The sequence below is a fragment of the Solanum lycopersicum genome, chromosome 8 (genome assembly GCF_036512215.1).
Source record: "Solanum lycopersicum chromosome 8, SLM_r2.1".
NCBI classification, from domain to species: Eukaryota; Viridiplantae; Streptophyta; class Magnoliopsida; order Solanales; family Solanaceae; genus Solanum; species Solanum lycopersicum.
In genome coordinates this window covers 53,020,441-53,092,529 of record NC_090807.1, presented here as the reverse complement: position 1 = coordinate 53,092,529, position 72,089 = coordinate 53,020,441, and the positions used below count along the sequence as shown (strand labels likewise).

The 72,089-nt window shown below is 33.9% G+C and overlaps 7 protein-coding genes across 7 annotated transcripts; 2 read left to right on the top strand and 5 right to left on the bottom strand.

Moving 5' to 3' along the window:
- Positions 1-6,022: 6,022 nt before the first annotated feature.
- Positions 6,023-6,592, bottom strand: LOC138338031 (uncharacterized). The gene is made up of 2 exons (XM_069288492.1): positions 6,395-6,592; positions 6,023-6,343 (listed from the first exon to the last, which is right to left on the bottom strand). The coding sequence occupies exons 1-2, from the start codon at positions 6,590-6,592 to the stop codon at positions 6,023-6,025; spliced, it is 519 nt and encodes a 172-aa protein (XP_069144593.1).
- An 11,405-nt stretch (positions 6,593-17,997) lies between these two features.
- Positions 17,998-18,423, bottom strand: LOC109120899 (uncharacterized mitochondrial protein AtMg00860-like). Its single transcript, XM_019215152.1, has one exon. The coding sequence runs from the start codon at positions 18,421-18,423 to the stop codon at positions 17,998-18,000; it is 426 nt and encodes a 141-aa protein (XP_019070697.1).
- A 5,685-nt stretch (positions 18,424-24,108) lies between these two features.
- Positions 24,109-25,159, top strand: LOC138338030 (secreted RxLR effector protein 161-like). Its single transcript, XM_069288491.1, has 2 exons — positions 24,109-24,734; positions 25,102-25,159. Exons 1-2 carry the CDS (start codon positions 24,109-24,111, stop codon positions 25,157-25,159), a joined length of 684 nt encoding a protein of 227 aa, XP_069144592.1.
- A 3,026-nt stretch (positions 25,160-28,185) lies between these two features.
- LOC109120898 (uncharacterized mitochondrial protein AtMg00860-like) lies at positions 28,186-30,039 on the bottom strand. The gene is made up of 2 exons (XM_019215151.1): positions 29,970-30,039; positions 28,186-28,718 (listed from the first exon to the last, which is right to left on the bottom strand). The coding sequence occupies exons 1-2, from the start codon at positions 30,037-30,039 to the stop codon at positions 28,186-28,188; spliced, it is 603 nt and encodes a 200-aa protein (XP_019070696.1).
- A 947-nt stretch (positions 30,040-30,986) lies between these two features.
- Positions 30,987-31,612, bottom strand: LOC138338029 (uncharacterized). Its single transcript, XM_069288490.1, has 2 exons — positions 31,445-31,612; positions 30,987-31,394 (listed from the first exon to the last, which is right to left on the bottom strand). The coding sequence occupies exons 1-2, from the start codon at positions 31,610-31,612 to the stop codon at positions 30,987-30,989; spliced, it is 576 nt and encodes a 191-aa protein (XP_069144591.1).
- Positions 31,613-46,982: 15,370 nt separating this feature from the next.
- On the top strand, positions 46,983-55,192 carry LOC101250718 (probable protein phosphatase 2C 6). Its single transcript, XM_004245023.4, has 4 exons — positions 46,983-48,664; positions 48,776-49,093; positions 49,189-49,294; positions 54,465-55,192. Exons 1-4 carry the CDS (start codon positions 47,843-47,845, stop codon positions 54,797-54,799), a joined length of 1,581 nt encoding a protein of 526 aa, XP_004245071.1. The 5' UTR covers positions 46,983-47,842; the 3' UTR covers positions 54,800-55,192.
- A 1,535-nt stretch (positions 55,193-56,727) lies between these two features.
- LOC101250430 (aminopeptidase M1) lies at positions 56,728-66,606 on the bottom strand. Its single transcript, XM_004245022.5, has 19 exons — positions 66,075-66,606; positions 65,848-65,993; positions 65,098-65,200; positions 64,373-64,559; positions 64,203-64,296; positions 63,843-63,996; positions 63,634-63,738; positions 63,423-63,539; positions 63,176-63,289; positions 60,390-60,572; positions 59,962-60,244; positions 59,760-59,881; positions 59,584-59,681; positions 58,653-58,830; positions 58,460-58,574; positions 58,292-58,359; positions 58,106-58,180; positions 57,380-57,457; positions 56,728-57,102 (listed from the first exon to the last, which is right to left on the bottom strand). The coding sequence occupies exons 1-19, from the start codon at positions 66,294-66,296 to the stop codon at positions 56,917-56,919; spliced, it is 2,628 nt and encodes an 875-aa protein (XP_004245070.1). The 5' UTR covers positions 66,297-66,606; the 3' UTR covers positions 56,728-56,916.
- Between the last annotated feature and the right edge of the window lie 5,483 nt (positions 66,607-72,089).

Below are 72,089 nucleotides of genomic sequence, written 5' to 3'. Positions count from 1 at the left end.
CTTTCTTAAAAACTTAATTTAAGAACTAAGTGTTGGCTTTAAAAAGCTTTTCACAATTTATAACCCAAATCATAGGGGTCATGTGGAATTATGGATATGAACGACTCAACTCAAGGATCTTAATAGCAATAAGGAAACTCAGTACTTATAACTCAAGAAACTCATAACTCAACAATGTTTCTCCTATCAAAATACTCAATTCATAGGGTTCATGCTAAAATATAGACATGAACGAATCAACTCAAGAATTTAAGTGCATAACATATAACAATTCAATAATTAATAATAGAATTTCAAAAAGAAACAAAAACTCAAGAACTCAAATCTACTTATCTCAAGAATACTCAAATCGAGAGATAGAATCCTAGATTACTCTTTTACTAGTTTGAACATAGATGTAGGGTGTGAAGACGAACTAGTCCAACACTTTGATATTCTTAAGAACAAGGTTCTTGAAGAATCTTGAAGAACTTGGTTAGAAGTCTTGAAACCTAGCTTGAAGAAGAAAAATCAAGAAAATCTTTCTTGAGATTTCTTGAATTAGTTTCTTGAAAATCTATGACCAAGAATTATGATTTTCATTAGTGATTCATAATTGTATGAAGGAATTTGAGTTGGAAAGAATTAAATTCTTAGAGGACTTAACTTTAGAAGAATCTTGAGTGAAGTCTTCTACTTTGATTTTTCCTTAGGTTTTTCCCTAAGGTTAGAGAGAGAAGAGAATGATGAATTAAAAGATGAAAATCTGATTGTTTTGAACCTCTAATGAGTCGAGAAAATCGTTTAGGATTTTTTTATAGGTACAAATACAAAATGATCCTTTTTAATGTTTTCCCATCGGCTAATTCGTCACTGTACTGTACCACGTTAATAATATGTTCATAATTTTTTACTCAAAATTTGGATTGACACGAAATTGGTAGCGTTTGGAAAGAGGATTCAAATAATTTTGATTTGATATATTATGAGCCATGTAAATCTTTATATTCTAAGAGATATGGTCCTCCAAAGTTGACCTATGTAGAATCTTACATCAAAACTGTTGACACCCAATTTTGACCTAACATTTTCAAAATTCGTAACTTTTAAATTTTATTTATTTAATAACTCAAAATGAATTTTTCATTATTTTAAAATGAATTTTTCATAATTTATCCAAATATGAAAAAAATTTATGGGTTCTATTCATATAACTTTGGGCCACAATATTAAGCCCATTTCGTGTTTTCCTATTTATATTATTAATTAGGTCAAAATGGTGGTGAATAATATTGAGGGGGTAATTTTTCAGAATTTTTAGTATCATAGACATTTTTTAGTGTTTATATTTTTCGGTCAGCACCCTCGCCATATTAGGACTAAGCCAAAACCCCCATCATATTTCTTTTTATTTTTCAGCAAACAATAGCCTACAATACTATGTTTCTGGCGAAAAGCCAACAACAACAATGCCCACTTCCTCCATTTTCTCCGAACCAAATTGCCTACATTTCCCTCTTCCTCACTGTTTCTATTAAATTCACATCAATGGTGAAGAATTTATCCAATACAGAACATGGAAGCCATAGATAATCAATGCAAAAGTAGAATGAGAGAACTTGTGATTTTGTGTAAAATGAAAAGCATGCTTGTTGTTGATTATCAGTAAGGTATATGTACAAAAGAGAAAATGTGACAGATGTACATAACCAATTGGTTGAGAAAGGAATCTTTGCTAACTGACTAACAACTATGAGTTAACTAATTAACTAAGAAAGCTAACTAACTGAAACTATATTCTATACAAGTTTGATTAAATACATATTAACCTGTATGATCTTCAATACCCCTCCTCAAGTTGGTGGTGATGTTTTCATAGCCAACTTGCCTAGAATGGATGAATTTTTAACACCAGTAAGTGATTATATGAGAATATCATCTAGTTTATCAGTTGTAGGAACATGGTGTAAGGATATGAGCCCCTCCTGAAGCTTATTCCTCGAAAAGTGACTATTGACCTCAATGTGCTTAGTCCTTTCATGGAACATTGGATTGTGAGCTATGTGTATTGCTGACTGACTGTCACAATAAACAACAATAGGAGATGAAATAGGTATAGTCAACTTAGTTAGAAGTCTGTAAAGCAAAGTCAATTCTCCTACCACCTTTCTTAGGGATCGATACTCAGCCTCAACTAATGATAAATATATGGTTTCTTGTTTCTTGGTTTCCAACTGATGGGGCTGTTGCCAAGTAAGACCAAATAACCACTCACTGATAATCTTGAATCTGGACAAAAAGCCCAATCCGAGTCACAGTAAGCATGGATAGTGCAATCAGGGTCATTAGATAGATGTAGGCCCAAAGTAGGATCTTGTTTCAAGTATCTAAGAAGATCAAATGCTGCCTGCAGGTGAGGACTTCTGGAATCTTGCATAAATTGGCTCAGTTGTTGGACACTGAAGGCTATGTCTAACCTGGTATTTGTATGAAAATTGAGTTTTCCAATTAGCTTTATATAGTATGTTGGATCAGATATATTAATCTCTTCATTGACTCTCAGTTTGGCAGTGGTGTCTAGCGGGGAGGATAAAGGAGTATAGTTAAAACAATCATATTCCTTTAATAAATCCAGAACAAATTTTCTTTGTGAGATGAGTACCCCTCCATTTGTATCAAGTATATCCAATCCTAAGAAATAATGTAGCCTGCCAAGATCTTTGATCTTAAATGTGTTGTCCAAATATGACTTGAGTTGATCAATCTCAGTGTCATCTGTTCCTTTTAATATAATATCATCTACATACACAACAACAAACACTATTAGAGGCTCTGACTTCTTATGAAACAGTGAATAGTCACAGTGTGAGTGTGCGTATTCTCTAGCACAAAGCCTCAGTTAACTTCTCATACCACTGTCTGCTGGCCTGCTTGAGGCCATAGAGAGACTTAGCAAGCTTGCAAACCAGACCTGTATCATGTACTTCAAGTCCCTGTGGACCTTCATGTACACTTCTTCATGGAGATCACCATGAAGGAACGCATTGTTAACATCAAGTTGAGACATGGTCCACCCTCTTTTGACAGCAGATGCTATTAATGTTCTAACAATAGCCATTTTTACCACAGGTGAATATGTCTCTGTATGATACACTCCAGTTTGTTGTGTGTATCCTTTTACAAGTAATCTAGCTTTGAATCTTTCAATGCTACCATCTGCCTTGTGCTTGACTTTATACACCCAGCGACATCCAATGGGTTGTTTGACTGCTGATAACTTAACAAGATCCCAAGTATGGTTAGCATATAGAGCCTCAAACTCTGATGTCATGGCCCTTTTCCAAGAAGGACTGAGAGATGCATCCTTATATGATGATGGCTCATTGTCATGACAAATATTCTCAACAAGTATTTGAATGTTAAATGCAAGGACATCAGTAGATATGTGATGATGTTTAGTAAATAGGGCAGTCAGTGAAAGGTTAGATTTAGGGTTAGGGTTCTTGATTGTGGGAACGGATACAACATAGTCTTTTAGGTGTTGTGGGATTTTGTTCTCTTTGTGATCTTCTCTGTATTGGCAAAGAAATAATAGGTTGAGAAGTTTGTGAATCAATAGGATGTAGTGGTACAGGATTAACAGAAGTTGGAGATGGTGGCTAAGATGTTAGAAGATGTGATGAGTTAGTGTCTGTAGTAATTTCACATCTGTAATAATTTATACAAGTGTCATAGGACCTGGAATCAACATGATCTACAAACTCAGAGTTGGGACTAGGAAAGACAGATTCAACAAACTTTAGAATAGAAGGAAAAATGTATTTTTCAGCATTTTTCAGTGGACATATGAAAAGGAAAAATATTCGTATAAAATACTACATCTCTAGAAACATGTATTTTTCTTGTGACAAGACTCATTACCTTGTACCCTTTCGTTCCAAAAGGATATCCCACAAAAATATGAGGGGTCGTTCTAGGCTCAAGTTTATCTCTCAATACTTTGGGGACAGTTGGATAACAAAGACATCCAAATGATCTAAGTTGAGAATATTTTGGTTTACTGTCATACAATAATTCATATGGACATTTATTTTTTAGTAATGATGAAGGAAGTCAGTTTATGATATGAGTGGCTATTAAAATATATTCACCCCAATATTTTGGAGGTAGTTTAGATTGAAATAAAAGAGCTTTAGTTAACTCTAATAGGTATTTATGTTTTCTTTCCACCACATCATTTTATTGTGGTGTATATGGACAACTTTTCCAATGAATTATACCTTTGGTCATGAAAAATGAATTTGCCTCATAATTGGTGAACTCTAGGCCATTATCAGACCTTATGCACTTGATTGTGGTGTTGAATTGATTTTTCACCATATTTGTAAAGGCTTTCAAGACATGTAAAGCATTACTTTTGGTACTCAATAAGTGAGACCAGGTGGATCTAGTATAATCATATACTAGAGTAAGGAAATACTTTTAGTTGTCATAAGTGGGGATATGATATGGTCCCCATAGATCGACATGAAGAATTTCAAATTTGGACTTGGTTTGGCTGGTGCTATGACTAAAAGGTTGTCTTTCTTGTCTTGCCATTGGGCATATGGTGCACAAAAATGGTTGTTTAGGGGAAAAGGTTGCTGGTATGGTGGAAATATTCCTCATTTTAAGAAAAGGCACATGACCAAGTCTATTATGTCACAACAAATCTACATTATTTCTTGTAGTCACATAAGCATTCTTTCAAACTAGACATTTTTATTATTTCTATTGGAAGTAGAAGTACAAGCAAGAGAACCAGTAGTGCTCAACATGCTATATTTGTTCACATGATGAAAATCAAAATCAGAGGATATGCAGGTCTAACTACCACTGGAATTAGAAAATAAACTATTACTACAGGAAAAACAACAACATATAGAGTTCCCATTGACCTTTTTGTCATTCTTCAAACAACTTGAGCACAAAAAATAAAGATCGTCTCTATTGTTACCAAGCACCTGAGGCCTTTTTATTGAAGGGGCCTGCAATAAACACCATGCATCAGTGAACAAAACTGTGCATTTCATGGAACTGGTCAAGGAATGAATTGAGAAAAGATTATATTTAAAAGAAGGTACATATAACACTTCATGTAAAATGATACTAGATGTTATTGGTACATCACCAAATTCTGTCACCTTGACTTTGTATCCATTAGAAAGTGAAATTAATATAGGATAGGACATGGTCCTAATGTTGGTTGGGGAATCTCTGTTAAATGTTATATGGTTGGATGCTCCTGAGTCTATGATCCACATATCAATATTTGATTGAAAATATTTACATAAATGATTGTCAAAAAATCAGTAGATGAGGAGCACACTACAATACCTGCAAAGTTCATGGAACCAGTGTTGACAATTAAGCTACCTGGATTTTCTCCTGTGTTTTCATTTTGGAATTGCTGCAGTAAATCCATGAGTTGACTACATTGTTCCCTTGTGATAGCATTTTGGAGATTGTTATTTTGTACCTGTTCCTCCCTATGTGTTGACCCCGTGTCACTAGGTGCACCACCATGTTTACTATTTCCATGTACATTGGCCACCACCCTTTTTCCCTTCAAATTTTGATTATTCTGCCGGTAACATTTTCCACTATTGTAGCCACCATTTTGCCAGTAGCCTTGATTGTTGTTTTGTTAAGGGTACCCATGCAATTTATAGCACTTTTCCCTGATGTGTCCTGCTTTCTTACAGAAATCACAGATTATGGCATTTCTACCACTATTACTACCTTGATAATAGTTGTTTCCTGAACTGTTATTCTGGTAATTTGTTTTGAAGGTTCTTCCTATTTGAACTTTGTCATTGAACACACCTGCATTTATGGAAGTTGAATCCATGGGCATTCGACCTGTAGGCTTGAACTCACTCTGTTTCTCTTCTTGGATCAATAATGAAAAGGCTTGTGCCATGGAAGGGAGTGGGTTCATCATGATAATATTTCTTCTCACCACAGTATACACCTCATTTAGTCCCATAAGAAATTCAATCAATCATATGTCCTGTTTTGCCTTCTGCACACTGTCCTTTGCACCACAACCACAGACACAACGGTACTGAGTTTTGAGATTCAGGGTGTTAAATTCCTCCCATAACTTTTTCATCCTTTTGTAATAGACAATAATGTCTAATACTCCTTGTGTAAGATCATTGATTTCCTTCTGAATCAGATATGATTTTGCCCCATTTATTTGATCATATCTATCTTCCAATTCCTTCCAAAGTTCTACTGAGTTACTGATATATTTTACACAGTCTGAAATCTCCTTACTTGATGAATTTAAAATCCATGATGAGACCATATCATCACATCTCTGCCATTGACAAATCTAAGATGAATTTGCATTCGATTTCACACAACTTACATCGATGAAACCTAATTTGTTCTTTACCGATAGGGCTCGTATAACTCCCCTCCTCCAAGATCGATAACCTGCTCCATCAAATTGAGTAGTAACAAGCATCACTCCTGGGTTATCCGATGGATGCACATACAGGGCATTATTTATATCACGATTGGTAGTATTACTAACTCCTTCAGATGAACTTTCACCAACAACCATGAATTTGATTTGATCAAATTAACAATCGAAAAAGGGAGAACTCTAAATTGAGATGACTCCTCACAACAAATGAAGAAGATAAGATCACAAAGAAATCTCTAATTTCTAAAACATCTCGATGAACAAAATTGAATTAAAAAATTCAGAAAAAAAGAAACAGACAGTCACTGATTTATAGTGATAAGAACTAAAGGATCGAATTGAGAGACCTAAGATCTGATAAAATATTAAATTCACATCAACGGTGAAGAATTTATCCAATACAAAACACGAAAGACATAGCTAATCAATGTAAAAGTAGAATGAGAGAACCTGTGATTTTGTGTAAATGAAAAACATGCTTGTTATTGATTATCAGTAAGGTATATATACAAAAGAGAAAATGTGACAGTTGTACATAACTAATTGGTTAAGAAAGGAATCTTTGAGTTAACTAATTAACTAAGAAAGCTAACTAACTGAAACTATATTCTATACAAATATGATTAAATGCAAGCCATTCGAATAAAATTCGAATTGTAATTTTATTTATTATTGTATATATTATTGGCAATAGGCAAACTTAGGTCGTTTTTTATTATTATTTTATTTTAATATTCGTATATATTGCATGACTAATACTTATTTATAGTTTTATTTCCTCCTCAATTTTAAAAAATGAATTCAGTCGAGATCCATATTTGTAGATTTCGAAGGGTGCTTAACACCTTCCCTTCAGAATCACTTGAACCCCTTGCCTAGAACTAATATTTTCGTAGATTACTTTAATTGCTTTCCTAGTATTCCTAAAATTAGGTGGCGACTCTTTTAAAATTTGTTTATTCATTAAATTCTTTAAAATTGAGTTAACTAATTATTTTTGAGTCGCCACGACGTTTCTCCCTATTTGGATTGAGTAGGGGTGTAAACAGAATGACGACTCCGCTGGGGATATAGAGGTTCTAACCAATATTAATTAATTTTTATAAAAATTGAGAAAAAATTTCTTTTATTGTGTTATGCCTTGTATTTTTTTTTATATTTAGTTGATTACTTGTATATTGTACTTATTTTTTTATTCATTATTCATTTAATTGTATATATATCGTCATTGCATTTCATAGTATAATTTCGGCCAAGTGGTAAATAGAATGCATTAAGACAAAAGCGGTTATGTGGTTTTCCACAACTGTCCTTCAGAAAATCACCCTCGAATTCTTTTGAAGTGATAAATGAATAGTTGACTTGCGGTCATCCAACATCATTTATTATATTTCACCCCGTAGTTTGTCCGACTAGGGTAAGCAAGTCTTTTCTAAACCACTCTTAGTCAGATAGTGTAGAGCGACGCCAAAACCTTGAATTTAGCGCATTTGCTTGAGATGAGTCAAAATCCAAGGCACATTGTATATGCATTCAGTGTTTCTATGTTGTGTGATATACTTGTTTTACGTGAATATGTTGTATGATGGTCCATTATTTCAAAATTTTTTAAGAGCTTAATAGATAAATATATCAAGTCATTTTCAAGTCACTTTTACCTTTTGAGTTGTTTTTGAAAGCTTGAAGGTTATAACTCATCCGGAGCGGCAAGAGAATTCGCGAGAAATGATTATTTGAATTTCAGAAGACAATAATAATCCATTGAAAAGACAAATTGGAGGAGTCTTTGACTATGAGGTCGCACTATCTATCTTTTGTTATATATTTTGTATATTGGCCATGCTTTGACATATACCTCATATTTTTGCAGGAAAACAATCCCTTTTTTTAATTATTTCTTCAAACTGCGTACTCTCAATTATTCAAAAGAACTATACATTATTATCACCATCCCCGACAACAGTCGGGGATGGTGATAATAATGTATAGTTCTTTTGAATAATTGAGAGTACGCAGTTTGAAGAAATAATAAAAAAAGAATGCAACAAGTGGTTATTGTAGAATACGGAGGCCACGTTCAAAAAGGTACAAAAATTGGCATTTAAAAGGATGCAAATGCATATTGGTGAAACAAAAAGTAAAAAAAAAAAACTTCCTGACTATAAATTTCAATGGCGATAAACCTACAAAGAATTGCTTTGAGTTTTTCTGAATCTTTAAATTATTATATGTCTTATCTGAATGAACTATGCGAACCTGATTCTCATTTCGGTGAGATACGTAGGCAGCCCTTCTTGGGTTCGATATTATTTTTCCCAAAAGCAAAAAAAATAAATAGTTTATGCATATTTTCAAAGTCATATCTGCACGAGTTACGCAAACCTAATTCTCATTTCGGTGAGATAAGTAGGCAGATTTTTTTGGGTCGGCATTATTATTCCCAAAATTAAAAAAAATAAATAGTTTTTGCATATTTTCAAAGTCATATCTGCACGAACTACGTGAACTCGATTCTCATTTCGGTGAGATATGTAGTCAGCTCTTCTTGGGTTCTGTATTCTTTTTCCTAAAAGTAAAAAAAATTGTTTGTACATATTTCTAAAGTCATATCTGCACGAACTGTGATTTGATTTCCATTTCAGTGAGATACGTATGCAGCCCTTCTTGAGTTCGATATTATTTTTTCAAAAGCAAAAAAAATAGTTTGTGCATATTTTCAAAGTCATATATGCACAAACTAGTGTTATCTTCACTAGTTGTGATACTTCTTAGTTAACATTAAGTGGATTCCAATTAAAATTGGCCAATGAGAAAATCTCTTCATCGGTTTTGGAGGTCTTTTCATTTTTTAAGACGGAAATTTAGTTAAGTTTATATTATTTTCTTGGGCCGATGAAGAATTTATCATCGATTTTCAACGTCTTTCATGTTAATAAGACGGGTTTTTATTTTTAAGTTATTATTTGAGTTATTTATTTCTGTTTATATTTATTTAGTACTAACTCTATTATTAAGTGTCTTTACAGGTACACCGAGTTGCTTTCCATCGAAGCTATTCCAAATAAAATTTAAATTGTAATTTTATTTTTATTATTATGTATATTATTGGCGATAGACAAACTTAGGTCATTTTTTATTATTGTTTTATTTTATTATTTGTGTATATTTCATGCCTATTATACTTATTGATAGTTTTATTTCCTCCTCAATTTAAAAAAATGAATTTAGTCGGAACCCACATTTGTGGATTTCGAAGGGTGCTTAATACCTTCCCTTCGGAATCACTTGAACCTCTTATCTAGAACTATAGATTACTTTAATTGGTTTCTTAGTTTTTCTAAAATTAGGTGGCGACTCCTTTAAAATTCGTTTATTCGTTAAATTCTTTATTGAGTTAATTGATTACTTTTGAGTCACTACAACGTTTCGCCCTATTTGAATAGAGTAGGGATGTAAAAAAAATTAATTGATATCCAAAATCATTTCAGACTAAAGAATTTACCTTTACACATATGTGCAATTTAAGAATCACTCGATATGACACTACAAGGAAATGAAGAATTGTTCGAGTCTTAACTTAGAAGTTTTTGGGATGTTACATGGACGATAGACCATGAGCAAGCACTTTTAACAGCAAGAGAAGAGTCCTCCTCCTCACAAGGACCGACTCCTTTAAGTGCGAGATGCAATCAACCGCGAAAAAATCAGTAATAAAGAATTCACTTTTCAATAAGCGAAGAAAAACATGTCAAAACTTGCCACAGTGTCAAGGCAGTTCGACAAAGGCAGAAAGAATGTTTGTCTTGAATACATAAGGATGTTGTATCTTATCCCTCAAGATAAAGATGATATCAACAATGAAGATGTGATTCTTACCAACAAAAAAATCAATCTTCATTATTTGTATTAGATTCAGAGAACCTTTTACCCCAGAATTATTTAATAGTATATTTTTACCCCCTGAACTATTTAATAGTGTATTTTAAAGGTATATATGTGCCCACATGAACATTTTTCTATTTATAATTACGCATTATTTTTTATGTCCACGTAGACACACATATACCTTTAAAATATACTAAAGGTCCTTTCCAAAGTTTATAACAACTATTTCGGTCAAAGTTCAGATATATTTCATATCCTTTTCCCTAAAAGAATAATGAAAAATAGTATGATTGAGTTTATATATATATATATATATATATATATATATATATATATATATATATATATATATATATATATATATATATATATATATATATTAAAGTTTGACATAAACTTTCAGTTAGACAATTCAACTAAGCTTTATTCATTTTAGACACCCCACGTCGCTTCTCGTTGTGTCATTTTGAGACTTTTCGCTGACTAAGCATGGTACATGTGCTACACAAATTTTAAGTGAGTCAGAGGTTCTTTTATAAATATTTTGACTTTTTTAAAAATATTTTCTTCTCCTTCTTCTTCCTTGCTTTCTCCCTTTCATCTTCTTCACCTTCTACCGTCCTCCATCACCATACAACTTTTTTAAAAATTCTACGATACTTTACTAGGTTACACTCTTTGGTTCTTCCATCTTCTTTGAAAATCGAATTTGCATCTTGATTTATATTCAAAAATAAAATCGATTTTAAGGAAACAAAAAAAGAAATCAACTTCTTTTAAATGGAAATTTGATTTACATTCTTACCTTCTCTATTGAAATTGCGAAATTAAATTGATTTCAAGGGATTAAAAAAAATAAAGAACAATTTCCAATGAAAAAAATTTACTTTACATATCCTTCATTGTAAATCTCAATCATAGTAGCACAAGAAATAATTTTCTTTTAAATGTCATACAAAAACTTGTCGATTTGATATGATTTCCTTTATCCTCCAACGTATTTTACTTTGTAAACTAACCTATGTTCTTGCCTTGTTGATAGAGAAGAACAAATGAATAGGAGAAGGAAGCACAAGAAGAAAGAAGAAAAGAGGCGGGGCATGGGGTTTGAGATCTGAAACAAAGAAAAACGAAAGTAAAATTGACGTTTTAAAAAATAAAATAAAATTTCCACGTACTAGATATTAATTTATTTATTTTTCCATGTAAGAGGCGTCTGGATGTACGCTCTTATAATGTGATTTTAAAAATATAAAAAGTGTCAAAATTACCCAATAAGGTGCTTAAAATGAACAAAACCTAATTAAAGTATCAAACTAAAAATTGATATCAACTTTAAAGGACTACTTATGGATTAACTACCAGTAGCCACAACAACAATATACTTCACCAAACTGAGAATTGTTTATATTCAGTTCTGATCAAATTAACTAAAAGGAAGAAAAAAAGAAGACTTAAATATTAAGGGAGAATCCTTGGTAAAAAGCCTTGGAGTTGGAGAGCTTCTTATTTGTCAATTTTCGTCTTAAGTCTTATAATAATCAGAATAAGCTTAACATGGGAGCATATTAATAGGACACTATTTTTATACATAATCAACAAAACTTTAGCATAAGTGTCCACACTAATTGATTTATTAATGACAAAATTAATTCTTTGATCACACAATCGATTTGTATCTACGTAGTATTAATACTTAGTTTTAATTTGATAACAATGTATTTGTTTGGCATAAGTGTAATGCTAGTCATTTCTATATTCAATATATTATGCACACCCTTTTTATAGGTGCATTAGTGGTTATGAATTTTCTCTCCTCTATGAATGAAAGAATCATTTTTTATTAGAAAAAAAAGTCAAATCTCATATCATTTAATAAAAAATAACTCAACCTATATCGATAATAATGCATTAGCTTCTCTATTATCTAATCTAACTTTGTTATTTATTAGTCATAATTATTATCTCAAAAGCTTACTCAAATTGGAGTCACTAATTTCTTTCATGCATGCTAGGCTATGTTTGCTTAGTTATATAGTTTGTTTTTTAGTTTAAAATTCATTCTTTTGATCTATCTTTTTTTTTTTTTAAAAAATGATTTGCAAATATTTTTATTGGCTTGATAGTTTCTCGAGTTCAGTGCTCATAACCTTAATTTCTTTTAAAATAAAATATATGTTCACACATAAATTTAATAATTTTAATTTGATATTTTATAATTAAACGGGACCTAGGTTCATAGGGTGTAACTTTACTAAACATATTTACCTCCATGCCCGTACTAGTTAACTATAATAACAAACTCATGTATACGCAAAGTTATAAAATAATATTATTATAAAATATAATTATGTTCACGGAAAAATACAAAATGGTGGGGCATTGAATCAAGTGAGTGGTGAAACTTTAATATGCTCTTTAGATAAGACATTTCTCCTTTTTATTTAATCTTTTTTTCTATTTGTAGGAATTATGTTTTATTACACTGTGTCTAAAAGAATGATCATGCAGGTGCAAGTTAAAAAGACAGAGAAAAAAAAACAATAAAAACATTAGTTGCATTTTATTTAATTTCTAAATATACAGACTTTAATTTTGTTTTAAGAAAAAATTCAAAAGAGCTGATCTTGAAATCTCTATTCCGTAATAAGAAAGGAAAAATCACAAAATATATTTATTTGAGAGTGTATATTACAACTTCGAAATGTAATATTTTATATATATTTACTATCAATTAAGCATTAATTACTAATCTTAACATATTTGTAATAATTTATAATATATTCAATTTAATTTTATTAAGTGTTACCGTAATTAATAAGTGAGAGAATAACTGGGTCTGTGTTTTTTTATAATAGTTGATATGACATCCTTTAATGATTGGTATTTGTAATTATTTATTTTTTTTAAAATAAATTATTTCTTATTTTTCTTAAAATAAGTACATAAATGAATATTGAATAATATATCAAATCGTCATATTAAATTAATTAAATCTGATAATTATGATTAATATTATTGATTGTGTCCGTTTCTATTCCTAACCTTAATGTTATTTTCTCTTGTATCAATATAAATTTGTGCACAATTGGTTATGCATTTTTCAAAAAGACTTTGAGTGAATATTAATGCTATAGTTTCTTCTAATTTGGTTATAAATTTATTTTTCAATACTTTTGTCACTCTCATATATAATTCTCATGGTAAGAAAATATAAATATATTATATGTGTTTCTGATTTAAAGTTTATATAAAATTATCAAAATTTTAATAGTCACTTTGTTAATATTCGGTAACTATTTATGTTATAATAATTACTTCACCCTCTTTATTTTTGACAAGAAACTATTTTTATCGAGTTCATTTTTCTTTTATTAGTGCTTGACAATCTTCATTTTTCTTTACTATCTTTTTATTTATATGTTGATCAAAAGGGTTTGAGCAATTGAGAGTTTCATCATATATTTGAAAGGTATAATTTAAAATGGAAAGAGATGAATATTTCTATTTAGTGTCATATTATTATTGTTTGCTAATAATTTAATATATTTGTTAGATAGTCCAAACATTTCATAGACGCATTCAATATCATTTTTTTTTACTTTCTACGGATCAACTAAGTAATAATATTTTGATATGTTCTAAAAATATATAATTTGAGTTATAATACTAGCTTTATAATCTTATTACTATTCTTCAATAGGTTATGTTTTAATAATGTAATTAAAACGTACTTATCGTCGAAAATAGATTTTTTAAACGTTAAAGGTACACTTGAAGGTATGTCTATATTAGGAAGGATTTACCAAAAAAATTATTTACAGTTTGTGCTTCCCATAAAAAGAAAAAGAAAGTGAAGTATTTTAAAATAGTTCAATCATAATGAGTTCATTTTTATAAAATGTATAATTTTTATTTAATTTGTTCGTATCTAGGATTGTCATAGGAGCAATAAAATCTTAAGGTGTTTCTACGATTCCATCAACAAATTATTGTGATTAGTTTCTGTCGATGATCTTTTAAATCTTATGTTCACACTTATGATTGTTAATATATTTACTTCCATTTTAGATTAAATTGATTAGAGTTAATTATAAATTCAATTAATGTTTTTATGACTGTGTGAAGCATAGTCAAAATTCACTAGTATTAATAATAAACTAAGTAAGACTGGTCAACGGAACGGGACGTATCGGTATCGTTCCGGTACCATTTCGGTTCGTTCCGGTTCGTCCCGTTTCGGTTGCCTACGGACGGGATGGGATAGTCTGAACCGGTATACGGAACGGGACGGAATCGTAATTTCGTACCGGTGTACCGGTACCGATTCATCCCGGTTCATTCCGATTTCGTTCCGGTTCCGGATCGGTTTATTTAATATATATTAATTTTTTTATATTTTATATTTTATATAATTTATATTTATATTTTTTATAAATTATTTTTATATTTTTTGACACTTATTATTTTATAAATATAACTTATAAAATAAATATTAATGAATATAAGTAATAACTTATAAAGTATAAATTTCAAAAGATTTAAATTTTAAAAACTTTAGTGGACTTTACTTGCAAACTTAACAACAACAACAAAATTAATAAAATATCTTTAAAATAAACTTAAGTAAAAAATTACAGTATAAATTTTTAAAAACTATTAATTTATACTTAAAAAAATTAAAAAAAATTATATTTTCGTAATTCCAAAAAATATCGTTCCGTTTATCCCGTCCCCTTCCATCCCGATCCGTTCCGGTTCCATCCCGGTATATAGTGGAACGGGACGGAATCGATGAATCATCCCGGTAATTCCGATCCGGTTCATCCCGCTACCGGTCAACATACCGGTCAACGGGTTTCGGTCCGGTCCGGTGAACCGGTTCCGGTCCGTTGACCAATCTTAAAACTAAGTATAGAATCTGACATCTTTTTATGACCAGCATTTAAATTTATCTTTATTCTCCTTTTCTTTTGACATCGTTTCTGATTTTAATTACAGTTTTAATTGATTTTTGCTATTAACTAATTAAAGTCCTATTCATAAAATTCAATTAAATATGAAATTGCAGTAAACCCTCAATTGAATGTGATGATAGCTGAAAAGTATCGATTTTTTATCTAACACCACTCCCAGGCAGTCTACAACTCTTTGCAAACTTGAGCCTTACACTCACACGAATTTAACTAAGTATAAAAATTCTTTACTTAGTATTATTTAAGGTAATAATAATTGTAACAACATAGCCAACGTATGAAAACTCTTACCAACCTTTTATTCATAATATATCAATAAAGGATCAGGCTTCATAAATTCGTCAAGACCAGATTCGTTCTTCTTTGCTATAGAAGAATTTCTGCCCTTTATAACTTTTCTGCATATGGCAGTTACAAACGACAGTTACAAACGACACCTGTCTGACACTTGTCATCACAGGATTTAAACTAATGTTTCCAATAGCTATATTTCTAACAGATAAAATATAATTCAAATTAATCGTTATCCAAACGAATTAACAATATTCTAACACTTAGAATATTTCAGCCTACATTCCAACACTTAGAATATTTCAGTCTGCTTCCAACACTTAGAATAATTCAGTTGTCCTCCAACACTTAGTTTTATTTCAGTAATCCATGTGAATGTCTTTGTCTTGCCATCATCAAGTCTTCAAAACTTTGCTTTTTCAAGCCAAAACACTGCCTTTCCGATGACTCTTGCACACACGTAAGCCTTGCATGTTCAAGCTACTTTGCCAACACCAGAGCACCTTGAACCTTTGTTGCACTGTTTTACCCCATGAATGCCAAGAGCAATGCTCAAGTCCTTGTCATGCCTGCACATAGTTAGATCAACTAGTTTACGGGTCTAACAGACCACCCGCACCACTTGAACTCGATGTTCTCATCGAGTCTGTTTTATGGTAGTCATCAATTTAAGCATCAAACTGTCATAAGTCCTTTGATTTCTCCCAAACTGCATCAGCTGCACTCTTGCCTTTCCAATGAATCAACAATTTTATCTTTGTATTCTTCTTACTTGTGCCCAAAATCCAATGATCCAGGATCTTCTCAATTTCAGCATCAAACTGTGTAGGTACTGATGGAGGAGCCCTCTTTGATTTGTTCCTGTACGGTAGATGATCTACAAAGTAAGGTTTCAAGAAACTCACATGAAAAGTGGGATGAATCTTTAATCTTTTTGGTAGGTTCAACCTATATGCAACTTTGCCCACTCGTTTCACTACTTCAAATGGACCATCATACTTAGGAATCAAACCTCGATGCCTAGTATCACTTGCAATCTGTTTCCAGATTTGTGGAGTAAGTTTCATCAACACTTTGTCACCCACATTAAATCAATTGAGCGACGATGTTGATCAGCCTACTTCTTCATGCGCCACTGAGCCTTGCGCAAGCTATCTTGTGCTTCAAACAACATTTCAAGTATGTCCCTTGCAACCCTGTGCGCTGCTGGACACTTTTCTTGATTTTTAGACTTAGCAACATCCAATGGCGTCGTAGCCTGTTTGCCTAAAATGATTTCAAAAGGGCTAATTTCTGTTACAAACGACTTGTGCAGATTATAACAAAACTGCGTAGTGTCTAACAACGCAACCCAATTCTGTTGACTTGCTGTTACATAATGCATCAAGTATTCCTCTAATAAGTGATTGATCCTTTCCGTCTATCCATCTGTTTGTGGATGATTTGCAGTAGAAAATTTCAACTCAATTTCCATCATATTAAAAAATATTGTCCAAAACCTGCTTGTGAACCTTGTATCCCCATCACTCACAATGTCGGCCAGAACACCAAAGTATTTAACCACATATTTATAGAATAAATCAACAGCAATCTCATATGAACACAATTCAGGTGTAGCAATGATAACAGAATATTTTAAGAACCTGTCTACTACCACCATTATCGATGCTTTGTCGTCTACCTTAGGAAATTCAGAAATGAAATCCATACTTACTAATAATCAAGGCATTTCAAGAATAGACAAAGGTTGCGGTAAACCAGCTTCCTTTTTACGTTCACTCTTGTCTACTTGACAGACATGACAAGTCTTCACGCATGCTTCTATGTTATCATCCATCTTTGGCCAGAAATAAACACGAGACAGTAGAGCCAACATTCTTTCAACACCCGGATGTCCAACCCAAGCGGAATTATGTGCTTCCTTCATCATGTCTTTGTGCAGTCCACCCTAATTTGGTACGACTATCCTTTCCCCTTTAAAATAGAGCAGATCATCCTCGATCTAATACCGTTTTAGTGTCCCATCTTGCACTTGACCCATCCACTTAACATATAATGAGTCATTTGCAGCACACAACCTGATTTTATCAAAGAAATCAGTCTCAAGTTTTGAAATTTAATATACTGCAGCAAATACCTCTTTCCAACTCAATGCATCAGCAACCTGGTTGTGTTTCCCTCAGCTTATGTTCCCACACAAAATCATATTCTGCCAAAAACTCTTGCCATCTTTCTTGTTTTGGACTCAATTTATTTTGTGTTTGAAAAATATACTGGCTACATTATCAGTTCTAACAACAAATCAAGTCCCTAAGAGATACTCTCCAAACCTATAGACAGTGTACAACAACAACCATTTTCTTCTCATGTGTCGAATATCTTTGCTCAGCATCATTCAGTTTTCGACTTTCGAAGTGTCACATGATGACCTTCCTGTACTAACACGCCTCCAATAGCCTTATCAGACACATTAGTATGTACTTCAAATGGCAATTCAAAATCAGGCAACTTTAATATGGGTTCAGATGTAATAGCTTCCTTTAAATTTTTAAAAGCTTCTTTATATCGTACAATCCATATCCATTTAGCATCTTTCTTCAACAAGTCAGTCAGAGTCGCTGCCCTTTTTGAATAACCCACAATGAACTTTCTGTAATAGTTAGCCAACCCAAGAAACAATCGCAAATCCTTAACATTTCTTAGTGCTTGCCAGTCAACAAATGCCTGCACTTTCTTAGGATCAATTTGAACTTGGTTTTTACTAACAATATGCCCCAGAAGTTTTATTTCTTGTTGAGCGAATTCACACTTTTCCATTTTAACATAAAGTGTATATTTCCTCAACTGCGACAACATCATACTTAAGTTATTGACATGTTCATCCAATGTTCAACTATAGATAACAATATCATCACGATAGATGACTACAAAATCATCAAGATAGTCAAACAACACATTGTTCATTAAGTTTCAAAAGGTAGACGGGGCATTGGTTAGCCCAAATGGCATTACAAGAAATTCATAAGAACTATATGTAGTTACACATGTTGTCTTGGGTTCATCACCTTCTTCTATTCTAACCTGCAGTAGCCTGCCCTAAGATCAAGTTTCGTGAACCAGCATGCTTTTCTCAACATGTCCATCAAATCTTGCACCAACGGAATCGAATACTTATTCTTCACAGTTGCATTGTTCAGCGCCCTGTAATCCACACACATTCTCATCGTTCCATCCTGTTTCTTTTGGAACAAAACAGGAGCACCATATATAGCCTTATATGGTTGAATCAGACCAGTATCCAACAATTCATTTTATTGTTTCCGCAATTCAACCATGTAATTTGCAGTTTTGATGATTTGACAAACTCAGGGACCTTGTAAAGGTACCAGGTTTCTTACTTGAGTTTTGAAGATGAAACAAACTCAGGGACCTTGTAAAGGTACCAGGCTCCCAATGTGACGAGCCGGTTGGCTGCTAGCTGGAGAAGGTACAGAAAGTAGGTGCACTCTTCCCAACGACATCAGAAAGTCAGACTTCTCCAACCAATGGCAAAAAGTTTAAGGAAAGTGACTTGTACATATAAAATTCACTTTCCTAAACATCATTGGTAGTTTTTGCAACTTGACAAAGAATTTTTCAAGAACACTTGCGAAGACTATCAGCAAACAAACGGTAGAATTATTCAAACAACAGTAGAAATCTTTGGAGCATCTAGTGTAGTTGTTTAAGAATATATTCTCTTGGTCTTACATTGTAAACTATTGCTGAAACTATGAAGGAATCAGTGGGTAGTATTGAAATTCTAAGTTGTCTAGGTGGGATAGCTTAGTGGGTAGATTTATTTCTTCTTAGGCTTGTTAAGCAATAGAGATTATTGCTTGAACGTGAGATTAAAAACTTTTTCTCACATTTGTTGTAATCGTGTTTCACTTTTGCTTGTGAAGATTAGTGAAAACGATTGAAAATCCTGTGAGACAGGTCATGATTTTACTCCTTTAAGCAAGGAGGTTTCCACGTAAAATCATTTTGTTGTTTAAACTGCATTTAACTTTCTGTTTATACTTATTAGTGTGTCAAGGGACCTGGTCCATTGACTGATAAGTGAAGGCACATATTCTATCAAATGGTATCAAAGCAGGTACTCTCTATTTGGTTAACCCCAAGGAAGTGATATCTGTTCTAGAATGGCTGCTCCACTTAATCTAGAAGAAGGTCAGTCCTCAACAAGACCTCCTCGTTTCAATGGACATTTCTACAGTTGGTGGAAAGTTAGAATACATGATTTCCTCATGGCTGAAGATAGTGAGCTATGGGATATCGTAATAGATGGACCATTTATTCCAATGATAGAATAAAAGGATGGAGAGAAAACCAGGCATGTTCCAAAGCCTAGATAAAAATATGTTGAAGCTGATAGAAAGAAGATAGAAAAGGGATACAAGGCAAAAACTCTTCTTGTCTGTGGGATAGGACCTGATGAGTTCAATCGTGTCTCAGCTTGTGAGTCTGGCAAAGAAATTTGGGATTGTTTAAAAAAAGCTCATGAAGGAACTGAAAAAGTCAAGGAATCAAAGATTGATATGCTCACCTCTTTGTATGAAAACTTCAAGATGAAGGAAGGAGAAACAATTCATGAGATGTTCACAAAATTGTCCTCTATTACCAATATCGCTACGATGTCTTGGGGAACCTATAGCTATAAGTATGAGCAAGCAAGTCAGAAAAGTTCTTCGAATTTTTCCAAAGTCTTGGGAAAGCAAGGTTGATGCCATTTCTGAAGCCAAAGATTTAAAGATGCTGACAATGGATGCTCTCATTGGAAATCTGAAGACTCATGAGATGAATCGAAATCATGATTTGTCAAAGAAGGAAGTTAAAAAGGATAAGTCCTTGATGCTGAAATACAAATCTGATGAAGACTCCAGTGATGATGATATGACTTATCTCATCAATAGATTTCAAAAATTTGTGAGAAAGAACAAAGGTTTTAGAAGAGGAACGAATGGTCCTGGAAATGCTACTCAAAATGATACCTGCTACAAGTGTGGAAAAGCTGGACACTTTATTAAAGAGTGTCCTCTACTCAAAACTAAAAACAGGGAATATCAAAAACCAAGAATTGACAAAGAGAAGAGAAGGGACCTGGTACTCGATAAAAATGATCGCAAAGCTGCTGCTGACTATGTGGTCAAAAAGGCTCTTGCTGCATGGAGAGACTCTTCAAGTGACTCAGAAGACCCTGATGAACCAAATGATGCGTCTATGGTGGCGGTTCATGAAGAGGAAACCATATTCAATGAAATGCTCATACAGAAAATGAAGAAAAGGATGACAAGGTAACTCTTCTCGATATGAAACATGATCTGAATAATTATTCTCTTAAATAAATGAGAACATTAGCAAATGTTATGATTTATTCAATAATTGAGTTAACCTCTGAAAGAGACATTATGAATGTTGAACTTGACAGTTTGACTGAAAACAAGGTTAAACTGGAGGAGAAAATGTCAAAAATGGTGTCTCTAGAGTCTAATAACACTGGACTTAAAAAACAGTTAAATCAGATAAATGAAGAAGCTGAAAAGCTAAATGGAAGGTCAAATGGTTTACAAGTTGAAATTGAAGAAAAACTGAAAATCAATGAGAAAAATCTGGGATTGTCTTTGGAGAAGAGCAACAAATTAGAAAAGGATATCGTCAAACTTAAGGAAGAACTTGAAAAATCTCTTAAGTGGACAAAATCCTCTAAGTTGTTGTCAAATGCAACAAATCAGAGTAATTTCAATAAGAAAGGCCTAGGAAGTTTGAATATCACTCCTCATTTTAACCCTTAAGAAAGTATGTATTTGTGTCTGACAATCTGCTTTGTCTTCATTGTGGCAAAAATGGGCACTTAAAGGGAGAGTGTGCTGGCTGGAGATATTCTCATGAAAGACTCTCTAATTATGCTGAAAGGCAAAAAATATCAAAAGAGAGACCTGGTCCTCCAAAACCTATTTCAACTGATAGATTTTCAAAGAAAAAATCTGTCACTGTTACAATGTCCTTTGTTAGAAAGTTTCAAAAACTGCCCTATTGGACTAGATACAATCTGATCACTCCTTTGTCTGCCTTCTGGGAACTCAAATTGAAATGAGTTCCCAAGCTAAACAAGTGATTCTTGGTGCAAGTGAGTGAGAGGAGCAGCAGTCAATGTTGGTATATGGACAATAGATGCTCTAAACATATGACTGGTGACATCAAAAATTTCCTCTCACTCAAGACACTTCAGAGAGGAGGTGTCTCTTTTGGTGATGGAAAGAAGAGGTACATTTTGGGAGTTGGTAAAGTGGGAAAGTCTCTTGAAGATTCAATTGACAATGTGTATCATGTTGATGGGTTGAAGTATAGTTTTTTGAGTGTGTCTCAAATTTGTGACAAGGGAAATGAAGTCAAGTTTACTTCTAAGAAGTGCACTGTGGTTAGTCTAACTACAAAGAAGGTGATTCTCACTGCTTTCAGAAGTAAAAACATGTATGTGGCCAACTCAGAAACGTCTCATGGAGATGATCTGACATGTCTTAGTGCTCAAAATGAAAATGCTGATCTTTGGCATCGTAGGCTAGGGCATGTGAGCTCATCTTTATTGAATAAACTGATTTCTAAGGACCTGGTCCAAGGTCTGCCAAAGTTGAAGTTTGTTAAAAATAAAATTTGTGAAGCTTGTGTCAAAGGAAAACAAATCAGATCATCCTTTAAGCCAAAGAAGCAAGTAACCTCATCAAGAAGACTGGAGCTGTTACACATGGACTTATGTGGACCTTTGAAGGTTCAAAGCAGAAATGACAAGAAATACATTCTGGTGATGGTTGATGATTACTCAAGATATACATGGACAAGATTCCTAAAATCAAAAGCAGAAACACCTGAAGAATTGGTGGTTCTCAAAATGATTCAAACTAAATTTAATCAAGTGATTTGTGGCATTCGATCTGATCATGGAACTGAGTTTGAGAACTCAAAACTGGATCAATTTTGCATGGAGAATGGTACTAGTCATAACTTTTCTGCTCCAAGATCTCCTCAACAAAATGGAGTGGTGGAAAGAAAAAACAGAACCTTGGTGAACATTACCAGAACCATGATCATTGAGTCAAATCTTCCACAAAGTTTCTGGGCTGAAGCTGTCAACATAGCTTGTCATGTTACCAACAGGTGTTTGATAAGAGCTGTTTTAAATAAGACCCCCTATGAGCTGCTCAACAACAAAAAGCCTATGCTGTGCTATCTTAGGGCATTTGGGTGTAGATGTTTTGTGCTGAACAATGAAAAGGATGATCTGGGAAAATTTGATCCTAGAAGTGATGAAGGAGTGTTAGTTGGATATTCTTCATCGAGTAAAGCATACAAAATATTCAACAAAAAAACTCAGTGTATTAAAGAAAGCATTTATGTTGTTTTTGATGAAGATGGAAACTTAAAAAGCAGTGGATCAAATGATGAAGATGATGTGATCAAGCTGTTCAATTCACAGAAAATTGAAGGAAGTGAAACTGATGCAGAACAACAGTTGAAAAATGACTTTGATGATCAAACTCATAGTCTACCTGAAAAGGCTGATGAAGTGGAAAAGTGTGATTAGGTATCTGGTACTACTCTTAATTCCAGTCAGAGAACATCAAACTCCCCAGAAAATGATGACACCCTTGATGAAGAAGAACATGTCGATCAGCTCAACCAGTCTGCTCTAAGACCAGGATGGAAACATAGTTTATCACATCCTCTTGATAATCTTATCTCTTTCTCGAACTCTGGAATTCATAGTAGATCAAAAACAAGAAATCTAGTTGCATTTTCAGCATTCATATCATCTATTGAGCTCAAGAATGTGAAAGAGGCATTAAGTGATGCAGATTGGATCAACTCAATGCAAGATGAACTTCATCAGTTTGAAAGAAGCAAGGTATGGTACCTGGTTCCTCGACCTGCAGTCAGAACAGTAATAGGAACCATATGGGTGTTCAGAAACAAGCTCGATGAAAATGGAGTGATCACTAGAAACAAATCCAGGTTGGTGGTTCAAGGATACAATCAAGAAGAAGGAATAGACTATGATGAGACTTTTGCACCTGTTGCCAGGATGGAGGCCATTAGAATTCTAATAGCTTTTGCTGTATTCATGGGATTCAAGCTGTATCAAATGGATGTCAAAAGTGCATTTCTGAATGGAGATCTGAAAGAGGAGGTATTTGTCAAACAACCTCCTGGGTTTGAAGATGCTAAGCTACCAGATCATGTGTACCGATTGAATAAGGCTCTGTATGGCTTGAAACAGGCTCCTAGAGCATGGTATGAAAGACTGTCAAAGTTTCTGCTGAAAAATGGTTTCAAAAGAGGAAAGATAGACAATACTCTCTATTCTTATTAAAAAGAGAACAAGAATTGCTTATTATTCAAGTTTATGTGGATGATAAAATTTTTGGAGCTACTTTAGAACATTTGTGTGAAGAATTCTCATCATTAATGGGAAAGGAATTTCAAATGAGCATGATGGGTGAATTGACATTCTTCCTTGGTTTACAAATCAAGCAATCATCAAATGAGATTTCAATCTATCAGGAGAAGTACATCAAGGAGCTGCTGAAGAAATTCAATATGTTCAATTCCAAACCTATTGATACTCCAATGGGAACAAATTCCAAGCTTGTCGTAGAGGAATCTGATCCTCTTGTGAATCAAACCATGTATAGGGGAATCATTGGATCTTTGCTTTATCTGACTGCTAGCAGGCCTGATATTGTCTATAATGTTGGAATGTGTGCCAGATTTCAAGCATGTCCTCGTGACTCACACTTGAAGGATGCAAAACGTATTCTAAGATATTTGAAGAAAACAGGGGACCTGGTTCTTTTCTATCCAGCAGGTGACACCTTTGACTTAGTTGGCTTTGTAGATGCTGATTTTGCTGGTTATCAAGTTGACAGGAAGAGTACCTCTGGAATGGCTCATTTTCTTGGATCTTCACTAATTTCTTGGGGAACCAAGAAATATAATTATGTGGCTCTTTCAACTGTTGAAGCTAAGTATGTAGCAGCAGCAGCCTGCTGTTCACAGTTGTTATGGGATCAAGCAACAGTTGGAGGATTTTGGTATAAACATCAAAGCTATTCCTCTTATGTGCGACAATACTAGTGCTGTTAGTATGGGAAAAAATCCAGTTCACCATAAGACAACAAAGCATATTGATGTTAGACATCACTTTCCGAGAGACCATGTTGAAAAGGGGAATATTGTGCTTACATATTGTCCAACGGAGGAGAAAATTGCAGACATCTTCACCAAGGCTCTCAGTAAAGATCAATTTGAGAGAAATAGGCTGAAGTTGGGTATGATGATCTCTAAGTGATGTCCATAGCTTCCAACACTTGAATTCCCTTGATGACTAAATTTGCAGTGCAGGTATCCTTTGGTTAATAATTAAATATCTGATTAAGATCATTTTTGTACCTTTTGTAGGTATATTTTCAGGAAGGACTGGACTAGCAAAGACATGACTAGAACAACTGGAGAATGAGGATAAAACTGTCTCATGGTACCTGGTGGCTATCCAGGTTAGCATTTGTACATTAATTTTAAACTGAAAATTATGACCGTTGATAATGCCACGTGTAAGTCATCGGTCATTCTGACCGTTAGTCCCATTGCTTGTCACTCAAGCGACACGTCAAATCACAGACCTGGCACCGTTTCAAGTCTTTTTAAACCCTCTTTACTCCTTTTTGAAATTCTCATCCGTCCTTTAACATTCCTTCTGCTTAAAAAGGGAATCAAGTAAAAGGGAATCTGACATCTTTTTATGACCAACTTTTGAATTTATCTTTATCCTCCTTTTCTTTTGACATTGTTTCTGATTTTAATTACAGTTTAAATTGATTTTTGCTATTAACTAATTAAAGTCCTATTCATAAAATTCAATTAAATATGAAATTGCAGTAAACCCTCAATTGAATGTGATGGTAGCTTAAAAGTATCGATTTTTTTTATCTAACACCACTCCCATGCAGTCTACAACTCTTTGCAAACTTGAGCCTTACACTCACACGAATTTAACTAAGTATAAAAATTCTTTACTTAATATTATTTAAGGTAATAATAATTGTAACAACATAGCCAACGTATGGGAACTCTTACCAACCTTTTATTAATAATAAATCAATAAAGGATAAGGCTTCATAAATTCGTCTAAGGCCAGATTTACTCTTCTTTGCTATAGAAGAATTTCTACCCTTTATAACTTTTCTGCACATGACAGTTACAAACGACAGTTACAAACGACACTTGTCTAACACTTGTCATCACAGGATTTTAACTAATGTTTCCAATAGCTATATTTCTAACAGATAAAATATAATTCAAATTAATCGTTATCCAAACGAATTAACAATATTCTAACACTTAGAATATTTCAGCCTACATTCCAACACTTAGAATATTTCAGCCTGCTTCCAACACTTAGAATATTTCAGTTGTCCTCCAACACTTAGTTTTATTTCAGTAATCCGTGTGAATGCCTTTGTTTTGCCATCATCAAGTCTTCAAAACTTGCTTTTTCAAGCCAAAACACTGCCTTTCCGATGTCTCTTGCACACACGTAAGCCTTGCATGTTCAAGCTACTTTGCCAACACCAGAGCACCTTGAACCTTTGTTGCACTATTTTACCCCCATGAATGCCAAGAGCAATGCTCAAGTCCTTGTCATGCCTGCACATAGTTAGATCAACTAGTTTACGGGTCTAACAGACCACCCGCACCACTTGAACTCGATGTTCTCATCGAGACTGTTTTATGGTAGTCATCAATTTAAGCATCAAACTGTCATAAGTCCTTTGATTTCTCCCAAACTGTATCAGCTGCACTCTCGCCTTTCCAATCTATCAAGAATTCTATCTTTGTATTCTTTTTACTTGTGCCCAAAACCCAATGATCAAGGATCTTCTCAATTTCAGCATCAAACTGTGTAGGTACTGATAGAGGATCCCACTTTGATTTGTTCTTGTCCGGTAGATGATATGCAAAGTAAGGTTTCAAGAAACTCAAATGAAAAGTGGGATGAATCTTTAATCTTTTTGGTAGGTTCAACCTATATGCAACTTTGCCCACTCGTTTCACCACTTCAAATGGACCATCACACTTAGGAATCAAGCCTCGATGCCTAGTCTTACTTGCAATCTGTTTCCAGATTTGTGGAGTAAGTTTCATCAACACTTTGTCACCCACATTAAACTCAATTGAGCGACGATGTTGATGAGCCTACTTCTTCATGCGCCGCTGAGCCTTGCGCAAGCTATCATATGCTTCAGACAACATTTCAAGTCTGTCCCTTGGAACCCTGTACGCTGCTGGACACTTTCCTTGATTTTTAGACTTAGCAACATCAAATGGCGTCGTAGGCTATTTGCCTAAAATGATTTCAAAAGGGCTAATTTCTGTTACAGACGACTTGTGCAGATTATAACAAAACTGCGTAGTATCTAACAATGCAACCCAATTCTGTTGACTTGCTGTTACATAATGCATCAAGTATTCCTCTAATAAGTGATTAATCCTTTCCGTCTGTCCATCTGTTTGTGGATGATTTGCAGTAGAAAATTTCAACTCAATTTCCATCATATTGAAAAATATTGTCCAAAACCTGCTTGTGAACCTTGTATCCCTATCACTCACAATGTCGGCTGGAACACCAAAGTATTTAACCACATATTTATAGAATAAATCAACAGCAATCTGATATGAACACAATTCAGGTGCAACAATGATAACAGAATATTTTAAGAACCTATCTACTACCACCATTATCGATGCTTTGTCATCTACCTTAGGAAATCCACAAATGAAATCCATACTTACTAAGAATCAAGGCATTTCAAGAATAGACAAAGGTTGCGGTAAACCGACTTCCTTTTTACGTTCATTCTTGTCTACTTGACAGACATGACAAGTCTTCACGCATGCTTCTATGTTATCATCCATCTTTGGCCAGAAATAAACACGAGACAGTAGAGCCAACATTCTTTCAACACCCGGATGTCCAACCCAAGCGAAATCATGTGCTTTCTTCATCAAGTCTTTGCGCAGTCCACCCTGATTTGGTACGACTATTCTTTCCCCTTTAAAATAGAGCAGATCATCCTCGATCTAATACCGTTTTAGTGTCCCATCTTGCACTTGACCCATCCACTTAACATATAATGAGTCATTTGCAGCACACAATCTGATTTATCAAAGAAATCAGTCTCAAGTTTTGAAATTTAATATACTGCAGTAAATGACTCTTTCCAACTCAATGCATCAGCAACCCGGTTGTTTTTCCCCCAGCTTATGTTCCCACACGAAATCATATTCTACCAGAAACTCTAGCCATCTTGCTTGTTTTGGACTCAATTTATTTTGTGTTTGAAAAATATACTGGCTACATTATCAGTTCTAACAACAAATCAAGTCCCTAAGGGATAGACTCTCCAAACCTATAGACAGTGTACAACAACAACCATTTTCTTCTCAACCATTTTCTTCTCATGTGTCGAATATCTTTGCTTAGCATCATTCAGTTTTTGACTTTCGAAGTGTCACATTATGACCTTCCAGTACTAATACGCCTTCAATAGCCTTATCAGACGCATTAGTATGTACTTCAAATGGCAATTCAAAATCAGGCAACTTTAATATGGGTTCAGATGTAATAGCTTCCTTTAAATTTTTAAAAGCTTTTTCATATCGTACAACCCATATACATTTAGCATCTTTCTTCAACAAGTCAGTCAGAGTCGCTGCCCTTTTTAAATAACCCGCAATAAACTTTCTGTAATAGTTAGCCAACCCAAGAAACGATCGCAAATCCTTAACATTTCTTGGTGCTTGCCAGTCAACAAATGCCTGCACTTTCTTAGGATCCATTTGAACTAGGATTTTACTAACAAGATGCCCCAGAAGTTTTATTTCTTGTTGAGCGAATTCACACTTTTTCATTTTAACATAAAGTGTGTATTTCCTCAACTGAGACAACATCATACTTAAGTGATTGACATGTTCATCCAATGTTTGACTATAGATAACAATATCATCACGATAGACGACTATAAAATCATCAAGATAGTCAAACAACACATTGTTCATTAAGTTTCAAAAGGTAGACAGGGCATTGGTTAGCCCAAATGGCATTACAAGAAATTCATAAGAACTATATGTAGTTACACATGTTGTCTTAGGTTCATCACCTTCTTCTATTCTAACCTGCAGTAGCCTGCCCTAAGATCAAGTTTCGTGAACCAGCATGCTTTTCTCAACATGTCTATCAAATCTTGCACTAACGAAACCGAATACTTATTCTTCACAGTTGCATTGTTCATCGCCCTATAATCCACACACATTCTCATCGTTCCATCCTGTTTATTTTGGAACAAAATAGGATCACCATATATAGCCTTATATGGTTGAATCCAACCAGCATCCAATAATTCATTTAATTGTTTCCGCAATTCAACCATGTTATTTGCAGTTTTGATGATTTGACAAACTCAGGGACCTTGTAAAGGTATCAGGTTTCTTACTTGAGTTTTGAAGATGAAACAAACTCAGGGACCTTGTAAAGGTACCAGGCTCCCTATGTGACGAGCCGGTTGACTGCTAGCTGGAGAAGGTACATAAAGTAGGTGCACTCTTCCAAACGACGTCAGAAAGTCACACTTCTCCAACCAATGGCAATGAGTTTAAAGAAAGTGACTTGTCCATATAAAAGTCACTTTCTTAAAGATCATTGGTAGTTTTTGCAACTTGACAAAGAATTTTTCAAGAACACTTGCAAAGACTATCAGCAAACAAACGGTAGAATTATTCAAACAACAGCAGAAATATTTGGAGCATCTAGTGTAGTTGTTTAAAAATATATTCTCTTGGTCTTACATTGTAAACTATTGCTGAAACTATGAAGGAATCAGTGGGTAGTATTGAAATTCTAAGTTGTCTAGGTGGGATTGCTTAGTGGGTAGATTTATTTCTACTTAGGCTTGTTAAGCAATAAAGATTATTGCTTGAACGTGAGATTAAAAACTTCTTCTCACATTTTTTGTAATCGTGTTTCACTTTTGCTTGTGAAAATTAGTGAAAACGATTGAAAATCCTGTAAGACAGGTCGTGGTTTTACTCCCTTAAGCAAGGAGGTTTACACGTAAAGTCGCTGTGTTGTTTAAACTGCATTTAACTTTCTGCTTATACTTATTAGTGTGCCAAGGGACCTGGTCCATTGACTGATAAGTGAAGGCACATATTCTATCAAATCAATTCCTTAGGATCCATACGATAAGGAGCCTGTGCAGGAGCAATCGTACCTGGCAGCAACTCAATCTTATGATCAATATTCTTCCTTGGTGGCAAAGTCTTTGGTACTTCAAGCGGCATCACGTCAGTAAACGTTTTTCAACAACTCGGCCACACAATCAGGCACCTCTACCGTTACATCAGGTTTCAGCTCGACTAAAGCAAGAAGTATAGTTTCATTACCCTTCTTCATTCTTTTGTCAATTGACATAGCAGACAACATCATTCCCCTATCCTTCTTCTTTGCAACATTATTGACTTTCCCAAATGGATGAACACCCTTTACAAATCCAACATTATCCTCATTCATAATCATTATTCCATCTAAATGTAAAAAAGAAACAAACTGGAATTTTCTCACAAAATCAATGCCAAGTATCATCTGAAAATCTCCTAACGGCATCACCATCAAGTTACGTTTTCCTACCCAATTTTCACTAATCATAGACACTCTATAAGTCATGCCCACAGTAGCTTGTGCCTTAGCATTCACTGTTTTGATGTAGGAGGGACTTTTAGTCAACTTAAGCCTTAATTTTGCAGCACTATTAACATTAATAAATGTATGAGTAGCCCCCGTATCAACCATAGACATCACACATTTTTCTTTTATCTTTATTTCCAAATGAATCAATAAAGCATGTGGATTTGAAGTTTAGAAGTCCCTTCAACATTATTAACCAATGTAATATGATTGAAAGAAAAACCTAACGGATTGGCCATAGCAGTCGTGACTCCTTCTCCTTCTTCATCCTGATTCACCTTTCCGGCAAGCAAAACATTCACTCTTTCTCTGTTTGGACAAGATTTAGCCAAATGAGGACCACCACAAGTCCAACAACCTTTCGAATTACTATCCTAGTTCTTTGGCTTGTTTTCTTTATTTCCTTGCTTCATTGGTATCTTCTCTTTATCATTAGCATAGTCTCTACGATTCTCCCTTTTCCAATCCCCTTTTTTCTCACCCTTTTTCTTGGATTTAGAAGTAGAAGGGACATCAGTAGTCGGTCGAGTCGTCCTGAAATCTACTAACAAATCAACAGCAGCAATTGCCCCCTGGCAAAATCCTTGACATTCTGCCTTCGAAGTTCGTTTTGAGCCCAGCCTTGCATACCCGAAATGAAGTTATGTAATTTATCCTCATCAGACATATTTTGGATGTCTAATATCACAGAGGTAGATTCTGTAATGTATTCCCTCACCAAACCCGTCTGCCTTAATCTCTTAAACTTGTCCCTTGCAAGCCAAGAGGTGTTGCTAGGAAGAAATTGGTCACGCATTTCTTTCATCAATTTATCCCACGTATCAATTTTGGATCGTCCAGCACTTACTTCATCTGCATTTTGAGTTCTCCACCAAAGTTTAGCGTCACCCATCAAATACATTGTGGTATTGTTTAACTTGTCAGTTTCAGGCACCCTTGCAGTAGTAAAGTACTGTTCCATATTCCAAATTAAGTTTTTCAACTCTTTTGCACTCCTTGCACCACCAAAGGCTTTAAGTTCCGGAATTTAGACAATTCCCCACGATTTAAACTTAACACTGCCACAGCCCGGCATAACACAATGATCTCTGCACGAAGATTTTCGTTATCTTTATGCAGTGACTCCAATTGTGCCTCCATAGCCTCGTGAAAATTCAAAGTTTCAGCCATGTATTCATCAACAAGTCCTTGAAATACACAAGCATCACCTCAAATTTTGTCAGCGTCCTGTCTCGAATTAACAATCTGCATCAGAAGATCAACCAACATTGGGTCTTCCATTACTTCATTAGTAATCCCAACAAAGGCTTCAACCCTGCGCACTATTTCTCAAAGTTTTGCATTCGTCACCATCGTTCAATCACTTTTTGATATCAATTGAAAGAGGTTCAATTTTTTTTATCTAAAACCACTCCCAAGCAGTCTACAACTCTTTGCAAACTTCAGCCTTACATTCACACAAATTTAATTAAGTATAGGAATTCTTCACTTAGTATTATTTAAGGCAAACAATAATCGTAACAGCAGAGCCAACGTATGGAAACTCTTCCCAACCTTTTATTAATAATAAATCAATAAAGGATAAGGCTTCACAAATTCGTCTAAGGACATATTCGTTCTTCTTTACCTTAGACGAATTTCCACCCTTTTATAAAATTTCTGCACATGGCAATTACATGCGGAGTTACAAACGACAGTTACAAGCGACACCTGTCCGACTTGTCATAACAGAATTTAAACTAATGTTTCCAATAGCTATATTTCTAACAGATAGAATATAATTCAAATTACATCCTTATCCAAATGAAATAACAATATTCTAACACTTAGAATATTTCAGTCTACATTCCAACACTTAGAATATTTCAGCATGCTTCCAACACTTGGAATATTTCAGTTGTCCTCCAACACTTAGTTTTATTTTAGTAATCCATGTGAATGCCTTTGTCTTGCCATCGTCAAGTCTTCAAAACCTTGCTTTTTCAAGCCAAAACACTGCCTTTCAGATGACTCTTGCACACACGTAAGCCTTGCATGTTCAAGCTACTTTGCCAACATCCAAGCACCTTGAACCTTTGTTGCACTGTTTTGCCCCCATGCATGCCAACACCAATGGTAAGTCCTTGTCATGCCTGCACATAGTAGATCAAATAGTTTACGGGTCTAACAGTAGCTCACGTTAAGGCATTCTAGTAGTAGAGTTAATTTACTCTCGTTTGTTACTAATTTAAACCTATTTATGATTTGAAAAAAATCAATTAGGCACAATAAACGTGCTTGATATACATTTACTTATAATTATACTCAAATTTGTTAGTTTTTTTTATATATTATGTTATTATGAATTATTTTTAATACTATAAACACTAAAGAAAATCATTTTCACTTCATAACATTCTTCCTGTTTTCATTTCATAACTTTCTTCTCAATTCTTCGTTAGCATTGATTTGCTCCTTTTTCACTAGTATTATGAGATGATGAAGAATTAGCATAGGACTTTACTTGTGAAAAAACATTTGTTCAAATTCAAGCTAGAAAAATAGGCATTATTAGCAATATATCAAATTTATAGTACTCTTATTATCTGTTGCAAGTTTGTGCATAATTATAATGTAGATTTAAATGCAATAATTTTATCTTTTATGAGGTGAATATTTTATTGTAAATTTGGATTTTGCTAATTCTTATTGGCTTGAAGAATATGCTATTATAATGTCATATATCAATTTTGTTATTTTTTTTTATCGAATAATTACAAGCTTGTACGCAATTGATGTGAATTGTAGTACAATAAATTTATTTTTGTGGGTTATCTTTCCTATTGTATCTTTAGAAATAATTATATTAGTTTCTCGTATTGAAATTGAATTGATTATGTACATGTTCCCAATAGGCCAAAACAAATGCCATCCTCAAGAAATGAGGTAATTTTTTCATCTCAAAATAATCTATATATAATATAAAATAGATCAGAAAAGTGATGTAACATCTTTTTTTGTTCTAAAAATTTCTTTCATCTTTTATTTTATTATTATTTTTTGAATATTCATTCATCTGTTGGGTATGTAGCAAGAATTGATGGGAAATAGAGGAAACGAGAGGAATTTGAAAAGTTTAGAACTTGAAAGGTTGGGAACTTGAAAAGTCCTTTAATACTTTAACGAAAAAGGCAATAGTCCCTCATCGGTAATGAAAATGAAAATAGGAGAGTTTAAATAAATAAATACTCCTATTAATTGTTAAAAGGGTTGGAAAGAGGGACCTCCCTCGCGCCGCCGTCGTCGCTCGCTCGCTCGCTTCCGCTTTGGCTTCGGCTTCGGCTTCGGTTTTGGCAAATCATCGATCGAGAGATATTTTTTTGGACTAATTTATTTTAATTATTTATTTAATTAATTTAATGGCCAAAAATTATTTTCAATTAATTAGTTGATAACAGAAGTTAACCGAAATATTTTCAACTTTTTAGTTAACCCGACCCAACTTTGATCCGCGCGCGTGACCCGTTTTAAATTTCGTTATATTTAAAAATTCCCGCCATGACTGTTCTGAAAGGTTGCAATTTTCAGGAACAACCAATACCATTTGAAAGTTTGCAACCTTTCATTAATGGTCGTGTCAATTCTGAAAGGGTTGCAACCTTTCAGAATATATTCTTCTTGCCTACAAATACCATTCAGTCTTCAGAATATTTCCCTACGAATTTTATGATCTTCCTTCTTCTTAAAAACACATATTTCTTCGTGTACTTTCCTGCTGTGGATTGATTCGCTGACAGTAGAGTTTTTGGTATCTATACTCTACTGATTAAGATCATTTTACCCTGGGAGGTTATATTCCAAATCAAACCTCGGATACTAGAGGGGAATAATTTCCTTAAGGGGACACTGTGAATTCAGTGGACTTGATTTTCTTCCTAAATTATCAAAAAGAGTATTCCAGATTCTGGTAAGTTTTACAGATTCAATTATTTTTAGAAAAAATAAATTTCTATTCATATTATTTACTGGTTCTAAAAATCTTAGTAACTTCATGTTTCTGACTGATTTATTACAACCAGTAATTTCTGATTTTCATAACACAGATTGGCAACAATCTTAAGGAAATTATTTAAATCTGTGTTTCTTGTGGAGATAAAAATCTTTGTGATTTTATACTTCTTTAAGTCTGCAATTATAATTTATTGCTTACTTATATTGTATCAATTTTATTTATCAGAAATGGAAAACACTGGTGTTACAGTGGCTGTTGCTGCATCAACCCGAACTCTTGTATCACAAGCGGAGAAACCGGGTAAATTCACAGGTGTGAATTTCAAAGGATGGCAGCGACGAGTATTTTTCTGGCTTACCACTCTTGGTCTGCAGAAATTTACAAGTGAAGATACTCCAGTTCCTGCTGATGATATGCCAGACAGGGAAACATTTATGATTGTTGAAGCATGGAAACAGACAGACTTCCTATGTAAAAGTTACATTTTGAGTGCTTTAGAGGATGACTTATATAATGTATATAGTGCAATAACAACTTCAAAAGAGTTGTGGAATGCACTTGAGAAGAAATATAAGACAGAAGATGCATGCTTGAAAAAGTTTGTGGTCGCAAAGTTTTTAGACTATAAAATGGTAGATAGTAAAACTGTTGGATCACAAGTGCAGGAACTTCAACTTATTCTCCATGATCTGATTGCTGAAGATATGGTAGTAAATGAAGTTTTTCAAGTGGCTGCAACGATCGAGAAGTTTCCTCCTTCATGGAATGATTTCAAGAATTATCTAAAGCACAAACGTAAAGAAATGAAGCTTGAAGATCTTGTGATTCGGCTCAAGATTGAGGAAGATAACAGAAATGACGAAAAGAAGTCGCATAAGAGTTCAACAATCATTGGAGTTAATATTGTTGAAGAAGCTCCTACCAAAGACAAAAAGAGAAAGAAGTCCAACGGGCAGAAGTCAAAACAGGACAAGAAGAAATTCAAAGGCAACTGTTATAATTGTGGCAAGGCTGGTCATAGATCTTCTGATTGTCATGCTCCAAGAAAGAAAAAAACAAAGGCAAAGGCAAAAGTCAAGCAAACATCGTGGAAAAAATGGAAGATGCAGATGACTTGTGTGCAATGATATCGGAGTGTAACTTAGTTGGAAATCCCAAGGAGTGGTTTCTCGACTCAGGTGCCACTAGACATATTTGCTCTGCAAAAGAAGCCTTTGCAACGTACACTTCTGCTGAGTATGCTAAAGATTTATTCATGGGAAACACAGCAATAGCAAGGATTGCAGGAATTGGGAAAGTAATGTTGAAAATGACATCCGGTAATGTGTTGACTTTAAACAATGTTCTGCATGTCCCTACTATTAGGAAGAATTTAGTTTCTGCTGCACTACTCGTTAAGAACGGGTTTAAGTGTGTCCTAGTTAGTGATAAAGTTGTAATAAGTAAGAATGAAATGTTCATAGGAAAGGGCTACCTCAATGAAGGTCTTTTCAAACTAAATGTAATGGTTATTGACAGTATTAATAAAAATTCTGCTTCTGTTTACTTATTGGAGTTAAGTGATTTATGGCATGCCCGTTTGGAACAAGTAAATTACAAAGCCTTGCGAAAATTGGTTAATCTAGAAGTATTGCCTGATTTTAAATGCGATAAGTCGAAATGTGAAATTTGTGTGGAAAGTAAGTTTGTTAAACATCTTTACAAGTCTGTTGAAAGAAATTCTAAAACTTTAGACTTAATTCACACAGATATATGCGATATGAAGTCAACACCATCTCGTGGTGGAAAAAAGTATTTTATAACTTTTACTGATGACTACACTCGATTTTGTTATGTATATTTGCTTAATAGTAAGGATGAAGCAATTGATGCATTTAAGCAATACAAAAATGAAGTGGAAAACCAATTGAATCTAAAGATAAAAATGATTCGGAGTGATAGGGGTGGAGAATATGAATCTCCTTTTGCAGAGATATGTTTGGAATATGGTATTATTCATTAAACTACTGCACCTTATACACCACAATCAAATGGTTTGGCAGAACGGAAGAACAGAACATCAAAGAAAATGATGAATGCCTTAATGATCAATTCTGGTTCACCGCGAAATCTTTGGGGGAAGCCATCCTTACAGCTAATAAAATACACAATAGAGTACCCCATCGAAAAACACAATCAATTCCATATGAGTTGTGGAAAGGAAGAAAACCCAATTTGAAATATTTCAAAGTGTGGGGGTGTTTAGCCAAGGTAGAGATTCCTTTACCTAAGAGGGTTAAAATTGGACCCAAAACAATAAATTCTGTCTTTATTGGGTATGCTGTGAATAGTAAAGTCTGTCAATTTTTGGTTCACAAATCTGATAATCCTGAGATTCATGTTAATACGATAATTGAATCAGATAATGCAGAGTTTTTTTGAAAACATTTATCCATATAAAACTGAAAGTGAGTCAACAAGTGAAAGACCTAAACGACCACGAGAAGAATCAATGGAAAATTTTCTAACTAGTGAAGAACCTAGGCGAAGTACTCGACAACAAAAATCTATTTCTTTCGGACCAGATTTTGTAACACTATTGCTTGAAAATGAGCCTCAAACATTTAAAGCAGCTATGTCTTCGTCAGAGTCAACTTATTGGAAAGAAGCAGTCAATAGTGGGATTGAATCAATTTTAAGCAATCACACTTGGGAATTGACTGATCTTCCTCCAGGAAATAAACCTTTAGGATCAAAATGAATCTTTAAAAGGAAAATAAAACCTGATGGGACTATTGACAAATATAAGGCTAGACTGGTAGTCAAAGGGTACAGACAAAAGGAAGGTCTGGACTACTTTGACACATACTCTCCAGTAACAAGGATAACATCAAGTAGGATGTTAATAGCAATAGCAGCAGTGCATGATCTTAAAATCCACCAAATGGATGTAAAGACAACCTTCTTAAATGGAGAGTTAGAGGAAGAAATTTACATGGAACAACCTGAAGGGTTTATAGTTCCTGGTAAAGAAAAGAAAGTGTGTAGACTTGTGAAGTCACTTTATGGACTCAAGCAAACACTCAAACAATGGCATGCTAAATTTGATCAAATAATGTTGGCAAATGGATTCAAGATTAACGAATGTGATAAATGTGTTTACATTAAAAACGTTATGAATCATGAAGTCATTGTTTGTTTGTATGTTGATGACATGTTAATAGTGAGTAAAGAAATTGATGATATAAATGCTACTAAGCGCATGTAGTCCAGCAAGTTCGATATGAAAGACTTAGGAGTTGCTGATTTGATCTTAGGGGTCAGGATTATCAAAACTCCCCAGGGACTAGAATTATCTCAATCTCATTATATTGAAAAAGTATTGGATAAGTTCAATTACTTGAATTTCAGTGTAGTCAAAACTCCAATTGATTTAAGTTGTACATTTAAAAAGAATGAAGGTCAAAGTGACTCTCAATTGGAATATTCCAGAGTGTTGGGAAGTTTGATGTATATTATGAATTGCACGCGACCAGATATAGCATGTGCGATTAGTAAACTGAGTCGGTACACTAGTAATCCGAATCAAACTCACTGGATGGCTATGAAACGTATGTTGGGTTATCTAAAATGGACACAACATTATGCTTTGCATTATAATAAATATCCTGCTGTGATTGAAGGATATAGTGATGCAAATTGGATCACCGGGTCAAATAATGTAAAATCCACGAGTGGTTATGTATTCAAACTTGGTGGAGGAGCTGTCTCTTGGAAATCTTCCAAACAGACATGCATTGCTCGCTCCACAATGGAATCTGAATTCATTGCTTTGGATAAGGCTGGTGAAGAAGCGGAATGGCTCTGGAATTTCATAGAGGATATTCCATTCTGGCCCAAACCTATTGGACCAATTTGCATACATTGCGATAGTCAAGCAACAATAGGTAGGGCAGGGAGCATTATGTACAACGGGAAGTCTCGTCATATACGACGTAAACATAACACCGTAAGACAACTGCTCTCTAGTGGAATTATCACAATTGACTATGTAAAGTCAAGCGATAATGTGTCAGATCCACTAACGAAAGGCCTAGTGAGAGAGGCAGTTGAAAGATCATCTAAGGGAATGAGTTTACGGTTTAGGACAAGTCAGCATGACGCTAACTCTATCTAGCAGACTGGAGATCCCAAGAGCTAGATTCAAGGAGAAAAACAAAGTTGTGGCTGACGGTTCGACATTGTCAATTAACTCAATTCATTCTCACGATGAAGACAATGTTCAGGAAAAGGTTAAGACTCTAAGGCTTGTTAATGAGATAATAAAGCTTAAAGTTTTTAATGATTTGCTAAGTTTGGTAGATTTGACCAAATAGTGTATCTACGAGATGACACGGTTAGAAATCACCTATGTGAGTGTTAAGTGGAAACCGCTTCAAAGAGAATTTTATGTCAAAAGCCTATTCTCTATACACTCATGAAACCAGGAGGTGTTCATGGCTGAAACAAACACAACTGTAACAATCATAAACAGTAAAGGGTTAATTGTGTGACATATGGTTGTCTAGGTATACACCAAAGTTTGACGGTTCAAAGATATCACATCTACCGATTGACCGAGTATATCCGACATATGTTCACTACGGAAAGTCCAAGGGGAAACCTACTTATCCAGATGCAATTAATCCTTGCTTGTAAAGTACACAATTGTCCGTGCATTCCTATGTTATAACTATTCCCCATCAATGTGGGGGATTGTTTGGTATGTAGCAAGAATTGATGGGAAATAGAGGGAAGGAGAGGAATTTGAAAAGTTTAGAACTTGAAAGGTTGGGAACTTGAAAAGTCCTCTAATAATGAAAAAGGCAATAGTCTCTCATCGCTAATGGAAATGAAAATAGGAGATTTTAAATAAATAAACACTCCTATCAATTGTTAAAAAGGTTGGAAAGAGGGACCTCCCTCGCGCCGTCGTCGTCGTCGCTCGCTCGCTTCGGCTTCGGCTACGACTTTGGCTTTTGCTTTGGTAAATCGAGAGATAATTTTTTGGACAAAATTATTTTAATTATTTATTTAATTAATTTAATGGCCAAAAATTATTTTCAATTAATTAGTTGATAACAGAAGTTAACCGAAATATTTTCAACTTTTTAGTTAACCCGACCCGACTCAGATCCGCGCGCGTGATCCGTTTTAAATTCCGTTATATTTAAAAATTCCCGCCATGACTGTTCTGAAAGGTTGCAGTTTTCAGGAACAGTCAATACCATTTGAAAGTTTGCAACCTTTCATTAATGAACGTGTCAATTTTGAAAAGGTTGCAACCTTTCAGAATATATTCTTCTTGCCTATAAATACCATTCAGTCTTCAGAATATTTCCCTACGAATTTTATGATCTTCCTTCTTCTTAAAAACACATATTTCTTCGCGTACTTTCCTGCTGTGGATTGATTCGCTGACAGTAGAGTTTTTGGTATCTATACTCTACTAATTAAGATCATTTTACCCTGGGAGGTTATATTCCAAATCAAACCTCGGATACTAGAAGGGAATAATTTCCTTAAGGGGACACTGTGAATTCAGTTGACTTGATTTTCTTCCTAAATTATCAAAAATAGTATTCCAAATTCTAGTAAGTTTTACAGATTCAATTATTTTTAAAAAAAATAAATTTCTGTTCATCTTATTTACTGGTTCTGAAAATCTTAGTTACTTCGTGTTTCTGACTGATTTATTACAACCAGTAATTTCTGATTTTCATAACACAGATTGGCAACAATATTTATTTAATTAATTTAATGGCCAAAAATTATTTTCAATTAATTAGTTGATAACAGAAGTTAACCGAAATGTTTTCAATTTTTTAGTTAACCCGACCCGACTCGGATCGCGCGCGTGACCCATTTTAAATTCCATTATATTTAAAAATTTTCGCCATGACTGTTCTGAAAGGTTGCAACTTTCAGAAACAGTCAATACCATTTGAAAGGTTGCAACCTTTCATTAATGGTCGTGTCAATTCTGAAAGGGTTGCAACCTTTCAGAATATATTCTTCTTGCCTACAAATACCATTCAGTCTTCAGAATATTTCCCTACGAATTTTCTGATCTTCCTTCTTCTTAAAAACACATATTTCTTCGTGTACTTTCCTGCTTTGGATTGATTCGCTAACAGTAGAGTTTTTGGTATCTATACTCTACTGATTAAGATCATTTTACCCTGGGAGGTTATATTCCAAATCAAACCTCGGATACTAGAGGGAAATAATTTCCTTAAGGGGACACTGAGAATTCAGCGGACTTGATTTTCTTCCTAAATTATCAAAAAAAGTATTCCAGATTCTGGTAAGTTTTACAGATTCAATTATTTTTTAAAAAAATAAATTTCTGTTCATCTTATTTACTGGTTCTAAAAATCTCAGTTACTTCGTGTTTCTGACTGATTTATTACAACCAGTAATTTCTGATTTTCATAACACAGATTGGCAACAATTATTTATTTAATTAATTTAATGGCCTAAAATTATTTTCAATTAATTAGTTTATAACAGAAGTTAACCGAAATCTTTTCAACTTTTTAGTTAACCCCAACCGACTCGGATCCGCACGCATGACCCGTTTTAAATTCCGTTATATTTAAAAATTCCCGCCATGACTGTTCTGAAAGGTTGAAACTTTTAGGAACAGTCAATACCATTTGAAAGTTTGCAACCTTTCATTAATGGTCGCGTCAATTCTGAAAGGGTTGCAACCTTTCAGAATATATTCTTCTTGCCTATAAATACCATTCAGTCTTCAGAATATTTTCCTACGAATTTTATGATCTTTCTTCTTCTTAAAAACACATATTTCTTCGCGTACTTTCCTGCTGTGGATTGATTCGCTGACAGTAGAGTTTTTGGTATCTATACTCTACTAATTAAGATCATTTTACCCTGGGAGGTTATATTCCAAATCAAACCTCGGATACTAGAGGGGAATAATTTCCTTAAGGGGACACTGTGAATTCAGTGGACTTGATTTTCTTCCTAAATTATCAAAAAGAGTATTCCAGATTCTGGTAAGTTTTACAGATTCAATTATTTTTAAAAAAAATAAATTTCTGTTCATCTTATTTACTGGTTCTAAAAATCTCAGTTACTTCGTGTTTCTGACTGATTTATTACAACCAGTAATTTCTGATTTTCATAACACAGATTGGCAACAATTATTTATTTAATTAATTTAATGGCCAAAAATTATTTTCAATTAATTAGTTGATAACAGAAGTTAACCGAAATGTTTTTAACTTTTTAGTTAACCCGACCCGACTCGGATTCGCGCGCGTGATCTGTTTGAAATTCCGTTATATTTAAAAATTCCCCCCATGACTGTTCTGAAAGGTTGCAACTTTCAGGAACAGTCAATACCATTTGAAAGTTTGCAACCTTTCATTAATGACCCTTCAACCTTTCAGAATATATTCTTCTTGCCTATAAATATCATTCAGTCTCAAACCTTTCAGAACATATTCTTCTTGCCTATAAATACCATTCACTCTTCAGAATATTTTCCTACGAATTTTTTGATCTTCCTTCTTCTTAAAAACACATATTTCTTCGCATACTTTTCTGCTTTGGATTGATTCGCTGACAGTAGAGTTTTTGGTATCTATACTCTACTGATTAAGATCATTTTACCCTGGGAGGTTATATTCCAAATCAAACCTCGGATACTAGAGGGGAATAATTTTCTTAAGGGGACGCTGTGAATTCAGTGGACTTGATTTTCTTCCTAAATTATCAAAAAAAGTATTCCAGATTCTGGTAAGTTTTACAAATTCAATTATTTTTAAAAAAAATAAATTTCTGTTCATCTTATTTACTGGTTCTAAAAATCTCAGTTATTTCGTGTTTCTGACTGATTTATTACAACCAGTAATTTCTGATTTTCATAACACAGATTGGCAATAAATATTTATTTAATTAATTTAATGGCCTAAAATTATTTTCAATTAATTAGTTGATAACAGAAGTTAACCGAAATGTTTTCAACTTTTTAGTTAACCCGACCCGACTCGGATCCGCGCGCGTGACCCGTTTTAAATTACGTTATATTTAAAAATTCTCTCCATGACAGTTCTGAAAGGTTGCAACTTTCAGGAACAGTCAATACCATTTGAAAGTTTGCAACCTTTCATTAATGGTCGTGTCAATTCTGAAAGGGTTTCAACCTTTCAGAATATATTCTTCTTGCCTATAAATACCATTCAGTCTTCAGAATATTTTTCTACGAATTTTCTGATCTTCCTTCTTCTTAAAAACACATATTTCTTCGCGTATTTTCCTGCTGTGGAGTGATTCGCTGACAGTAGAGTTTTTGGTATCTATACTCTACTGATTAAGATCATTTTACCCTGGGAGGTTATATTCCAAATCAAACCTCGGATACTAGAGGGGAATAAATTTCCTTAAGGGGACACTGTGAATTCAGTGGACTTGATTTTCTTCCTAAATTATCAAAAAAAGTATTCCAGATTCTGGTAAGTTTTACAGATTCAATTATATTTTTAAAAAATAAATTTCTGTTCATCTTATTTACTGGTTCTGAAAATCTCAGTTACTTCGTGTTTTTGACTGATTTATTACAACCAGTAATTTCTGATTTTCATAACACAGATTGGCAACATCTTCTTCTTCTTCATAGCTTTTATTCTTAATGAATTAATAATATATAGTTCACATCAAACTGCTTAATTTATAAAAAATCTATCAACTAATTAATTAATACATTAAATATTTCTTTGACAATAGTCACCTCACGTACGATTGAAATTCCTCTCCACAAGTTTGCTCATGTTTGTGCAACAACTCCTAAAGAAGAAGTGAAAAATTATTCCTTAGCATCAATCCAAGGAAGATTTTTAATGTGCATCAATTTTTTAAAAGTAATTACTTATCAATAATTTATTCCTCTGCCTGGTGATATTTTATTTGGAAAAACTTCAGAATATGGTAAACATCCATATATATATTTAAGAAAAATAGTTATGTTTTATTATTTTCATGTTATATGGATATAATTAGACTATAAATAGCAAAGTTAACTCTATACAAATAAATAAATATTAAATAGGAAAGTAATTATAATTGAATGTCTAATTAATTATGGCAGATACATTTGTGATTTTTTTACATCATCAATTTTTTATTCTTTAATCAATATTCATACATCACATATTTTCTTCGCCCCCCCCCCCTCCCTGTCCAAATTCATTCAAATTCAAGATTACAGAACTGCAAGAACGATTTTTGTGATTTTGTATCCATCAGGTAAATTTTAATGACATACTTATCTGGTACTTATACAATTTAATACCCACAAATTGTATCTTTTTGTTCATTTGTCTAATATATCCATACTTATACAGTTTGATACCCACAAATTGTATCTTTTTTGTTTGTATAATGTATCCATATTTTGCTTAACAACAGTGTTGAAATGTATCCATATATATACATAGATACTTGTAGTATTATATAAGCACAGTTAAAATGTTGATTTATGTTATATCTAGATATATAAGTACTATATCCAAGATAAAAATTGATTCAGGAATACAAGTATAGTTGCATCCAACGTACTCATTTTTTGCGTTTAACAACAATGTATTCATTGTATTCTATATCAGTGTATTCATTTTTTGCTTAACAACTAGTGTATCTATTGTCATGTAGTTCACCCTATTCGAAATTGAAATACTTAACCTTCATCCACAAATTCAGCAATGTGCTCACAACAATAACTTGAATTAACAAAATAAAAATATTAATACCCTTACGACGGCAAAATAAGAAATATGGAGATAACAAGAAAATTGAGTACAATGTATCACAATTTTTGTTAAACTGATAAAGAATATGATCTGATGTCTTTAGATAAGTAATTTTTAGTTATAGTTAATTATGGGAAGTTGCTCATTGTATGGATAATGGGTTATATTTAGAGTCAATTTCTTTTTTAGTTTGTTGTACTTAAAGACGTATTAATGTATAAATAAAAAAATAAAAAACTATACAAAAATACAGCAAAAAGGTGATATAAATTATAGTCATTTATTGTAAATAACATATTTATAGCTATTGGTATTCATTAACCCTATAAATATAGTAATTTTTGTAAGTTATTTTTGCCTTGAATGACCAAATAAATCCAACGGATCAGATCTAGATTCTTATAAATCAACCAATATTTACACGAATGGGCAAAGCCAAAAAGTTTAAACCTATTTAAAGAAAGTATATTTAAAAAACCAACTAAAACAAAATAAAAAGGAAATTCAACTACAGAACCAAACACATTTTTTAAAAGTAACTTAGTCGTTATTGTGGGAAATTTATAATTAATTGATGTACACCATGTGAGTTGTAACATAGAATTTGGTATATCCCTCGTACCGAAAGAAGTAGAGTTCTATTTGTTAAGGTAGAACGCATACACATCATATCATATGCTATATGTGGATCCACTAGATAAGTCATTTATGACAACTCCTATGGAGACATGTAGTTTGGGTCTAGAGGTTGCTACTAGAAACTAACCTAATTGAGAATCTACTTCATGCCACTCGGTGCTAAGTAAAAGTCCCACAGAATGGTCATTAATCATGTTCATATTATTATTCATGAAAAAAGTACAATTAAGATAACAATCCAAGTCAGAAATATCACAGAATAGCTCATTGACCATGCTTGAGAAAACCTTTCACCATCCATGATCTTTCATAATAGCTTTATAAGACCCATAGTCATTAACTTCATACTAAAAATGTCATACTACTAATGAAAATAGTTTTAAAAGTGTGATCTATAATCATTGGTGGCATATCGGGATACCACACTAATCAAGACCTAACTTAGAAAAATATCCCAAAAGCATTGATGAAAGATCTAGACGTCATTCATGTCATGTGGTCAAGCTTCATAGAACATATAAATACCTCATCTTACTTGAGTCATAATCATTACTTTCATAAAAATATGCATATCTTCATAAAATTCATAAAGACATGACTCATAAGCTTCATCATGTGTTCATAGTCAAAAATCATGGATTATGCATGAGTTCAACCCAAAAACAAGTAAATACAGTTCATGCATAATAAGATAGAACACAATCAATTGATCATAATTGAAGAGAACCCATGAAGATTGAATATATTAATCCTAACTTTGAATTAATAATCTAACTTGTGAAACTGGAGATTTTAGGAACCCTATGCAGAAAAGGTCTCCATAAGTGAATACTAACATACCTTAGAGATCAATGTCCAAAAGCTATGATGAAATTGAAACCTTGGTTATTGAAACTCTAATGTTTTCTTTCTTAGCCTCAGAGAGAATTTTAGGAAAGAACTTGGAGGGAATTTTGAAATTAGGAGAATGGATTTAAAGTAAGTAGATTAAGGACAAGTCTTTATATAGGGGTTATGTTAGAGGCAAAAACGAAATAGTATACGCTTAAAACAATTAGAAAAAGATTAAAAAAATCTCCTTAAAAATAGCTGTCAGACTCGACTTACGATTTCGACCTATAGACTGTAACAGTCTGTACTGGTCAATAGTAGACTAAGCATTTGGACCATTAAATCACCTATCTTTTGACAGAACACTTCTACGACTCGTGAGTCTTCCTATAGTCCATATGCACCAATTGTAGAAACCAACTTTAACCCTCAAAATTTTACTAAGTCTGAGACTCACTTACGAGATCTATATACGGCTCATACATAAAAAGACGGACCGTCCTGGTGAACCGTGAAAAGGGTATTAGGACTTGATTTTAGAAAATAATTTTTCTCATTCCTATGGTTATCATCAACGACCCATAAAAGCTTCTATGATTTGTAAATGTGACCCATAAACCACACTTCAATCCAAAGGGTCCTTTTCTCCCTTTTTCCCAAAGTTCAAGGTGTTACAATTCTTCTAAAAATCCACTAGAATCTCGCATGACCGTGTAGCTCTATTCTTATGCATTCCATGAATAACAATTTTAACCTTCTCAATCTTTATACCCCTACAGTAATCATAATTTTTACGCCTCTATGAGTGTTTCAAATCCCCAAACATAATGCGTTTGTCCCTGATCCTTTTCGTTCAAGAATTTATGAAAGTTAGTCTGTAATCTCATTCGAATTATAAGTATTACCTTTACCAATACTTTGTTGTCCTCATCTTTGACAATATTTACTTGGTCAAGGTTACGAGTCCTTCTCTCTCTAATTTTAGCTAGCATGATAACTTCTTTATTCCCATCTTTGTCCTCTAATTTAACATATAAACCCTTAAAGACAACAATTTTTGCTATCGTGATCGCTAACATAACCTCATTCCTAGCCTTATAGTTTATTGTAAACATCAAATACACAACTTTTTATCAAATTATACTATACTTATTATTTGCTTATCTTCTATAAATAAAATACTAACTTTCATCATAGATAATATTTTTTATATTGTGGGAAAACATGCTTACATATTGTATTAAAATTATAATGATATATATTCCCACTCTATTTCCCTTCCAACAAACAACTCTCGAACTATTTTTTTTATGAGAGAAATAACTTAGGGTCATTTTATAAAAAAAATTATAATAGAATATTTTTCTTAAATTCATTTTGTAAAATGACAAGCATCTTAATTACTCTTGATTTTTTTTTTTTTAACCCCTGGTCCCTTTTTTCATTAAGGGCTCCACATGACCCAAGTTAAAAGATAGAAAAAAGAAAGAAAAAGATGAGAAAGTGTTTTAATGATCACATTGAACTGTTACATTCCATTGTATAAGCAACCCATTTTTGTTGTTTGGTATTTACCATTGTTGATGCTTCTCCCTTCTCTTCCAAGTACTGAACTATATTACTCTTCTGGGGATGAGAAGGAAAGTAAGTTCTGAACAACACAGTACCGTTCTTGAAAAATAAGCTAGTGGTTCCTCCCTCTACTATTTCCATCCCCATTTATGGCTTGAAAAAGACTACATTTCTTAGGTGGGTTTGGTTGGGTTACCTCAGATCCAAGGTACTCAAGTTGTATGTGATAAAGGGTACCATCTTTTTCAGGGTTTCTTTCTTGTGATTCTTGACACTTTTTGCCAAGTCCCCTTTTTTTTCCCTTTCTTTATCTGGGTTTCAGTAGTTCATTGGATTTTGGGAAGAAAGTGCTGGCAGACAAACAAATCTAAAATCTTACCTTTTTGTGTGTTTTAGGTGATTTTTCCAACCAAAAAGGTGTTTTTTCTTACCAGATCTGACTACAAAATTGTGAATCAGGTAGTGTGTTAGATCTTTCTAGGCATGGAAAATGGTGTGGTGAAGCTCATTAGGAGATTATTATTAGTTTGACAATGACAGGTTGTGTAATGTTGTTACAAGATAGTGATTTCGATGGACGACATGTGTTTGGCGGTTGCTTTGCCATTTAGAGTAGGTAATTTCATCTCTCACAACCAAAGTCAAATGGATGTCACTAGCTTAAAGTCAATGGCTGACCATGCTCCAACTTTGTATCCAGAATCTTCTGTTTATGATGATTGCATTTCTGTTGATTCACAGAAGAAACAGCTCACTGTTACTGTACCTGAAGAAACTGGTATGATATCTGAAAATGAAAGGAACTGGATTGATGTTGTCAGGGAAAGTGAGGATGATGAGATCTTGTCACTAGATGGTGATCAAGTTCTTGATAGTTCATGTTCCCTGTCTGTGGTGAGTGATTCCAGTAGTTTATGTGCTGATGATTTTATAAGTTTCGAGCTAGCATCTGAGGTAGACGGACAGAATTTGGTAGATGCTGAGAAAAACATTTGCAATGTCAAACTTATAGCTAAGGCTGGAGATCTGGTAGAGTCAGGTGCTCAGGAGACAGAGAGCAAGCCTCTGGCAATTGGGGAAAAACTTGATGAGCAGATTACGGATGGCTCCAGCTCTAAATCAGCTGAAGTTGTTGTTCAGCTACCTTTAGATAAAGGGTTAAATGCAGCAGTTGGCCGTAGTATTTTTGAAGTGGATTATATACCCCTTTGGGGATTTACATCTGTGTGTGGAAGGAGACCAGAAATGGAAGATGCGCTTGCAACTGTTCCTAGGTTCTTAAGAATTCCTGTACAGATGCTAGTTGGCAATCGTTTGCCTGATGGAATGACTAGGTATTTAAGTCATTTGACAGCTCATTTCTTTGGAGTTTATGATGGCCATGGTGGCTCTCAGGTATCTTCCTCTTTTTGCTTACACTGTTACAAGCTCATAGGTTTGAATGCCTCCTTACTGATACTACCGTAGGTATATATTTGATACAAAATTGGGATTTTTATTTCCCAGGTGGCAAATTACTGCCGTGATCGAATTCATGCTGTATTGGCTGAGGAGTTGGAAACCATTATGGCTAATCTCAATGATGAAAGTATTAGACAAAATTGTCAGGACCAATGGAAAAATGCATTTACCAACTGTTTTCTCAAGGTTGATGAGGAGATTGGAGGGGGTGGAAATCGCGAGGCTGTTGCCCCAGAAACTGTAGGCTCCACGGCTGTTGTCGCCATTGTTTGTTCATCGCACATTATAGTAGCAAACTGTGGTGATTCAAGGGCTGTTCTGTGCCGTGGGAAAGAACCCATGGCATTATCAGTGGATCACAAGGTAAGTGAAACAGTTGTTCTAGTATGACTTTAATTACGTGTGATGTCACTGACTAATCTATGTATGCCAATATCTTTATATATTTTCTTTATTAGCCAAATCGAGAAGATGAATATGCAAGAATTGAAGCTGCAGGAGGGAAGGTTATACAGTGGAATGGGCATCGTGTTTTTGGTGTTCTTGCTATGTCTAGGTCTATTGGTATGTTTCTCCCATCTACCCTGTTATCTAGAATTTGTAAATCATGACTGAGGTATCCATGTGTACTCCATGTTATTGGTTTTAGCAAAAAATGTCATGATCTTTTGCATCATGCGTCTTCCCGTTCCGCCATAGGTATTATTACAGGTGACCTTATAGAATAATTTGCTTTTATATGTCAGCTGGATGGTGTTCTTAGAATATATCCATTTTGATTATGTGTTTAACCTGAGCATACCTAACTTTCATCACGATATTGCTCAAGACTTAATTGGCACTTCCAGAGCATCCTCCCTAGTATAACTGATATCAGCAATTCATGTCATAACAATAGTTTGACACAACAGTTATTGTTTATCCACACTGCTAGAATAAACAACAAGATGACCATAGTTTTAAACTATGAATCAGTCATGATCTGATTCTTTTAACTCATGTGATATAGACCCGTAATATGGTATAATAATCCACTCTATAGTGGTAGGGCCTTAGGTTCATACGCCTCCCAGGTTGTTAGAAATGTTACCAGAGTCTGCACTTGAGAGGATCTGAGGTGCTAAAGAAAATATGTTTGTATCCAATTACTCTTTCCCATATTCCTGTGGCAGATAAGGAAGCCAACACTCATATAGAAGTAGAGCAATGGCTTCATGATGTAGCCTTAATCATATACTAATTCTGAAGTGCTTAGGCTTCTTACAACTTGCAAGAGAAAATCTGGATACTTATGGGTTTCAACAAAATAATACCAAGAGAGGAGATTAAAATGAGCGAGATGAACGAAATAATTTGAACGTTGATTGGAAAAAATGGAGGTTTTGTCCGGAATTTTTTCTCGGCCAACATTTGTTGAAGCACAATAAAATTAGAGACAAGAATCAGCTTTTATAGAAGGATCAAACAAGTAATGTGTGTTTTAAGATCCCTATCATCCATTTGCTTCCCCTTTCTTTCTCCTATTTCTTTGATGAGTTGTCTTTAGAATGGAGATCAGAGGTATTCACTATTCAGGATGGGAAAGAAATCTTTTGGGTTTATTTTGAAGCCTTCATCTTTAATATTCTTGGAAATTAAAAAGAAACATGTAGTTGAGAAGAAGGTTTAGAGACAGAAGAGATAGATTGACTGGAAAAGATGAAGATTTTCACGGCTGGGCTAAAGCCAATATACAGAGAAAAATGAGAAAGAAAAGAGAAGTAAAAGGAAGAAGGGCACACAGAACAAATTAAATTAAGTGTAGTTAAGTTCAATTGATTGAATAATCACCAAATAGAAAATGTCATTTGTACAATTTAACTCTTTTTTAAAAATATTTATTTTGCTTCTCACACATATGTAGGAGAGTGGAATCACTTCCTTTGCTAGGTTATCTCTTAGGGGTTAATTAGTTCCACACTCTAACAAGAATAATGACTTTTTGTGTAACTTTAGGGTGTAATTTATTACTTCTCCCTTATTATTTTGAGTAATGTAATTGTTTAAGTCTTAACGGAAAAATCACTGAGGTTACATTTTACTCTAGATTCATAGGACATAAGTTGGAGATAACAGATATTTTTTCATATATTCTTGTCATAATTTTACTTGTATTATCAATTTTCGTTGACCATTCCAATGGGTACCGTATGTACTACTTCATGACTTTTACATTTTCTCAATGATAGCTCTGGCGGTATTTGCCTTTTCTAGTCATATTCCTGATCATTGTTTAAGCAGCACGTATCACGTCAATTGAAATATGAACATAACTGTTCAAATGACTTGTCATTCTCCAGTCTGTGCCACATCGCCATCCAGGAACGTTTTCCTTCAGCGGCGCACCTTTTGTCTAGCAACATTATCTGTCAGCAAATGTTGCTGTCCAGCATGTCTGTCCAACCAACACGTGTCATTGTGCAACAACATGTGTTTAGTTAGTGTCTTGTCAGCCCCACGTCATTGTCTAGCATCACATGACTTTCCAGTTTCGATTTACAAATTTATTTTTCACCACCTTGGCACCTTCAATAGGAGGGGCATATTGAATGTCAAATGATTAATGGACTTTTATTTTAGAATGTGTATGCCCAAATATCTACATTCATTAAATAGTGATATTTGAAGTGTGCCTCATAATATTTTTTTTTGACAGGATGCCTCATAAATATCGTGAAATATTTTGTATGTAATTTTTAGGTGTAGAAATTAGTTGCTTACCAAGTTTTAAGTGGAGAAAGACAGGAGTGACTTTTGTACATTAGTCACCAAAATAATTGAGAAGTTCCTTCTCTTCTCTACTCTAGTTTCACCAGTGTAATAGAAGGCGTGCTTAAGTATTGAAGTGAGGCTCAAAACATGTTGAGCTATTTGCAACGCTTAATGTGCGCATTAGTGTTGTCACTAAGGCTCTAAGACAGACATTTCCTTGCAAGTGAGCAATTCCTGAAGAGGCAACCCTAAACAATTGGTATTACACTTTTATGTAAAAAGTTCAAATTCTTTATTTATATCTTTGTTGTTCATACTTATATTTCTTAGTCTTGGACTAAACACACCCACGCCCAACCACCCACACCCCCCCCCCCCCCAAACACACACATACACACATATATATATTTTTTATATTTTCTTTTTCTTCTATTAACGCCCCCTTTTCATTAAAGCCCACACTTCACTTTGTGCTTAAAACCTCAACAGACCTTGGAGCTTTTTTGTGCTTTTGACTTTTGATAACACTGATATTCACCTTAATCAACAATTTTATTCCATGTTAAAGATTGGAAGAAGTGTCATAGAGTTAGGAGGTTAGCCGTTAGCATACGATGAGGAATAAATACTGCTTTTACTAGACATTTAACCAAGCTCTCCTTTTATATTGTCTCCATGAAACAAAGTAAGACTTTTTGTGCCTTCCATCAGTGGCTAGTGCTGGCAAAATGGGCGGGTTGAAAATAGGTCAGACAAAAATAGATAACACATCCAATCTGCCCATATTTATTATGGATAAATGGGTAGTGACAGATAATATGGATACTACATTTCCTATCCATTTATAATTCGCTTATCTGGTAAGATGGTAAAACAGAAACAAATTATTTGGCAAGCACTGAAATTGTAATCTTTTTTTTTTTTGTAAAACAGCACAAACAAATAAGATTGATTGACTTATTTTCCTTTATGCTAACTTGATTTTTGGTGTGAATTTTTGGACCAAACGCCACCAAAAAGGAACAAACATGAACTAATAACTCATGCTGCTTAACTAAAGGGATGATATTATGTAGCATTTTAATAATTTGTAACAGATCCTAACTTTAGATCTGGAAACCCCAGATGGCATATGGACTGAGATTTTAATATGGCTGACTTCAAAAAGGAAGATTAATTAGTCTTCCATTTACTATAATTAAATAATTTGTACTGCAATGGAGGTTGACTAATTTGGGTTATGAAGCTTTTCTTTTTTGTTGTTGTAATCAATTATGAATCTTTATTAATTCTTAGAAGATATTCGGCTTTGTGCTTGATCAACCTAAAATTTACTTGGATAATTGTCATCTTTCTTTGCGAATTAATGTCCTCCGGAAAAATATTTGAAGGAGATTAAGATTGAACTAGTCAACAATCCTTTATATCAGAAATACTTCGAAAATTTATCATGAGAGGATTCCAATTTGATAACAAAGTACCAAATGTTGGATAATATGGTCATCTAGAGTCAGTAAATTGTGCGGGGAGGGGGGGGGGGGACAAGACTTGGATGTTAATGCTTGAACCCCACTTTTACATGGGTTGATCAATATTTGACCTGATTTAAATGAACCAATTATCCAATTTTCATTTTTGACTGGCTGGGTTAGACGAATGCTTGGTATTTTTTCCATTTTTGCAGCACTAATTGTGGCCACAAAGTCGCACACTCTGATAAATGATCTTCAATTTGAGCCTTTTTTTTTTCTTAATCATCACTTGTCTGACCCTGGTTGGTTCAACTGTCGAACTATGACCTTCCACTTGCTGAAGATTGTAAGTAATAATACTAAAAAATCAATACAGAAGATGCATGGAAATATTTGGCACCTTCTTTGTTTTCTGATCATCCCTAGTCTGACCCTGGTCAGTGTAACTGTTAGGTTATGACCTTCAACTTTCTAAATATTATAGTTAAAAAATAAAACAAAAGATGCATGTGAATCTTCAGGTCCTCATTTGTTTTCTAATCATCACTTGTCTGATCCTGGTTAGTGTGGACTCTCGAGTGTTATGACCTTCAACTTCCTTGAAATTGTAAGTTAAAATAAAACAAGAAAGCCTGGGAAACCTTCTGTATCCTGGTCCTGGGGATGTGCTCCTTTGATGATGATTTGTACCTCTTTCATTTCATATTGCTGAAAGATTGCTTTGTTATGAGGAGCTCATTTTGTCACTTCTGTTGTGCAATTTTCTTTTATATAACTGTGACTAAGTGTGCCCTTGCCATCTGATATGTAACTTGAAATGTTGGAATGTTCTTTTTCTCTTTCTATCTTCAATCCAGCATTGCATAAATGACCAACAAATTGTAAATCTGTGCTGAAGGCTGGCTTTGCTTCGAGACATGTGCATTGACACATGTCGAACTGCAGGTCTGTAAATTTAAGGGATATTCTAGTGCCTATAAGATGGTTGTTGGTGTTGATCATATAACATTTCTAATGTCATCTTGGAAAATATGGCTAAAGTGATCTTAAGTAATTTAAGTTGCTGTACATGAGTTCATTTAGCCAGTATGCCCCAACTTCTGTCGCCCAGTTGTGCAGGCATGTGCATGCTGGAGGCTGAACATCTCCGTCTTGATGTAAATTTTTTATAAACTGTGGAAGGATTATTCAGTGAGCTCGCCAGAAGAGTATAATCTGTATTCAAACTACCACTCTATTTTCTCTTTTTTTAATTTCACATGAGAACTACCATTTAGCAAATTACTTAGTAGTATCAAAGGTGTATCTATCTTGTTAGCGACGGATTAGTGGTGCCCTGGGGAATGTTTCAGTTGGATGGACTTTGTTTTGGACTACAATTTGACGCATTAGATGTCCATTTTGCATGACCTATTTTCTCCAATCCTGCTAAATACCTCTCCCTGTTTTTGTTGGTATGCAAGTCTTTCATCTATTCCCTTTTGTACAATTTATTTAATTCTTGGTTGCAGGAGATAGATACTTGAAGCCCTGGATAATTCCTGATCCAGAAGTAATGTTCATACCTCGAACCAAGGACGATGAATGCCTTATCCTTGCAAGTGATGGTTTATGGGACGTTATGACAAACGAAGAGGTATGTGATTTGGCTCGCAAGCGCATACTCCTCTGGCATAAAAAGAATGGTGTAACTCTTCCTTCGGAAAGGGGCCAAGGAATTGATCCAGCAGCACAGGCAGCAGCAGAATGTTTGTCAAATCGAGCTCTTCAAAAGGGCAGCAAGGACAACATAACAGTGATTGTTGTGGACTTGAAAGCCCAAAGGAAGTTTAAGAGCAAAACCTAACACAACTGATCTCTCAATCAGCAGCTGTTTCCATTTATAGGTTCACAATATTGATGAAGACTTCATATGATTCGATATAGCCAGCCCTTTTAATTTTTAGCAGGGGACTGTGGAACCAAGGTTTTCATTAGAGTAGCTTACTGTATGTATTGTAGTACTTGTTCCATTCTCTGTATGTAGTTTTCTTCCTTTAGCTGTTTGAAGTAGGAAAATACATTATATCCTCCGAGTTAAGGCGGCTCTGTGAGGTTATTTGCCTCAGTATTACTTTTAATGTTGTTGGAAACAGTAACGAGACGAATAGAGAGAGACCTCTTCTGAATTGTATGCAAAAGATGCTTCTTCTTGTACTTTATATGGATTTATAAGTAAAGATAGGATGAGTTGACTCAATTGAAGGACTGTAATAGTCCATTTCATACATATGATATAGAAGCTAGATAAGAGGATAACACTTGGTATTCTGTTCAATTCAATCATCAAACTGAATTTATGTTGAAGGTTGAGGCATCCATATCTGTGATATGTATTCACCTTTCAAGCTTCTTATTACTGAGCACATTGCATATATGAAGTTATCCTTATTACATTTTAAGAACTTCTCATCAATATCTATCTATGCCCCATGAATGAAATGATGAGCTTAACTAAACCCACAGATATATAGGATCTGGTTATGGGTCAATATTCAATAACCAGTTAGTCCCATTTTAGCAATGAGGATAGTCGTTGTGGAGGAACTTTCATTCGTGCTAGGGAAAAGGGTCTGATATACTCTTCAACTTTGTCATTTGGAGCTGATATACCTCTTGTTATGAAATTAGCTTATATATACCCCTACTTATAAATAAATGGCTCACATATAACCCTTTCCTCTAACTAAATGAAAAAAAAGAGATAATTTTAATCTAACTTTTTATTATTTTTTTCTACAATATACAATCCATATGAGTAAATTTAATTCTCGTCAAACATATTTTTTGACTTTTTTTTGTTTCAATGACTAATTTAAAATTATTATTTTGATAATCAAATTTATTTATGTTTCACTAATATGCTTTTAAAACTTATTGTAGATGACCAAATTTTTTTCTTCGAATAAAAAAATCAAATTACAATATAGACAAAAAAAATAGTTTAAATTTTTTTTCTTTAAACAAAGGAATGAAAGAAAAGAATAAAATAAAAATAATAAACTCAAATAATTATAATAAAAGAAGTCAAAAAATAATTTATGTATTAAAAAAATTAAAATATACCTTAAACTTTGATAAAAGAATCATATATACCCCTAAATAATTTTTTCAAAAAAATTAAAAGTAATAAATATAAATTTAAAACTAATTTTTTTAACTTCCGTTAAATGAAGGATATATGTGAGTCATTTTGTAACGATAGGGGTATATGTGACCGTTTGTATAACGGTAAGGACATATATGAGTCACTTTCATAACGAGGGATATATCAGCTCCAAATGACAAAGTTGAAGGGTATATATCAGACCTTTTCCCTTCATACTAGGTGTCCATGATCCAAAGTGGCCTAAATGAATTGCCTCTTTGACTATTTGCCTCTCTAGTGCAATTTAGGTGGAGCACTTCATCAGATCATTCAATTGGATCTGCATAACATCATCACTTCCCGGGGCTACCACTAATTGCAACAAAAGATATTTGTCTCACACATATAAAAAATACATTATATACATCAAGAAACAAGATGTAGGATATGAAATTCTCAAGCGACAAAAGGGAGAATGGAAAGGCGACTTGGCAATCAACACTGCCTAAACATACTAGCTAACCAATCCAGACTTAATTAATAGTATGAAGGTAGTTAATTTGTGTTCCCAACAGAATTGCTCATCTATTCAATTAAGAGATATCGCCATTTCTGGTTGCTCATCTGGAGCACAGGAAGAAAGACAGTTCAATATCAACCATCAGTGATTTATCAAACATGTAACATATTGCTTATAGTTTGATTAACAGCAGATATCAGAGTACTCCCTCTTTTTTTTCGTTTTTTTCTGAGACAAGTTCAGAAAGTACCATAATTATCATTCACGAAAAAGTAGAGACACTCTAAAGGAGGCATTAAGTTCAAAAAAAAGAACTTCAGTATTTCCTGTATGCTAGCTCTGTCACTGCCTCGGGGAGATTCTTCTCTTTTTCAATGCTCTGAACCCAGTTTGCATTAATGTGAACCCTCTCAATGCTCTGCTTCAACGTCCTTGCAATGTACGGCTTGGTACGGCTAGCAAAGAACTCTTCAACTTCTGTTGCCTTCTCATAGGACGAGAACTGAAGAAAATAAAGATTGAGCCAAAAGATCAAAGATAATATGTAATGGAGTAGTAACTCATAAATTTGCTTTCCATTCTTGTGATTTCATTACAAGGCAGAAGAGGCAACAGATGCTGCTTTTGAAAAAAGTTGTCCAACATATATTCAAGGTTTCAGTAAGGGTTGTGATATAATACCAAGTTACTAGTACAAAAAAAAGGAAGAAAGTTGTCCTACAATAGTAAACAACTGCATGCAAATGCTTAAGAAAGATGGCAAGGGAGCAGAAACAAACCGGTGACACTGTTGCACTGATGAAGCGCGTCAATAGAAATCCAGAGCCGAAGGTCTTGTGGATATGATCCCAGTTTTCCTGCATTCAAACAGTTTATTAGGACAAAAAAGAATCAAGAATGTATGTCTTGTCTTTAATTAAAAAAAAAAGAATGTATGTCTTGCCTTGTTTCATCTTCCTGAATAATTTATCAGTCATGAAATGCAGCATTTTGTGCTGATAATTCTATAAGAACATGTTGCATTTCAATTTGTACCAATGTGAATTCCTCACTCTTAATGCCTACGTCTTTGTAAGTTACAGTTTAATACTCCTCCCTCCCAATTTACGTTGCACCATTTGACTTGACACGAAGTTTAATAAAGAAAGGAAGACTTTGAAATTTGTGCTTTAGAACAAATCTTAGATATGTGTGTGACTATAAACAATTTCATCAAAGGTAAAAGGGATATTTTAGACTTGCATTGTTTCTAATAATAGAAAGGAGCATTCTTTTTGGGACAGACTAAGAAGGAAAGTGTGCCACATAAATTGGGACAAACTAAAAAAGAAAGTTTGCCACATAAATCGGGACAGAGCGAGTAAAATTTGTCCAAGATATCTTTTTTCCTAAGCTACGTCTTTACAAGTTACAGTTCCACACAATACAAGGTATCTTATTTGAAAATAGTAATTCGAGAAACAATTCGAGCAATGTAATATTTCATGGAAAAGGAGTGTACTCACTTTTAACCAGTTCCAAGCAGTTTCACGGCCTTCAAAGCTAACTGCAAGACCGTAAACACAATCTTGGCTCCTCACCTGAAATTTCCAAGTCATAGAATACTCTCAAAACATTTTGTCAGAAAAATAATAATACATGACCTCTCTCCCTAGAGAGATAACCTAGTGCACCCCAAAAATCTTCAATACCTCAGAACATAGCAAAAAGTTGAGGACTTCAAGTATAATCTCGGGGTCCCTGCAAGATGCCAATGAACCTATAGAACAAGAAAATGCACTTATTTGTTTAGCATACCCATCACCTGATAACCAAAACATTTAATTTCACACTGGGCATGAATTGATAGATAACTTCACCTAAAATTCGTGTCTTTTCCTGGCTGAGGTCAGTCTCTCTGTAAATTCTTAAAAGAGATTCAAACCCTGATCTATCTGATTTATTCACCCTTTGCATCACAGCTACATAAACAGCCTGCAGATGGAAGGAGGGATCACAATCTGTGGAAGGTAAAGAAATAAATAGAGTTATAATATATACAAGTGTTGTAACCTTTCTCAAGTCAGGAGGAAGAACAGCTGTGTTTCTGTCATCTAAAAATATGCGGAAGCGCCTGACTGCTTCATTTATTGTTTCACCATGTCCAAAGGAAGCCAGAGCATTCAGAAGTTCCCCTCTCAACATGGCATCTAGGTGGCTTTCCCCTTCTTTAGGATCCCAACCAAGTCTCCTGTCAATAAAAGGGATATCCAATTAGAAACAAACCTTTTGTTGCCAAACTGAAAAAGAGCTTCATGGTCAACCAGGAGACCAAGACTAAAATCCCTCTCTTTCAGCTTCATGGACAACTTTTCTTCTCTCAAGCTTCTTCTTTTTGTGGTGAATATAGAGTAAACATGCCCAATTTGTAAAACACCATTACCCATTCATTCCTTTTTAAAGGCATGATTGGCAGAAGATATCTTTTTTCTTTTATTTTTTAGGATAAGTCAGCAAAGATATCTAGTTAGAACTACACAAAATCTCTAAATTCATTTCAATGTTTATTAACAGCTCTCAAGTCCTACTAATTTAGCAGTAGAGCTACTAGACAAAAAATAAAAAGATGCAAGAAGGTCTAAATCTTTATTTTCATGAACTAGTCTCCGAGAATAGAAATTGATTTTTTTGTCATAGGTTGACCTATAAATGTCAAGAAAGCCACAACAGGCATAATCTGGTTATGATTTCTGTTGCTTCCTGCTATTTCCAAATGCTTCTCTATTAGAAGTTCATCTATCTATGTTTATAACACTGGTAGAAATCACTCCAACTATGTGCCTTTGTCTCTTTCTTAACTGCTTACACCACCCATAGAGCCCAAGTCTTCTCCCCCCTTGGAAATTTTATGCGGAATTCACATGAGCGCATTTTTGGATGAGGACGACCAAAAATACAAAGATAAAGTAACATGCTCTGTACTTTCAAAAAAGAAGTAACATACTCTGCAGAAAACTGGAAGAGATTGATGAAAAACAACTTTATGTGATTTTGCAAGTCAGGAACAGCCTCAGCTACAATTCTTGCAACTTTGTAACTTATCTGCAAGAAGATAGAGAACAGTTAATTTTGGACGAACAACACTAGTACTTATAAGAGGTCTGTGAAGTAGTCAATTACACTGATCAGATTTGACAGAACAGTGTAGTCGAGCTCCTCCCTGAAAGAAGCCATCAGGGCAAGCAAAGATGACAAAGACTGGTGACATGCCATAGATAAGGCATATGAGTCATCCAAAATGCCTGTTCAGGAAAATACAATCCCATCAGCAGTCGATTTTAACTGTTAAATACAAATAAAGTTCAAAAAAAGCAGTAATTACCATATTTATCATTTGTTGACAAGACCTTTCTCTCTATGGCATATCGGAGTCTAGCTGACAGCTCATCATCATATTTGACTCTATAAAAACCTGTCTGCTCCACATTAACTTTTATCCAGGGATTTCCATTAGACGAAGAAGAGCCTAATAAGTCCTTCACATCAAGGGCTTCTGACTTTTCTTGCATTAAGAAGCTTTTACGAGCTTCATAAGATCCACAACAAAGTGTTAACGGAACTATCCATTGCCCATCACCATGAGAACCACTCAGTAAAAATTGTGTCTGTTGCATAGAAACACAAGTACTATCAAGCCCAGAAGAAGTCTTGAAGAGTTCATAGTATGGAGAAGAGTAGAGTTGGGTAATGGGAATCTGCAATAGACCGAGTGGTAAAAAAACCGAATTCATAAGTTAGAAACAAGATAACCTGCTCACACTCCAGCTTTTGGTCATTTATTTTGACAGAGACAACTGGGTAACCTTGTTGCTTTGTCCAGGAGTTCATCAACTTGTTCACAGGTTCACCAGACTCCTCCTGAAGTACAGACCATAGATCCTCTGTCTTTGCATTTGAGCAAGCATATTTTTTTATGTATGAAGCAAGTGCCCTCTGGTTTAATGAATTATTACAAGAGACAAAGTCATTAGTCCAATACAAGCAAAAATCTACATGATATTCTGGAAAGAAAATCAAGAACATTTATTTTATGATGGATGGTATATAAGATGAAAGTGAAGTTTCTCTTTTGACAAACTAATGGCTGTTTCTAGGGGTGTCAAATGGGTGGGTTGGATTGAAATTGAAAATATTAAAATGGGTTGAATAGAAATCGGGTTGGGTCTTGACCCGCCCAAGTTTACTTTGGGCTCAAATGGGCTAAAAAATGGGTTAAGTCTTGACCTGCCCAATGTGACCCGATTAATCTCAATAACTTAACATATTAATATTTAACTTTTATAATCAGAAATTTGAATTTCCGCTCAAATTTTTTGCTAAAAAAGTAACAAATTGATAGATAAATCCTAAAAGATGTAAAATAGATAATAATTCATATCTTCAATATAGGAAGATATCTTAATAAAAAGTTTTAAAACGGGTTGAAATTGGAGATTGAATTGGGCTCAACTGAGAATTCTCTTCAAAAGGGTTAAGCTTGAATAGGTTGAGATTGAACCCAATTCAAATTATCTTGAGCCCCAACCCTTAAAATTCTGAGCGGGTTGGGCAAGTTAACTATGTTTGGTTTCATTTGTGACACCCCTAGTTGCTTCTTAAGAATGACGGTCAACAGCAGTACCCAATACATCATCATGATCCCCATTACAAGATTTCTGGTATGCTTGTCATCACATTATAAAGCCCAACACAATATTTGGGGACGGTTTAAAATCAGTGCAATCTACTACTGGTATGGACATAATTAAGGAGACTTGCGGATGCTCACTAAGAAATCAATTAAAGAATAGTTCTAATTGGAAAAGCTTTAAGTCAGTACATTCAAGAGAGGAACCCCATTTGTGTGTTGGCTTCTCTTAACTACTTTAATGGGATTAACAACCTATCTGAATTTTGGAAAGTCATATATTTTAAATTTTCTTTGGCAACTAATGTTGCAAGACATGAGTATCCTTTTATGACAAAATCTAGAGTAATGTGATTTCAGTACAAGAATAGCAGTTAATCCCCACAGTAAGGATCACAATCATTCAAGAAGAACTTCTATATAATACTCTTTCTTACTCACTTTATGTGACACATTATCAAAAAAGATGAATCTTATTTTTTTTGGAAGTTATTTAATCTTAGAATCCCATTTTACCCCTAATGACATAACTTGTTAGGACAACTTGATAGAAAAGTTCAATCCTTCATAAGGAAGGTGAGAGAAAATGGAAATAAAAATGTCGGACTCTCACCACCTATCATGGGTGTTTTGTGTGTGTGTGTGTGTGTGTGTGTGTATATATATATATATAGTGGCGAAGCTAGAAATTTTATCAAGGGTGTCCAAGTCTTACATAAGCAATTTTTTTCCGATGAATGGATGCATTGCTAAAAATTAAAATTGAACTACATAAAATGTATATTACTTTTTCTTTACGAATCAATGTTCCAAAATTTTAAATATCAAACTGCATATTATTAGCTTTAATATTTGTGTCTAATTTGATATAAAGTAAACGAACTAAGCAAAAAAAAAAAAAGAGGGGGGGGGGGGGGGGGGGATTAAGCTTAAAATGAAATCATTTTTACGTTTCAAGGCTCAAGCTTTCACTAATCTATGGTAATGACAACAATAACGAGACATGAATAATGGAAGCAGAATCAACGAGGTGTTCTTTTGTTTGTTTTTGGCAGCTTTATAGAAATAGTTTAGAATTTTTTTATTAACTTTAAATTAAATAATTACATTTAAGTTTTATTTAGAATTTTAATGAAAAGAAATAAAAAGTAAAATTCATTGATAATTCAATTAGCTACTAAACCTAGATTCTAATTAAGAATGTAATTTAATTAGCTTAGACAATTAAAGAAACAAGTTAATAACTTAGAGTAATAATAAAATAGGAGTGTTTTATTAAAAATGTTTATAAAATGCAGCTGTGGGGATTTGGACCCACGCCTTTAAGTGTTAGCAGGAGAGCCTCACACCGCTGGGCCACAACATCTTGATATGTTCAGGTGGGCCAACATATTAGATTTAACTGTTGCAAGTAGTATTTTACCTATATATACGGTATAATTTTCCGGCGAAGTGTGTTCAATTCCAATTGGATACCCTCGGGAAATTTTAGCCCCATCACTATATATATATATATATACATATATATATACATGTCAACATCTTCTTAAATCTTAAACTACATACCAAATCAAACATCTTCACATGAAATGGGGCGGAGTAATAACTGAAAGCAAATAATACTTTACAATGAGTCACTGGTAAGGAAAGATGAGATATTAAAAAGGGTCGTCGCACTGAATGGTATAGTTCTTCTTCTAATTCCACCACCCCACTTTCCATCTCCAACTTCTGATAACAAGTGTTTGGAGAAGTAACTATATATCTTTTTTCATCGAACCAAGTAACAGGTAACTAGTATATGTCAATAATAGCACAACAGAATGAGGGGAGAAAGATAAAGCAAAAAGGGGTTGGAATGAAGACAATAAAAAAGAATGTTAATGTAGTAAATAATGGGAAGAAAAACCTGGAAACTTTCAGGTCCAAGATAGCTCTGTAGCATCCGGATGACAGATGCACCTTTTCTATAACTAATTGCATCAAAAATTTCATCAATTTCTCCGGCATGATTGATGTCAACCTGGTAAGACAAAACAAGATTTGTATTAATAGCACAACTAGTAGATATCCATAATTGGAGAAAAAACACAAAATTGCATCTTGCATTTAGGCTTTAGCACAATACAAGAACCAGACCGGAAATTGCTCCATACCTCAATCGGGTGGGATTCTGCAAGCCCATCTAGACGAAGTCCCTCAGTGGCCTCTTCAAGAAACTGCGTCCAAATTTTCCATTCTGGGAACAAGCTGTCAGTCGCCAAATAACTTACCTGAATGACAACCAGAGAAAAATTAGAATGAACAGCTTAACAACTCAGTCAAGTCAATGAACAAAAACATATACTTCTAAGAAAAGCAGCATACCCATGTTGCAAACCCCTCATTCAGCCATAGATGTGTCCACCATTCCATGGTTACAAGATTGCCAAACCACTGATGAGCAAGCTCATGAGCCACCACAGTTGCAACCTGAAGAAAACCAAAATTTTATTCAACACATCCAAAGATAGAATCAGTCGCTTCAATACCACGTGTCATAGGAAGCCAACCAACTTCCAACAAATATAGATTACCCTCTGCTTGTTAGCAGCGGCAGAATGCTTATCATCATAAAGCAATGCTGTTTCTCGGTATGTAACAAGACCATAATTTTCCATTGCGCCTGCAGCAAAATCAGGAATTGCAATCATGTCCAATTTGGGTAGTGAATATGGTGCACCAAAGTACCTGCGAGTATTTTACTCCACAAATTAGAATACATTTTGAAGCAGTTGTTTAGAAACCCCAATAATGGTATATTATCAATACAAAAATCTAGAAACTTTACTTATAGGGAAAAATTCAAGTTTTACCCTCAGTGATCCCTCTTCTTCATTAGTTTTTCTTTTCCATAAATGAATGACAAAAACATATTTAATCAAAGTGATGCATACTCTTTGAAGAGAGGCAGCGTTTTGACAGCAACATGCAATGCAAAGTTTCCTTGATTTGCCTTGCCTACCTGACAATATACTCGAACAGGAATTCCTGCACAAAAAAGCGATGTAATAATTTACCAACAAAAGATAATCAAAGGCATATTCACTAATGCCAAAATATGTACCATCAGATGTTTGATCCTCAACATAGTCGAATAAGCCAACCACAATTGCCACCAAGTATGTAGACATTATTGGAGACTCTTGATAATGAACTGTTTTAAGATTCCCCGTCACTTTTTCTTCTTCAGCCGGCATGTTGGAGAGAGCTACCAGTTCTGATGGTACTTCAAGTGTAATTTTAAAGGTGGCCTGGATAGTTCATATCAAGTAAGACAAAGGAAAAATAAAATTTGAGTTCCTAATAGTATTAGAAGAACCAAATTCTGTAAGTAACAGAATAAAATACTTGACAAAGATTAAAAAAAAGAAAAGAAGATTTGACCAAGTTCATGTGTGTTTTGTCACACTAATAGTTCACGTATGATGATAATATAACAAACAGCTGCCATCACTAGCAATTTAACATTACAGAGTAGATAAACAAAGACAGAAGTGCACAGGTGGAAACAGCAAAGATGGTCATATGCTGACAATACCTTACAAGCAGATTCATCCCAGCATGGAAAGCAACGTTCTGTAAGTAACAGAATAAAATACTTGACAAAGATTAAAAAAAAGAAAAGAAGATTTGACCAAGTTCATGTGTGTTTTGTCACACTAATAGTTCACGCATGATGATAATATAACAAACAGCTGCCATCACTAGAAATTTAACATTACAGAGTAGATAAACAAAGACAGAAGTGCACAGGTGGAAACAGCAAAGATGGTCATATGCTGACAATACCTTACAAGCAGGTTCATCCCAGCATGGAAAGCAACGTCTGGCATCAGCTGGTTCAAATTGAGTAACAGCCATATTCCGTTTCTCCCCATTATGTTCGTAGGTACTGCAAGGAGCCAATAAAGACCGTTAAGTGATCTATAAATAGCACAATCAAAATAAAGTATTCTGAAAACAGAACTGCAACATTATCCTCTATTGTTTTTCTGTCAAACTAAGATCACTAAAAGACTACTACCAATTGACAGGGAAGGAAAATGTTGAATTGATATACTAGCTTCCTAATCAACAGGATACATCATAGAACTAATACAGTTAGGCCACAACAGAGTAAACTCAACTGACTTGCTAAGGTACCTTCCAGACAGAGCTTATGGAAGTATTACCTTTCCAATGACACTTGCTTAATCAATCATCAGCCTAATATATTATGACAAGCAGATATATATTCTAGGTAAATATAAAAGATAACACCAAAATGAACATGTTTTGTGAAGCTCAAGTGATGAGCCTAATATATTATAACAAGCAGATATAGATTCTAGGTAAACATAAAAGATAACATCAAAATGAACATGTTTTCTGAAGTTCAAGTGAAGATTATTGGGGTCTTCGAAAAGCATAAACAAGATAATCCCAAATTCTATGATGGAAAAATCATGAACAATCAACAACCATCTATGCTTGGGAAAATAAATATAAAGAGTCAACCACTAAAACAGAACTCAAACCAATTTTGTCAAAACTTAATACCTCCTGTAAAACCCTTTCATCCGGTCATTCAGTGTTCCTTCAAAAGCCAGACTGAGAACTCCAAAACCAACTGGCAAACTTTCTCCAAACTCCACCACCAATATCTCATCCTCTTCAATCAACCCCACTTCCAATGCCTCAAATACCTAAAAACATGTTCAATTAGTTTTATTTTTTTTATCAAACCACTTTTTCTCTAACTTGTTCAAAAGAGGGTCAATCTTCACCTTGTTTGAAGATTTGAAATGAACAGTTTTGGGGTCAACAGAGAGTTCAGCAGCATTGAGAACAATGAATTTGGTGGGAGAGACAACATCGAGGGAGATGTCAACGGCGCCGGCGAACTTACAGGTGACAAGGTCGGGTTTCAACTTCAAATCATACCTCTTTGGAACAGCAAATTTGGGAAGACGAGATTGTCCTTTGAATGGATCGTAGTTTTTCTCCATTGTTCACTCGAGATTGTTGTGTTGAGAGGATTTCAGTATATTTATGTTATATAATGAAATTTTGGATCTGGATGAATTGATGACAACTATGATTATCAACACCAAAAATGGTTTATATTAGTTGTTAATATATTTTGGTGGATTAAAATGATCCCTAATGAATAATGCATTCTTAACAATATATGCTCCATTAAATTAAAAAAAATTATCTAATTTTTAAAGCTAAAACATATAAAGAAATAAATCAAGAACGTCTTAGCAGTTATTACATTGATGTTTAGAGAATATATTCGAGTTTTTGGTTAAAATTAACTCTTAAGTATAACTTAAATCAAAAATATATACTCATATTATATTTAGGCGGAATTGTCAGGTGGACCCTTGTACTTATATTATTGTAAACTTTTCTAGTTAACATTTTGTCAACTAAACCCTTAAAACTCCACCAAAATGATATTTTTAAGCTCCTCCAACCATGCGTGTAGCTCACTCTCTTTTATTTAATTGTCATGTCATATTCACGTAAGATATATTAATGTCACATCATAATTATTTCATAACTATGTTTAAAAATTATTAACCAAAATCATTTAATAAAATGTAAAATAATAACATTTTAATTTAATATTGGCATCTCTAATCTTCTCTATTGTCACTATTTTCATCACCAAACGGAAGTCATCGCCGGCGTCGTAAAATCCATTAAAATCCAACTATAAAACCCAATATAGCATTTCCAATTTTTCGGTATGGATAGCAATACAAACTGGTCGGAGAAGGTAGAGGATCTAGTCGATGTCGGAGAAATCGATGGAGTCATTGCGTCGTCTCCATTTTTGTCGTCGTGATCTCCATTTTGTCGGCGTCATCACCATTTTTGCCGTCGAAATCAAAGTAACAACAATCTAAGCCACCTAACAACCACAATAACAACAACCTAAGCCACCTAACAACCTGAGATATTAACAACTATATTTGTTCCACTAATTTTCTGATATTTTCTTTGTTTATTATGCTCAAAAAATTTTTATCCAACTTTGTTTTTTATTTAGGGTAACAAAAAACAAAAAGAAAAAACAAGAAAGAAGTTGGAAAGGAGCGAGGAAAGGCTGAAAGAGAGAAATTGAAGTCTGGGAGGGGAAGAACAGGGAAAGTGATGATTGAAGAGGAAAAAAATAGGGATAAGTGGGGGAAAGAAGAAAATTGTGAAAGAAAAATGAAGATAAATAGTGATACGGTGTGGATAAGAAAGAAAAATGGGATTGGGGTTGGGGTGGGGGTGGGGTGGTTGGAAAAAAAAGTAGTGTGAGGAAGAAGATGGAGTTTTCTCATTTTTAAATTTATTGTTTTCTTTTTAATAATTTTAATAATTTAAAAGAAAAATTTTAAATTTTAAATATCATATTCACTTGCCTTTACAGACGTGTGACTACACTCTCTTGCCAAATCATTTATATTAATGTCACGTAAGGATGGTCAATGGTCAGAAGGGTTTAATATGTTGTATTGTGTTGAGTATAAGGGTTCAGTTGACAAAATGTTAAGTAGAAGAGTCCACAGTACAAACTGATACAAGTGTAAGGATATATCAGACTATTCCGCCTTATATAAATGAACAAAAAACATTTTTACATAGTCAAAAAAGTTGCAAGATTCATTCTTTAGTCTATTATTTTATTAAGGCCTCATTTATTTGCACTTAATGGAGATCTGAATCTTAATAATTCACATTCAGTCTATTAAATACGTTTAATTTTTAGGTCTGAATCAGAATCATTCAGATTCAGCCCATTAAGTTCATTTGTTTTATTTTTTAAAAAACCTCTTAATGGGTCTAAAGAGATCTGGATGAATTAGATCTGTAGGAAACTCTTAATAATATTCAGCTCACTTAATAAGTTATCAAATAATAAATCATCACTTCTCTGCTTTGGACTAAAAACTTTCTTTTTTACTTTTCTCAATCAAACATCATTTTTCCCTCTTGAACTAGTATGTTTTTCATAAATCCTTTCAAGTATTTTTTTATATTAATAATTTTCTTGTATTGACGCGTGTCAAGAATACTGGCTGCAATAATATTTTTGGTACATTGTGTTTATCAAGGTTTTTGAATGAAAAATAGTTTTTATATTAATAATTTTCTTGTATTGACGTGTCAAGAACACCGATTGCAATAATATTTTTGGTGTATTGTTGTTTATCAAGATTTTGAATGAAAAAATAGTACTCCAAATCATGATTGTTAAAAAAAATTAATTTTCTTTTTATCAAAAGTGATATATTTTGTTGAAATAAAAATTTTATAATATTTTATTAATATAATGTTCAATTTCACTTGCACATTCAGATATTGAAAACAAACAAATTTAATTATTTAGTGTTCAAGATTTAAAGATCACATCTTAATATTCAAATGTGTATTCAGATCAAAACACCAGATTTAATGCAAATCTTAATATTCAGATGTGTATTCAGATTCAGACCTTTTAATAATCATGAAAACAAGTGCGGCCTAAGAAACTCATGCCACAAATAAAAAAAAAGTGTCAAGTCGAATGAATATATTTGACACGATTAAACTAGTCAAGTTGAGTGATTTTTTAAATTTTTAGATATTGAAGAATGATGTTCAGACAAAATATATTTGAATTCTAAATATTCTTTGTAATAAGTATGACCAAGTGCAACTCCAACTTCAAAAAATTTAATGAAGTAGTGATTTTTTTATTATAAACGCCTACGTAATTTCATTAAATTTTGAAATATTTTTGTATATAAATGTGATTTGCATTATATAACGTTATGTACTAAATATTTTATTATAAAAATTTTCTAAATAGTTATGGGTAATATTTTAAAATGAATTTTTTTATATAATCTTTTTAAGAATCGGAACCTATTGTATAAATATAAGACTTATGTATTATTACAAGTTAATTTATTTGATGATTGAAAAAATATATAAACTAACAACACAAAAAATCTAAATTCTGAGAATAAGAAATTCATTTCCTATCGATATATTTATTTTTTGTAGGTAACTTTTATCTTCTCGTCATGCCTAAGATATGACCAACTCAAAAAAATTATTGATTTAATTAGTTTCTTAATAAAAATAGAGTGAAGGATGATTTTTGTTATTTTTTAAATAGTATACAGATGTTTTTTACTCATCTAGCTAATGTAAGGATTTACATTAATAAGATTTGAGCCATAATTAAGGAATGTTTTAGCCATTCAATATATTCTCTAATTAAAAAAATATTTTATCGCCTATTACATTGAAATAATACATGAAAAACGTCATGTAATTCTTTGATAGTTTGATCTAGTGAAACTCTTCTCTGTATATATTTTTACAATCACTTTTGTTCTTTTCCAAAATATGCAATTCGCTCTTACGTAACATTTTCATATATCATTTTGACTGTTTTGCTTGATTCTTGAGTTGCATTTGTATTTCAAAATAAATGTTTAGAAAAACAACTTAATATGGTTACGAATATTGCTATTAATATTTTATCTTAACAATTCTATGAACTAATTATTTGGAGGCAATTCATAATATTTTTATCCATTGTAATACTTCTGTATAAGTACTTGTCAAAGTCAAACTAAAAATAGAGTTTTACAAATAAAAGTAATTTTAATATAATAATACTGCACATTTGAAAAAACAACTTCAACGAACAATTATGAGCAGATAGTTGATATACCGTGGTTTCACGGTATTATTAATACTTTTTTCTTAAGTTTAGTGTGTCCAAAAGCCTTTTTGTGCTAATTTTTATATAAGTTTCTTTTTATTTTGCAGGAAATCTGTCCAAAGCTGAATGCGGAAATTTTGAGTGAAAAAATGCAGAAGAGACCACCTACGGAGCTTATGACGGTCCATCGTGCTTGTGACGGTCCGTAGGTGGCAGTATAGTGCAGCTGCTGAAGGAAGATGGGGAAGTCTGACCAAAGTGTGGGGTTACGAAGCTTGTGACGGTCCGTCGTGTCTATGACGGTCCGTCCTGCAGGTTCGTCATGAAGTTAAGAGAAGTGATCACAGTACCCATATTCCAAGAGTTGAAGTGTTTTGAAACGAAGGCCCTCGACGGACCGTTGTGCCTATGACGGTCCGTCATACTTGCCGTCGAAGGTAATGAAGAAGAGCAGCAGAAGAAATTGCATAAGTATGGGACGACGGAGTCCATGACGGTCCGTCGTCCGTCGACCTAGCCGCGTTATGGCAGATTTCCAGCAAATAGAGTCCTTGTTTAATTAGGTTTTTATTTTTTATAAATAGTTCGAAAAACCTCATTTTTGAAGTTACACTCCGGATAGTTAGACTTTGGATCATTGGGAGACTCTTAGATTGTTAAACTCCGTATTGGTAAACAATGTATTGTGAGATTCTTGATAATCATTAGACTTTTTGTGAGATTATTGATTACTTTGAGATTCTTGCAAGTGAATATTGGTAATTAATCAAGCAAACTTTCGGATTTTACTCTTTCTCATTGAAGTAAGTACATGAATTCTTATTTAATATATTTGAATATTGTGAGTATGACTATGAGTAACTAAACTCCATAACTAGGGTTGTGGGAACCATAGGCAAATAATGAGATAAAACCTAACTAAAATAACAATTCTAGAATAGTGTCTTGCATGTATTAATAATTCGTTCACTTAGAAGTCTTTTTAACGGATGGCCAACGTTATAACTCGCCTTAATGCTACTTGCCGGACCAAGGAGGTAGATAATAGGAAAAGAATTATTAACATAGATTTAGTGTATACTATCTAATAGGCTAGTATTTATTGGTACGAGGTAATAACTTAGTCAAATATCGAATACGATGCTTAATATGAGGTAAGAATAAGGGTTAGGATAGCAACACACGTAGCCGGACCAAGGTGCGGAGTGAGATTTTCTAATGCCGGACCAAGGACTTAGAAATACATAACTTATCACTTTGCATGCAAGATACTAGGAAAGAATTGTTATAGTTAGAATTATCAAGTTATGAACTTATGGGGAACACGTAAACCCTAGTTACTTTGATTAATTGATTAAAATCCAACATTCAAAGTTGTTAAGTGTCTCTTTCAAGTTCATTAGTTATTTTTACTCATTTAGAAATAGAAACCCCCCTTTTATTGTTTTTACTTTCCAAGGAAGTCATTGACCAAACAATAGTAATAACAGGTTGAAGTTAAGTCTAGACTATTTTCCTCGTGGGAACGATCCCAACCTCATTAGTTGGGTTATTTACTTGACACGACCGCTTTACTTCTTATTTGAGAAGAAGTTTGAGCGTATCAAATTTTGGCGCCGTTACCGGGGATATTAACTTTTAGATTAATTTGAACTTATTACTATAGTTTAGTTGATATTTTCTTGATTTTACTTTGTTTTATTGTTTTTGATTTCTTTTTAGAACTATCCTCCTTGTATGCCAAATACACGGAGAGGAAGAGAACCCTTGTTTCCCTATGATCACGAGTTAGAGCGTACACTGCGCAATATGAATCGAAACTTGGGAATAAATGATGCTGATGATCCGAACCAGAACATCCCAGCTCCGGTTGATGTTCATGGTCAGATGTTACCTGATGCTCCGGGTGAACATCAACAGAGGGGACAAAATCCCGTTCCACGGCCCCAAGCATACTACAGAGGGTATGATAACATAGCAGACTCGGATGGGCCACTTGTCTTGCCCCCTCTACCCACAGGCCACACCTTTGTGGTAACTAGTAGCCTGATGCAAATGCTCACTGCCAGAGGTTTGTTTTCAG

Coding starts and splice junctions, on each gene's coding strand:
- LOC109120899 (XM_019215152.1), bottom strand. CDS start 18,423: ATGGAAAAGTGTGAATTCGCTCAACAAGAAATAAAACTTCTGGGGCAT.
- LOC101250718 (XM_004245023.4), top strand. CDS start 47,843: ATGGACGACATGTGTTTGGCGGTTGCTTTGCCATTTAGAGTAGGTAAT. Junction 48,665..48,775: donor ATGGCCATGGTGGCTCTCAG/GTATCTTCCTCT, acceptor TTTATTTCCCAG/GTGGCAAATTACTGCCGTGA. Junction 49,295..54,464: donor TGCTATGTCTAGGTCTATTG/GTATGTTTCTCC, acceptor TCTTGGTTGCAG/GAGATAGATACTTGAAGCCC.
- LOC138338029 (XM_069288490.1), bottom strand. CDS start 31,612: ATGGCTGAAACTTTGAATTTTCACGAGGCTATGGAGGCACAATTGGAG. Junction 31,395..31,444: donor GGAACTTAAAGCCTTTGGTG/GTGCAAGGAGTG, acceptor AATATGGAACAG/TACTTTACTACTGCAAGGGT.
- LOC109120898 (XM_019215151.1), bottom strand. CDS start 30,039: ATGCCGCTTGAAGTACCAAAGACTTTGCCACCAAGGAAGAATATTGAT. Junction 28,719..29,969: donor TAAGATTGAGTTGCTGCCAG/GTACGATTGCTC, acceptor ATGATTTTATAG/TCGTCTATCGTGATGATATT.
- LOC101250430 (XM_004245022.5), bottom strand. CDS start 66,296: ATGGAGAAAAACTACGATCCATTCAAAGGACAATCTCGTCTTCCCAAA. Junction 63,997..64,202: donor ACGCTGCCTCTCTTCAAAGA/GTATGCATCACT, acceptor AAATACTCGCAG/GTACTTTGGTGCACCATATT. Junction 59,882..59,961: donor GTCAACAAATGATAAATATG/GTAATTACTGCT, acceptor TTTCCTGAACAG/GCATTTTGGATGACTCATAT.
- LOC138338031 (XM_069288492.1), bottom strand. CDS start 6,592: ATGGTTGTTGGTGAAAGTTCATCTGAAGGAGTTAGTAATACTACCAAT. Junction 6,344..6,394: donor ACAAATTAGGTTTCATCGAT/GTAAGTTGTGTG, acceptor TGTCAATGGCAG/AGATGTGATGATATGGTCTC.
- LOC138338030 (XM_069288491.1), top strand. CDS start 24,109: ATGGGAAAGGAATTTCAAATGAGCATGATGGGTGAATTGACATTCTTC. Junction 24,735..25,101: donor GCAACAGTTGGAGGATTTTG/GTATAAACATCA, acceptor TACCTTTTGTAG/GTATATTTTCAGGAAGGACT.